The 72,089-nt window shown below is 42.3% G+C and overlaps 1 protein-coding gene across 2 annotated transcripts; it reads right to left on the minus strand.

Annotated features, from left to right (window-relative positions):
- Positions 1–359: 359 nt before the first annotated feature.
- Positions 360–16,324, minus strand: ATG101 (autophagy related 101). 2 transcript variants are annotated; one of them, XM_075850216.1, is made up of 3 exons: positions 16,070–16,324; positions 13,368–13,653; positions 360–926 (listed from the first exon to the last, which is right to left on the minus strand). In XM_075850216.1, the coding sequence occupies exons 2-3, from the start codon at positions 13,617–13,619 to the stop codon at positions 522–524; spliced, it is 657 nt and encodes a 218-aa protein (XP_075706331.1). In that variant the 5' UTR covers positions 13,620–13,653; positions 16,070–16,324; the 3' UTR covers positions 360–521. The 2 variants fall into 2 exon arrangements, with proteins under 2 accessions (XP_075706331.1, XP_075706330.1); XM_075850215.1 differs by lacking the exon at positions 16,070–16,324 and adding an exon at positions 15,829–15,935.
- Positions 16,325–72,089: the final 55,765 nt, after the last annotated feature.

Raw genomic sequence — 72,089 nt, forward strand, 5'->3', positions numbered from 1 at the left:
TAATAAATCTCCCCATATCTACAGTATGTTTTTGGGGTGTTTTTAACAAATGATCCCACGTGATTAGACAGGAAGAGTCTGTGGAGCCATCTTCGCACTAACCTAAAGAACCATATAAAAAAAATATTAAAAAATATCTTGCTTCCTTCACAAATGCATTTCAAAACGGCAGAACACACGGCAATACATTTTACAAATCCTTTTTATCTCCAGAGGAAGTCAAAGGTCCTTCGATATTCTTCTAGACAAAAGCAGAAGCGGATACCTTAGGAGAAACGTACAACATTTGCTTCTCTCTGACAAAATCCATTATGTAAGGCAATATCTTTCAAGTGTCTAATCCCCAATGAAGGACAATATTCTGTACAGGATTGTGTTTATTATTTTAAGAATTACAGAATTTTACAGTGAAATGGCTATTTACACAGGACACTGCTTTATAACAATTTTCATGACATTTTGCAATTGATGAATAATGAATCGAGTCCATTCTATAAATATAGCAGCAGGTGCTTGTGCGGCTACAGAGCCAAAGTGTCTTTGATAAGTCTCCGCATTGTAGTGGTGACGGATGTTCCCAGAGAGTCAGTGATCTGATAAGAGATTTTGTACAGATACGGCTGCACGTCCTTCAGACTCGTATCAAATACATTGTCCACCTCGGATTGCGTTGGCATTTTTGGCAGATATTCATGTCTGTTCATCACCTCCACAATGTTAATAATCTTCTCCCCAAGTTTCTCTCCTACTTTCTCCCTGCAGATTTGCCGTTCCTGCTCAGAAGCTAGTGACACAATATTTACTTTGATGGTCCAAACCTCCCATGGGATGCATTCATCGGAGAACGGCCAGCGGGACTTTTTTTTCTGATAGAATTCCAAAGACACTTGACCGATACCATCACTTCCAGAATTCCGCAGTGCATCCTGGAAAAATAAATGAATCTAGGTCAAGATTGTAAAGGTTTTATGTACATCTTGTCAAAAAACATTAGGCAGCAATCACGAAACTAGAATATGAATCTGAACAGGAGCTAATGGGATTGTATCTTAGGAGGAAAAACTTTAACAAAAGGTTTGTCCTGACCGCATCTGATCCATTTCTAGGCATGGCTCCTGCGAAACACCATATTATGGCTGTCTGAACGTAAACCTTTGGGGTGCATTTTATTACATTAAATAAATGTACACATTTATTGAGATTTAGAAAAAACATATTTGGAATTAACTTTTATTAAAACTGTGGTTTACTTTTCAAGATGCAGCTTCTATGCATTCACTATACATAGAAGCTGCATCTGAGCGCTTTGAGCCGCATGCGTCAGTAAACTGCACTGACGGCTCAGCGCTTACGGTATCCCTCGGATGCCTTCTATAACCCAATTACTGATCATATCTAATAATAGGGTTATCGTAAGCATCAGAGGGACACCGTAAGCGCTGACAGCCGAGCCGTCAGTGCAGTTCACTGACGGATGCAGCTGAAAGTGCTGGGATGCAGCTTCTATGTATAATGAATGCACAGAAGCTGCATTTCGAAAAGTAAACAACATTCTAATAAAAGTTAATTCCAAATATATATTTTTTATTATCAATAAATATGTACATTTATCAAAATGCCTGATTTTGGCATCAGTCAGCTGTAATCTGTAACGGAACCCACCAGCATGTGTTCAATTCTCCTGCAGTGCCACTAAAGGGAATATTAGCATTACACACTTCCCATTAAAATCTACGGTCTATATATTAGACGATAGCCCTGAGCAGAGGATTTCCCCTCAGTTGACTCTGATTTCCATAATAGGGTACTTGAAAAACCCCTTGAAAGCCAGGATCATACACAGTTGTGATGCAGTTTTTGACTCACTTTTTTGAGCCATGGTCAGGAGTGGACACAAAAGAAAGGAGATGCGTCAGTCTTTTCTTTATACCTTTCCTTCTTTAGGATCCACTTCTGGCTTTGTCTAAAAAAACGGAGTCAAAAACTGAATCAAAAGTGTGTGATCCTGGCCTTGATCGTGCATAGGGAGAGAATACCCCTAAATAAAAATGTCTTGCATTGCTGCAAGAGCGGAAACGGCTGTTTAATGGCTGCCAGATGTCCACTCCTCATGTACGGCCAGCTTTAGGGCCTGTTCACATCAACCTTGCCCTTCCGTTGAGGGGTTCCATCAGAGGTTTCCATCGGGTTAACCCCTCAACGGAAAGGCAAACGGAAACCTAAGCTTCCGTTTCCCTCACCAATGAGATCAATGGTGACGGAAACCTAGCTAATGGTTTCCGTCGGTCACCGTTGTGACAGGGTTCCGTTGTTCTTGACAGAATCAATTGCACAGTCCACGATGTGAACACAGCCTTAGTCTTATTATTTAAAATACTGGTTTCTCATGCCTGAACATATCACGTTCATTGTCCTGAAAGGCCTGCGTTCATACAAGGTAATAATGTGTCCGAATATTCACTGCAATACATTGCCACAACCGCCAGATGTGCAGCACTAGTAAGGAGGAATTTATGAACCTCCATTCACACACTGCATTAAATGTGTTGAATTTGATCCATTTTTCTTTGTTTTTCACTTCAATGAGGAAACTATTGTATAAGAACCCTAAAAATTACATAACCAAAAATTGTTAATAAAGTCCTCTCTGTGACAGAAACTGCATGACCTGTAATGTTCAAACCTCTGTCGTATCTACTACATTGTCCTTTGCCTGCACGTGGGCACTCCTGGCAGTGTATCACGTGAAATGTCTAGTGTCATTAACTGCGCACAACCTTGTGACTAAATCAGACGAGCGTAGCTCCAGCCAGACACAGCGTTAACATTGGCAGCAATCTTAGGACTGCCTGTGGCCACATACGCTGACCTGAATTGCAATTCTCCAGATTTCATACAGAATCTTCAGCTTTCCATTTTTAAAATCAGGGCTAGCAGGCTCATCTCTTGAATTATCTGCTTTTCGGGATGCAGATATTTGCACCACGTTCCACCATTAAAGGGCTTGTCTGGACACGGGACCATTTTCCACAAGATAGGCCATCAGTATATGATCGGTGGGGGTCCGACACCCAGACCCCGCACCAATCAGCTGCTCCGGCTGTTATGCGGTGTTCGATGCTGGAAGCAGATGGCTTTATACACTGCATAGTGGCCGTGCTGCAGAACTGCAACTTTGCTCCGATTCACTTGAATAAGAGCAGAGCTGCAGTACTGCAGGTTGGCCACTATACTGTGCCTGGAGCAATGTGCTTCCGGCACAGACATCCAGTGCCTGGAGGCAGCAGGAGCTGCTGATCGGTGCAGGGTCCGGGTGTGGATGTCATCAGTATGAAAAACGGTCCCATGCCTCAACAACCCCTTTAATAACCTTATTAAACTGAAATAATGGCAGATGCATGAAATCCTTATAGAACGCTTTACAAGAAGGTGAAGAATATACAGGATAATTGCTTTCCAAGATTTTAATCAAAAGCAAGTGGAGAATCTCTTTCACAACACGTTACTTGCCATAGATTTCAATATAAAGCAGGTTAGACGATCTGCAAATCCTTTATTCCCACGTGAATGCTCCTGTGCACATATTTTTTCTAGGTTCAATGCTAGAGAAAGTTCACATAAAACTGAATATGCATATAGTGCAAGATTATACCAGACGCGGGGCCATGTATCAATAGCGTCCTCTGTAGGGCACATTTGTTTTGGCTGCAATGACAGTGAAAAGATCAGAAAAGTGCAACCAAACTAAAGGTCCTTTTACACAGGCCACCGAGTGGGCAAATGAGCCATGTAAACAGGGGAGCGATCAGTTGACAAAAGAGCAAACGTGGCAGGGCATAAGGCTGGGTTCACATGCTGCAGCAACGTGTCGCGATTTAGCAAAAAGTGTCAACGCACGCTGTATTATGTCAGCAAACAAACACTTAACCCGTTAGTGACCGCCAATACGCCTTTTCACGGCGGCCACTAATGGGCTTTAGTCCGATGCAATAGCCTTTTTACAGCGCTGCATCGGAATAAACAGAGCAGGGAGCCGTTAAATCTCCCTGCTCTCAGCTGCCAGATGTAGCTGAGGGCTGGGGGCGTCCCTGCTCGAACGTGTGAGATCGATATAAATATCGATCTCAAGCGTTTAACCCTTCAGATGCGGTGCTCAATAGCGAGCGCCGCATCTGAGTGATTTTGGAGAGGGAGGGAGCTCCCTCTCATCCCACTGACACCTGGCGATAAGATCGCCGATTTTCTGTGTCTCCGATGGTAGCCGGGGGCCTAATAAAGGCCCCCAGGTCTGCCTGTAGTGAATGCCTGCTAGATCATGCCGTTTAAAAACGGACAGGCAATAATACACTGCAATACAAAAGTATTAAAGTCCCCTAGTGGGACTAGTAAAAAAAAAGTTTAACAAAGTTTAAAAATATGAAAAAATAAATTAAAAAAATAAATAAAAACCCAGCTTTTCCCCTTACAAACTGCTTTACTATTAAAAAAACCAAAATAAAAGTAAAAAAGTTACACATATTTGGTATCGCCGCGTCCGTAACGACCCCGACTATAAATCTATTACATTATTTAACCCGCACGGTGAACGCCGTAAAAAATGTAATAAAAACTATGGAAAAATTGCTGTTTTCTGTGAATCCTGACTTTAAAAAAATGTGATAAAAAGAGATCAAAAAGTCGCATCTACTCAAAAATGGTACCAATAAAAACTACAAGTCGTCCCGCAAAAAAAAGCCCTCATACAACTGCATCGGCGAAAAAATAAAAACGTTACGGCTCTTCAAATATGGAGACACAAAAACAAATAATTTTGAAAAAAAAAGCGTTTTTACTGTGTAAAAGTAGTAAAACATACAAAAACGATACAAATTTGGTATCGTTGCAATCGTAACAACCCGCTGAATAAAGTGATTGTGTTATTTATATCACACGGTAAACGCCGTTGATTTAAGACGCGAAAAAGAGTGGCGAAATTTCAGGTTTTTTTCTATTCCCCCCCAAAAAAAAGTTAATAAAAGTTAATCAATAAATAATATGTCCCCAAAATGGTGCTATTAAAAAATACAACTTGTGAACGCCGTAAAAAATAAAATAAAAAAACAATGGAAAAATTGCTGTTTTCTTTGACTCCAGCCTTAAATAAAATGTGATAAAAAGTGATCAAAAAGTCGAATTTACTCCAGAATGGTACCGATAAAAACTACAAGTCGTCCCGCAAAAAAAAGCCCTCCTACAATTGCATCGACGAAAAAATAAAAAAAAAGTTATGGCTCTTCAAATATGGAGACACGAAAGCAAATATTTTTTTTTAAAAAAAGGGTTTTTACTGAGTAAAAGTAGTAAAATATACAAAATCTATACAAATTTGGTATCGTTGCAATCGTAACAACCCACTGAATAAAGTTATTTGATTCATACCACATGGTAAACGGTGTAAATTTAGGACACAAAAAAAAGAGTGCCGAAATTTACGTTTTTTTTCTATTCCCCCCAAAAAAGTTAATAAAAATCAATAAATAATATGTACCCCAAAATGGTGCTATTAAAAAATACTCGTCCCGCAAAAAACAAGACCTTATACAGCTATGTCGACACAAAAAAAAAGTTATAGCTCTTGGAATGCAACGATGGAAAAACGTAAAAAATACCTTGGTCATTAAGGTTTAAAATAGGCTGGTCATTAAGGGGTTAATCTAGTCCCCTAGTGAACCATAGAAAATAAATGTAAGAATGTTAAATAAACAGGTTTAAAAACTAAAAAAAATTCCCCTTTAAAAGTGCCTTATTATGTACTGTATAATTTTTTAGTTATTTTTAAATAAATATGTATCGCCCCGTCCGTAACGGACCAAACTATACCAATACCACAAACCAAACTATACCAATACCACAAACCAAACTATACCAATACCACAAACCAAACTATACCAATACCAGAACGGTGTACGTAAATAAAACACCCAAAAAAACGATTCTGTAATTGTTTTTCATATTTTTACGTTTATCCCAACTCAAAAGTGAATAAAAAGCGGTCAAAACGTCAGATGTACCCCAAAATGGTGCTAACCAAAAAAAAATCAACTCACTCTGCAAAAACAAGCCCTGACAGAGAAATCAAAAAATGATGCCTCTCAGAGTGTGGTGACACAAAAATAAATTTTTTATTTTTTTATTGTGTAAAACATAAAAATAAAATAAAAATTATAAATTTGGCATCGCTGTAACCATAGTGACCAGCAGAATGGTGAACGCCAGAAAAATAAAACCCAAAAATCTATGGCGCATTATAGGTTTTACTTTCCTCTACCCCCCCCTCAAAAAAAAAAAAAAGTTATACAATCCATTATACATACCCCAAAACGGTGACATTAAAAAAAGAATACTTGTCCCATAAAAAACAAGACCTGTCAAAAAGCCAATGGCTCTTTGAATGCGACGATCAAAAGACTAACAACGCGTCCTGAAGGCCAAAATGAACCGCATCTTTAAGGGGTTAAACATAGAGATATATAGAACGACCATAGAACAGAATAACGGCACCAGGACTTCAGAGTAGATGAAACAGGGTGGATTTATTCACCTCAAGTGAGCAACGTTTCGGTTCGTCACAGAACCTTTCTCAAGCTTTGTCCCTTTCTAGTTTGAGAAAGGTTCTGTGACTAACCGAAGAGGGGTTAGCTGTAACAAACAGCTGACACCTGCTGTGTGTGAATGGGCTCAGCTCCTGATCCATGCTTCTCCCCTTCCACTAATATGTACATAAACCCTTTTGTGAGAAGAGATTTATGAGCAAAGATCTGATAATAAAAAATATAGTACCACACAGATCAGTGGAAAATGTTTCTGTCTATGGCTAGTGGATGTAATAATGCTACTAGATTGAAGTAGATGATTATATAATATCTGGTTTTTAAGGCTGAAGAATGTAGAAGTCCAGCAACGTAAAGAGGTATGCCAGCCTTTAACATTTTTCACCTATCCACTGAATATGTAAGAAAATCCAAGATCAGTGGGGGCACAACTGCTGGGACCCCTCACCAATCGCCGCTAGGAGTTTGAATGCAGCAGAAGCAGCGCTCGGCTGTTTCCGTCAGCCTCATAGACTTTGAATGGAGCGGCACGCGCGGCCTCCGCTCCATTCACACTCCTCCTAGCCCCCGTTCTGGTGATTGGTGAAAAATGTTACAGGCTGGAATACTCCTTTAAAATAATAACTAATTTCCCACTTCTATAATTTACTACCCTTACAATGTGATGAGATTGCTATACTGATGAGGCTAATGCGGTTATACAATGCCTAAAAAAAAGGTAAAGAAGAAAACATCGTTTTACCTCTGTGTAAGTAACATTTTTAGGTGTTAGGCCTTATTCACATGACAGCGAAAAACAGCCGTTCTTTTAACGGCCGTTTTCAGAACAATGATGTTCTATGGGTGTATTCACACGGCCGTTATTTTAATAGCCCGTGAATAATGGCCGTCAAAAATAGGACATGTACTATTTTTGGCCCTTTTCACTGCCCCCATAGAAGTCAATGGATCAGTTTTTAACGGCTGTCAATACATGTAACAACCGTTAACGGATATGTGACATGGGGATTGGCAAGGGAACAAATAGTTCCCTTGCTGGCCATCATTGGCTCGATGACACTCACCGATGCAGCGCCGACATCTTCAGGTGTGGTCTCGTCTTCACGGGTTCTGCGAAGGTGACGCAATGACATCATCGCGCCGGCTTCACAGATCCCGTGAAGTTGCAAGACCACACGTGAAGACGAGCTGCATCAGTGAGTGTCATCGCGTTGCTGTAGATCCCGTGAAGATGAGAGACCTTACCCGAAGAAAACCGCGCTGCGTCGCTGAGTATGTAGGCATTCATGTCGGGCTGCGTGGCATCATATACAACGAGGAGTGTGTCACATCATATACAGGGAGGTGTGTGTGTGTGTGTGTCACATCATATACAGGGAGGTGTGTGTGTGTGTGTGTGTGTGTGTGTGTGTGTGTGTGTGACATCATATACAGGGAGGTGTGTGTGTGTCACATCATATACAGGGAGGTGTGTGTGTGTGTGTCACATCATATACAGGGAGGTGTGTGTGTGTGTGTGTCACATCATATACAGGGAGGTGTGTGTGTGTGTGTCACATCATATACAGGGAGGTGTGTGTGTGTGTGTCACATCATATACAGGGAGGTGTGTGTGTGTGTGTGTCACATCATATACAGGGAGGTGTGTGTGTGTGTGTGTGTGTGTGTGACATCATATACAGGGAGGTGTGTGTGTGGCACATCATATACAGGGAGGTGTGTGTGTGGCACATCATATACAGGGAGGTGTGTGTGTGGCACATCATATACAGGGAGGTGTGTGTGTGGCACATCATATACAGGGAGGTGTGTGTGTGGCACATCATATACAGGGAGGTGTGTGTGTGGCACATCATATACAGGGAGGTGTGTGTGTGGCACATCATATACAGGGAGGTGTGTGTGTGGCACATCATATACAGGGAGGTGTGTGTGTGGCACATCATATACAGGGAGGTGTGTGTGTGGCACATCATATACAGGGAGGTGTGTGTGTGGCACATCATATACAGGGAGGTGTGTGTGTGGCACATCATATACAGGGAGGTGTGTGTGTGGCACATCATATACAGGGAGGTGTGTGTGTGGCACATCATATACAGGGAGGTGTGTGTGTGGCACATCATATACAGGGAGGTGTGTGTGTGGCACATCATATACAGGGAGGTGTGTGTGTGGCACATCATATACAGGGAGGTGTGTGTGTGTGGCACATCATATACAGGGAGGTGTGTGTGTGGCACATCATATACAGGGAGGTGTGTGTGTGGCACATCATATACAGGGAGGTGTGTGTGTGGCACATCATATACAGGGAGGTGTGTGTGTGGCACATCATATACAGGGAGGTGTGTGTGGCACATCATATACAGGGAGGTGTGTGTGGCACATCATATACAGGGAGGTGTGTGTGGCACATCATATACAGGGAGGTGTGTGTGGCACATCATATACAGGAGGTGTGTGTGGCACATCATATACAGGAGGTGTGTGTGGCACATCATATACAGGAGGTGTGTGTGGCACATCATATACAGGAGGTGTGTGTGGCACATCATATACAGGAGGTGTGTGTGGCACATCATATACAGGGAGGTGTGTGTGTGGCACATCATATACAGGAGGTGTGTGTGGCACATCATATACAGGGAGGTGTGTGTGGCACATCATATACAGGGAGGTGTGTGTGGCACATCATATACAGGAGGTGTGTGTGGCACATCATATACAGGAGGTGTGTGTGGCACATCATATACAGGAGGTGTGTGTGGCACATCATATATAGGAGGTGTGTGTGGCATCATATACAGGAGGTGTGTGGCATCATATACAGGAGGTGTGTGGCATCATATACAGGAGGTGTGTGGCATCATATGCAGGGAGGTGTGTGGCATCATATGCAGGGAGGTGTGTGGCATCATATGCAGGGAGGTGTGTGGCATCATATGCAGGGAGGTGTGTGGCATCATATGCAGGGAGGTGTGTGGCATCATATACAGGGAGGCTGTAAATAGTGTCTAAGTGAACATGTGACCTTCCTTTGGGTGTTTTCAGGGGGCTGGGACAAAAAATGCCTGACCAATGAAATTCAGTAGTTTTTTTTAACGGCCATGAAAAACTGATGCAAAACGGACAGACGGACTGGAAATGGATGAAAATTTAGGACACACATTGATGCAAAATGGCCATGAAAAACTGACAGTTGGTCGTGTGAATATAGCCTTAACCCCTTAACGACCAGCCTATTTTAGACCTTAAAGAGGCTCTGTCACCAGATTTTGCAACCCCTATCTCCTATTGCAGCAGATCGGCGCTGCAATGTAGATAAGAGTAACGTTTTTTTTTGTTTTTTTTAAAATGAGCATTTTTGGCCAAGTTATGACCATTTTTATATTTATGTAAATGAGGCTTTCTAAAGTACAACTGGGCGTGTTTAAAGTAAAAGTACAACTGGGCGTGTATTATGTGTGTACATCGGGGCGTTTTTACTTCTTTTACTAGCTGGGCGTTCTGACGAGAAGTATCATCCACTTCTCTTCAGAACGCCCAGCTTCTGGCAGTGCAGACACAGCGTGTTCTCGAGAGATCACGCTGTGTCGTCACTCACAGGTCCTGCATCGTGTCGGACGAGCGAGGACATATCGGCACCAGAGGCTACAGATGATTCTGCAGCAGTATCGGCGTTTGCAGGTAAGTCGATGTAGCTACTTACCTACAAACGCTGATGCTGCTGCAGAATCAACTGTAGCCTCAGGTGCCGATGTGTCCTCGCTCGTCCGACACGATGCAGGACCTGGGGCAGGAAGTGACGTCACAGCGTGATCTCTCGAGAACACGCTGTGTGTCTGCACTGCCAGAAGCTGGGTGTTAACGAAGAGAAGTGGATGATGCTGATTCGTCAGCATCATACACTTCTATTCACAACGCCCAGCTAGTAAAAGAAGTAAAAACGCCCCGATGTACGCACATAATACACGCCCAGTTGTACTTTAGAAAGCCTCATTTGCATAAATATAAAAATGGTCATAACTTGGCCAAAAATGCTCGTTTTTTAAAAATAAAAACGTTACTGTAATTTACATTGCAGCGCCGATCTGCTGCAATAGGAGATAGGGGTTGCAAAATCTGGTGACAGAGCCTCTTTAATGACCAAGCCATTTTTTACGTTTTTCCATCGTCACATTCCAAGAGCTATAACCTTTTTATTTTTGCGTCGACATAGCTGTATAAGGTCTTGTTTTTTGCGGGACAAGTTGTATTTTTTAATAGCACCATTTTGGGGGACATATTATTTATTGATTAACTTTTATTAACTTTTTTTTGGGGGGGAATAGAAAAAAAGCTGAAATTTCGCCACTCTTTTTCGCGTCTTAAATCAATGGCGTTTACCGTGTGATATAAATAACACAATAACTTTATTCAGCGGGTTGTTACAATTGCAACGATACCAAATTTGTATAGTTTTTGTATGTTTTACTACTTTTACACAGTAAAAACACTTTTTTCAAAATTATTTGTTTTTGTGTCTCCATATTTGAAGAGCCGTAACGTTTTTATTTTTTCGCCGATGCAGTTGTATGAGGGCTTTTTTTTGCGGGAAGACTTGTAGTTTTTATTGGTACCATTTTTGAGTAGATGCGACTTTTTGATCTCTTTTTATCACATTTTTTTAAAGTCAGGATTCACAGAAAACAGCAATTTTTCCATCGTTTTTAATTAAATTTTTTACGGCATTCACCGTGCGGGTTAAATAATGTAATACATTTATAGTCGGGGTCGTTACGGACGCGGCGATACCAAATATGTGTAACTTTTTTACTTTATTTTGTTTTTTTAATAGTAAAGCATTGTGTAAGGGGAAAAGCTGGGATTTTCATTTTTTTTTCACATTTTTTTTTTAAATTAAACTTTATTTAACTTTTTTTTCACTTTTTTACTAGTCCCACTAGGGGACTTTAATATGCGATTCTCCGATCGCTATTGTAATACACTGCAATACTTTTGTATTGCAGTGTATTACTGCCTGTCCGTTTAAAACGGCCAGGCATCTGCTAGGTCATGCCTCCGGCATGATCTAGCAGGCATTCGCTCCAGGCAGACCTGGGGGCCTTTATTAGGCCCCCGGCTGCCATTAGAGACACAGACACTCGGCGATCGTATCGCCGGGTGTCGGTGGGAGAGAGAGGGAGCTCCCTCCTTCTCTCCAAAACCACTCAGATGTGGTGCTCGCTATTGCGCACCGCATCTGAGGGGTTAAACATGTGAGATCGATACTAATATCGATCTCACCCGGCAGAGCAGGGACGCTCCCAGCCCTCAGCTGCCTCTAGCAGCTGAGAGCAGGGAGATCTGACGGCTCCCTGCTTTGTTTACTCATCCTGATGCAGCGCCGTGAAAAGGCGTATGCATCAGAATAAAGCCCGTTAGTGGCCGCCGTTAAAAGGCGTATTGGCGGTCACTAACGGGTTAAACCCCTTAGCCTTTATTCACACCCCCTGAAAACACCCAAAGGAAGGTCACATGTTCACCTAGACACTATTTTCTCTGGCTTCTACTGAATAAAGATCTTTGTTGATTCCCTAGTTTTTCTACATTGTTTTCTGGAGTATTTATAGCTATTTGTGGTTTGCAATATGTCCTCAGTACCTGTAGACTGGGCATTTCCTCACTGTATATGATGCCACACAGCTTCCCTTAGATCATGCCACACAGACCCCCTGTAGTTGATGCCACACAGCCTCTCTTAGATCATGCCACACAGACCCCCTGTATATGCGACACAGACCCCCTGTAGTTGATGCCACACACCTCCCTGTATATGATTGCCTACATACTCAACACAACAATGCCATAAATACTCACGGATGCAGAGCCGTCTCTAGTCTTCTTCAGGTGTGGTCACTCGTCTGCACGGGATCGAGGCGCCTTCAAACCCGTGAAGACGAGTGACCACACCTGAAGAGGACAGCGCTGCAACAGTGAGTATGCCAACGATAGCCAGCAAGGTAACTAGTAGTTCCCTTGCCAATCCCCATGTAACAGATCCGTTTTTAACGGTTGTTACATGTATTGATATCCGTTAAAAACTGATCCATTGACTTCTATGGGGGCCGTTAGGCCGTTAAAACGGCCAAAAATAGGACCTTAACTACCTCTGGCAGCTGAGAGATTTGACAGCTCGCTGGTTCTGTTTATTTATTCCGATGCAGCGCCGTAAAAAGGCCATCAGAATAAAGCCCGTTAGGGGCCGCTGTAAGAAAACACCATGGGGCCGTCACTAACGGGTTAAGATGACATCAATCACTCACCTCCATAGATGTAACATAGATAACTTTGCTACACAAACAGAAAGAATAATATATAATTATAGCTTATACCTCATGAAAAATGGGAATATGCTTACAAGTTTATATATAAAATATTTTATATATATATATATATATGTATGTATGTATGTATGTATGTATGTATGTATGTATGTATGTATGTATATTTATTTATTTATCAGCACTCCTAATCCTCTTTGTTCTTTCCTTTAAGGAGTAGGTAATTGAGCAGAAAGCATTTTGAGCAGACTATGGGCATGGCGAGGGCACACATGAGGTAATAATCGTCCCCCCCATGGCTAGCATAGTACCATTGACCTAAAATATCCAGTTATGTATTTACAAGTTGTAACTGACCTGCACCTATAGACTCAGTATTATCTAGTCAAATGACCGTTTTACACAATACACCATGTCCAGCAGAGAAAGTATTTCGGGCTGGAGGTCTCACCTTGAACTCATTAACTGCTTTGCGCAGGGCTCTGTCCAGTTCTTCTGAAGAAACCCTGACGTATGTAAATTCTATGAAGTCACAGTCAACGTCTTGCGTTCCTACGGTGCCAATGGAATACGTCCCTTCCTTCTTGTAGTGGAACTTGCCCGTGCTCCTGTGTAGCAGTATAGTATGCAGGACGGCCAGCATGGCTTCCTCCACCTGACGGCTCTCTACAGAGACTTCCAACACCTCTGAACGACAATTCATTGTAACTTAACGTAGCCCACGTTTCCACTTCTTCCTGTAAATAAACAAAGCAAAAGATTTTAGTACACATTAACCCCCTAAGGACGCGGCCTATTTTGGGCCTTGAGGACGCAGCTATTGTCTTTATATTTTCGTTGTAGAAATAGGGATGGGAACAGCGCCACCGTCACTTTCAATGGGGGATGAAAGAATGAAAGAGACCGTCCTTATAGGCCAGCTCAAGGATTCACAGGAAGAAGCGATGACGTCAGAATTCCAAATAAAGCCATTTAGTGTCCCATCGTACAGACACCAGCATCGTTTCAGGTCTAAGCGAGCCTTTCTCAAGCTCACTTGGAGCTGAAATGTTGCACTGGACAATAAAAAGGCTTATTATTTTTTTTCGGAACGCTAACGTTATCGCTTCTTCTTCCTGTAATTTCATATTTTTTTTCCCATCACCGCATCCCGAGGGTCATATCTTTAATAATTTTCCTGTTGACAAAGCAGTATGAGGGCTTGTTCTTTACAGCGCAAGTGTTGAAGTTTTCAACCGGTGTACATAGAGCTTCTTGATTGTTGTTCTTTTTTTTTCTTAATTTGTATTTTATATATATTTTTTCCATACACTTTAGTGAACTTGCAAACCTTTGATTTTTTTTTCCAGATATAATATCTGGTATTACTTCAGTACTGCAATGTTTTATACCTGTCAGCCAAGGCCTAAAAGGCTCACATACATGGCAGACCTGGGGGCCTTGGTCAGCAACCCATTAGCCCCCTTCAATCATGGGGGGCACAAATGGACGCCCCCTCCATCTGTAAAAGCACTTAGGTGCTGGGGTCGCTATCTGACCACAACAGTTATCTCCGATCCTGGCTCTTGTGTTACAGCGGATAACCGCTGCTGATGGTGCGGGCACCTCTCCTTTGCCCACCATGCTGTAATAGTAGGTACCTCCCGCACCATGCCTTACTAGAACATTGCAGAGTTATAGTAAGGCATGGTGCGGGAGGTACCTACTATTACAGCATGGTATGGGAACGGGTTAACATCAAATCTTTGATAATCCCCTACACGGGCTAATTCTTTGAAAGCTCAGATATGTTCTGCAAACCTCCCATATTAATGAGTTAGTATCGGACTATAAGACATCGAGACAAGTCCAACCACCTGTAAACGGTGAATGGTGGCATTCACCCGATCTTTGTGACAGGACGTACCAGGGTATTACATGACTTCTCCAATAGAGCACTGCGACTTTCAGGAATGTGAGCTGAGCCAACGTAACCTTTATGAAATTGTGGACCTACCTATTTACTACAAGAGGGACAGCGGCTTTTCATCCATTTTCCCCCTATCCTTATATACGTCAGCCATTGGTGGGTGTCTACTAATAGGTCGCTCCTGCAGTCTACCTGTGAATTGCTGTTCGGAAGACTTTAGATGTTTGCGCATAACCCTAACTCTCAAAATACTGGCCACACACCTATAACAATAGCCACAACATCCCCATAAACAGTGCCAGGGTGCCTATTAATAGTAATGCCAGGGAAAGCCCTATCAACCCGTACCTCCTCCTTGTTCCTGTGCATTTACACGTCTCCTGAAAGTGGCCAACAATCTACTGCTCACGTCACTTTATCTCCCAGCACTGAGCTGATCACGTGTGATCAGTGATCGACCAACCGATCCCGCGGAACACTCCACCCTCTTCACGTTCCATTTCCGCTGAACAGCCCATCCTCCTAGGTTGGCAAGCATCAGTAGGCGTAGTAAAGCCGCTAGATGCTCAATCAGCGCATAACACTACATTGAAGACAGGTAATAAGTGCCACAGACAGAGCACACACGAATACTAAGAGTCTCCATAACTTGTGGGTAGAGGTTGACGGTGTCTGAAGAATAGCTAAAAATAAATAAATAAATCTTCACCGAATTTTTTTTTCTTTTTTGGTTTGATTTTGCAGCAGTGTTGTCATCAAAATTCTCTCTACCCTGAAACTTCATCTATACGATCTACCATACCCCTCACTTTATGCCCTAGGCACTGCCATAGCAAACGTGCGGGAGACCTCCACACAATACAATTAATCACAGCCAGAATTGACCACAGTATTGATATTCAGATTAGTTACACACGTAACATTCCTCGGGTCTATAGACAGACAGTGGACAGGTCTGATCCATCCCCGTCACGTGACAAGTATCCAGCGCCTGCATACCCACCGTTTACAATAGTGAGAAGAAAGCAGCCGGTGACCGCATTCATGTACGAGGGGAGAAATGGAGGCGCACACTCTGCTCTCTTCCTGTCACTGACAGAACCAAAACATTACACGTCACTGGACCGTACCATTACCACCAAGAAGAAAACCAGCTAACGCTGTACTATATGGACTGTACCATCCCCACATATAGCTGTAGCTGCATTACGTGTACAATTAAAAGAGATTTCTACTCCACTTACTCGTCACTCAGCAGAAACACTGCTCTCTTTGTAGATGCCAGAGCTGGTCACAGGACCTTAGATGACGTCATGACCATGTGATCAGTCACAGGCATGGGAGGAGTCTGGGGTCGTGAAGTGGTGTTGGTGCAGGTTACATTTCATGATCTTTAGTTTTATGGCGGGAAGGACATAGACTTTAGAACTATGTTTGCAGCATTAGTGTACGCCGTACATGCAGCAGATTTCTGTGTGTATACAACGTATAGAAGAAGTATGTGCAGCAGAGATGTGTTTGTATAATGTACTTTCAGCGGGACGCCCTGCTCCTGTCCTTACAGTGGCAAAACCTAAACAATAGAAGTCATTGGACTGTACCATCAACAGCAAGGGCATACCAACATCTGCATAAATCCACATATTATATATCTGTCCTCATCTGTATTTTGAGGTTCTACCCTATGTAATATTAGTAGTTGTGTATACCTCAGTTCTACAATTCTACCCTAGGAATGGTTTTTGGTATAGTCTAGCAGCATGTTCTGTGACTTCCATCTTCGTGATTTAGGGCTTCAGCGCCCTCTTCAGGCTGGTGATTGCAGGAGCAAGCTGATAAATGTAATAGAATATATATATTTTCTCCTTTATACATTAACTCCTTCCTGCCACAGCCATTTTTGGGATTTTCAGTTTTGTTTTTCCCCCCAGCACAACCTTCCAAAAGCCATAACTTTTTTTTTTTTTTTTCTATTAAAGCCGTTTGAGGGCTTGTTTTTTTGCGGGACAAGTTGTAATTTTTCATGGCACTATTTATTGTACCATTAAACTGGGAAACTAAAAAAAAAACTTAATTTTATTGGAAAATTTTCCATTAAAATCTATTTTTATTCAGTAACAAAGTTCGTACATGCCATTTTGAATACTTTAAGGGGTGCTGTTTCTAAAATGGGGTCATTTATGGGGGTTTTCTATTATATAAGTCCCTCATAATCACTTCAGAACTGAATTGGTACCTAAAAAACAAATTTTTAATTTTTGTTTGAAAATTAGCAAACTTATAAGGTTTCTAACATCCTACAAAAATCAAAGGATGTTAAAAAAATGATGCCAACATAGTATAGACATATGTAAAATACTAACTATCTGGGATGATATGACTATCTGTCTTACAAGCAGAATAATTGAAACGTTGAAAATCGCTAAATTTTCAACACTTCGCATTTTTTTAATAACTGCATAGCGTAACGTCCAAATTTTACCACCAACATAAAGTACAATGTGTCACAAAAAAAAATTATCTCTGAATCACTTGGATAGGTAACTATTGTAAAGTTATTCTCACATAAAGTGACATGTCAGAATTAAAAAAATGGGACCGAGCCTTAAAGGGTTATTCCCAAGTGAAGGCTTATTTGTTTTCATAAATATTAAACATACTGCAAATTATTAGTTTCATGATGTAAATACTTTTTTTAAAATTCATTTTCTAAGTACCTTTGTTATAAGCCTTCCAACGCAGCTAATGCTTGTTATATTTTCTGAATGTGAACGTGAGATGTTTGATGTCAATGAAGCCACTCTGCTTTCTTAGTGCACGTGCCCGATGCTGCGAGCTACTGTAGTCCCAGCAGCATCAGGAGTAAAGGTGGCAGGACGATCGTCTCAACCAGGCAAGATAAGCGTGGTTGAGAAGATTCCCCACGTCTCCCCAGCAATCTTTATTTGTCCCCAGCTTAGTTTTAGTGTACATGCCCTGGAGCCGACTGCTAATCTCTGTATAGCTGAGAGGTGGCCGGGCCGGAAGTTAAGGCGCATGCACGGTCAGGAGCGTTCACCATGATACGGCCGTAATTTCCAAAGGAAAGGAAATCATGGCACAAGTGCGGCCACCGCTAATAGAAATCAGTGGTGGCCAGATCCCTAAGCGACGGGCAATAAACAAAGAGGGGCTGTCAGTGAGATGGAGCCAGGATATCTCGCAAAGTATAGCATTTAAAAAAAACGAAGGTATTTACAAAACTGCCTAATTTTAAGTTGTTAAACTTTATGGCTAAATTCACACGAGGTCATTACGTCCGTAATTGACGGACGTATTTCGGCCGCAAGTCCCGCACCGTACACATTGCAGGGAGCCGGGCTCCTAGCATCATAGTTATGTACGACGCTAGGAGTCCCTGCCTTGCTGCGGGACAACTGTCCCGTACTGTAATCATGTTTTCAGTACGGGACAGTTGTCCGGCAGCGAGGCAGGGACTCCTAGCGTCGTATATAACTATGATGCTAGGAGCCCGGCTCCCTGCACTGTGTTCGGTTCGGGACTTGCGGCCGAAATACGTCCGTCAATTACGGACGTAATGACCTTGTGTGAATCCAGCCTATAGGTATATTGATCAAAATGGGAATACCCCTTTAAGGCCCAACCTGGCTGCGTCATTAAGGGGTTAAAGTTCTCTTCTTGGTTATGAAGAGTAGGGTATATTTAGTGTCACTGTTCCTGAATTCTATTTTTCAGTTCTCGAGGATTTATTGTACAAAATAGAATTACCTTTTTCTTCTTAGAAGTAGATGTAAAGCCTCTTCAACCCTGCTGTCCTAAATCCTGGCTCCTGTTGCGCTTCTAGTCCAGGTTTTTTTTTATTACCCAATCAGATTCCTCGGTGAAGAGACTTCTGAAGTCTTGACAACAGTGTGGCCATGACAGGTGCTGCCATACCCAGAGAGCCCTAATTATAGAACATTACCAGTGTTGGATTTGGGAATTTGGTATTCTTCCAAAAGCCCTATTACAGCCAAGCACATTCTGTGTGCAGACCTGAAGAACGCTCTCCTCCGAGCTAACAGCGGCTCAGAATAATGTCTATATCCACACACATCATCTTGTAGTGCAATATTGCTGGTATGAAGCTTCAGCCATGTTTCTTGGCATTCAGTAAGGAGCTGGAAGCCCGCCTAGGCCAATGAGGCTCCTGCTTGGCTGCATAAAGCCTTTACAAAGCTTTGCTATTTCTGTCTGGCTTTGCCCTGGAGACTGCTTCGGCCCAAAGTCACAAACCACTGACAGCTGCATTTAGAGAAAGGGTACTAGCAATATAAAAATGTCAGAACATCTCGTATTGTGGCGAACACTAGGTGACGCTATAACATCTTATAGGTATACATTGTTTGCAACTCTATAAAAGTTTATGCCATTCTGTGATTTTGTTCAATTAATTCTTCTAGAATGCAAATGAGAATATGAATCCCAGAATTTTGATAAATGTAATCTTTTATTTTAGGCCCCGTTCACACGACCGTCGATTTAGTCCGTAATTACCGATCCATTAATTTCTATTGACCACGGACACCTTCCCGTATGTTTGCAGGAAGGTGTCCGGGCTGCAGAAAGCCTCCGCAAAAGATAGGACATGTCCTATGTTTCGCTTTTTACGGACCGTGCTCCAATACTTTATATGGGAGCACGCACTGAAAACGCGGATGGCTGTCCATTGGCCGTGCCCGTAATTGGCTGTGAACATGAGGCCTTATTGAGAACATAATGTGCATGTGTGTGTATAAATATATATGTGTGTATACAAATACATGACACATTGCAATATTAAAACCAGATGGTATTCGGACCTTCTGTGCTTTGTCAAAATAGGTAGATTACAACTTTTTAGCCATAAGTAGCTGTATAAAAACGGTATTTTTATATAAACGGTTACAGCAGAAGCCCCTAATCTAGTTTAGACCAGGAGGTACATTCAGACATAAAAGTTATTCTAAAGGCAAATAAATGTAAAAATGATTATGTTTTCCACCGGGCATAAGAATAATGAATTAAAGGGCCAAATAGAAACCTTTAGTGTATGTGATGGTGACAGGGCTGGATTATAGGAAGGGCAAAAGGAGCATTGCCCAGGAGCCTCCACCACTCCGTTCCCTCCAGCCCTTTCCAGACTTCCTAGCAGCAAGACATGGCAGTAAAAGGGCATCTCCAACAATATAAAAGAGGTATTATGCATGTTTTACTAAGACCTACAGATCTTTGATGCATGCACTCATTACTAGGAAAGTAATCTAGTAGTTAAACATGTATGTTTACTGCCAGCGCTGATCTCCTGGTTACACAAAGGATCAAGCTTGTTAAGATCCAACATGTCATCCCTTATTTTCAACACTGGAAACAGTGGATCTGTCCTTATACACATCACATTGTCGTCAGATTCTGTTGACATTGGATTTTCTGACAATTATGAAATGTTTATGTCCAGCGTACAGTACATGTTACACAATCCTACTGGTTAGGGAACCCCCAACAAATTTTTGCCAAACCTTGAGTCAGCGTTGGGTAGTTGGGTTTTTTGCTGGTGCAGTCTTGAAAGTGCTAACTGTAGTGACAAGGGCCCTACCTATTATACGACCCTAACCCAGGAGCCAAGTGACAGCGATATGGTTCATAGCCTGGTTTCATCTGCAATACTTACGGGTTGGACATTGATTGATGCCATGTTTTTGTGATTGTGTGGCATCCCAGGTCATTGGAGCACAATATTGTCTGTCTATAGTTGGCAACAGCTGGTGGGTGGGGGGCTGAGAACAACCACATGGGACTTTCAAGTCACAGGTTCAGGAACACGGAGCTAATCGTAATCTGATCCATTTCATAGCGGTCAATAGCACAATCTGCGTTTGCTGGTCAGTGGTACACCTGGTGGTCAATGGACCATTTAGTTCACATGTAGCGTAAATACTGCAGATTTAGTTATGGAAAATCCGCAGCATAATACAGTAGCAGCAAAGTGGATGCGATTTGAACAAATCTCATCCACACGCTGCATAAATGTTGATCAGAAATTGACCTACGGTGCGTTTCTTTAATCTGCGGCATGTCGATTGTAATTGCGGAATCGTTGCTTTTGCTTTGCAGTTTTCCCCCATTGAATTCAATGCGGGGGTGTAAAACCCGCAACAAGTAGGAGATTTTTTTTGCCCTGGAAAAGCTGTCTTTCTGCCACAAAAAAACGCAACTCAGAAAAAAAAAATCTTATACTTAGAATTCTGTGCTTCTTCGTCCAGGCTGGGCTCCTGGGATGACGTTCAATCCCCTGTTACCGCTGCAGCCAATCTACATTGGAAGCTTGGACTTCTGGGTTTTGTGACTTTCGGTCCCCCGTTCTCCTTATTGCTGGAGGTCACAGCGGTCGGACCCCCAGCGATCACACGTGTATCCCCTATAGGGGATACATGTGTTTTATGGCACAACCCCTTTAACGGTCTTTTCAGACCCAGTCGTTAAGGTGTTAAAAACTTTTTTGCGGAGTTCTTATATAATGTTGAGTTTGGTTATGTATAAATATCGTTTTTCTTATCTTTGTAAAACCCACAACAAATAGCAGTTGTTGTGGTTTTTTTTTGTGGCGCGTTCGCATCGATTCCGCCACAAAAAAACGCAATTCAGAAAAAAAACTAATCTTATACTTAAAAAAAAAAAAAAAATCTTATACCTACCCAAGAGTCTGTGTTTCTTCATCCAGGCCGGCCTCCTGGGATGACGTTTCATCCCATGTGACCACTGCAGCCAATCACAGGCTGTAGTGGAGGTCACATGGGATGAAACGTCATCTCAAGAGACCAGGCTGGATGACGTCCGTGTGCCGGCCTCCTGGAATGACGCGTCATCCCATGTGACCACTGCTGCAGCCAATCACAGGCATGAAACGTCATCCCAGGAGGCCAACCTCCTAGCAGGCCGGCTAAGTGCTGCAGTTTACCGCTGCAGACATTCTAGGTGAAAAACTGCACCACAGTTTGGAGCGTTTTTTCACCCGGAATTCCCTGCGGCGCACGGGGCGGATACGCTGCGTTCTTTTACGCAGCGTATCCACCCTATGTGAACTGAGCCTTATTATATTTATACAGAATGACATCACTTGGGGATTACATTTTTGTTTACTGTGTGACATTTTTGTGGTATGTATGTATGTATGTATATATATATATAAAATCTTTAAATCAAATGAATGGGCAGATGCGGTTTCTCCTCAAGGATTGGCTCTGGAGGACAAGGCTTGTCTGAGGATCACGTAGATGGCAAATTGATTTAAATGGGTGCCATCATGCCATGTAATGCCTCATTTCATTTTTAGTCATCTCCTTTTATCACTGACATATAAGTATATTTAATGTTGTAATTTTTATTTAAAAGATAAAATCCAAAGTGTCTAAAAACGATGCTGCTGTTTGATAACTGTAAACCGGAGGCGGCTTTATCACCTGCATCACCTTGATAAATTAGCCTTCACAATTTTCTGCTATATTACATGAACTTTGTGTGGGACCGCAATTCCATTTCAGTCCAGTAGATGTCATACAAGAATGGCTGTATGAATGTGGTTTGCATAATTTAATTTTAACTATAGCGGACTGAATCAATGACAATCTCTGCTGTAATAACTTACTACATATATAAATCATTTCATATTATTTATCTAAACATTTAATTAAAATATTAATCACAATCATATTTTTGATGAACTGTATAATTACTATAATTTACGTTTTCTTTCTTAGCCATATTTAAAGGGGCCTAAATTGATTTGACAATCAGCTGATCGCCACAGGTCCGTCATCGCTAGCGGTAGCTGTAGCCAACAAATAAATGGGCGACTATGTAATGCATGGATGGGCTGGGTAGGCCACAATGTGGGAGGCTCTTTGTGAGCAGCTCTTAGAGGGGGTTGCTAGCAGGGGACCCCTCTCTGACACCCATATTCCCTAATTTGACATATGTAAAGGGTTTGTCTTCACAAGTTGACCCCCTTTAAGTGGTTTGATGCTGCCTAGATCATAGCGTTCAGTAATGTTACTATTGTATAACAGTGATATAAAAGAAATATATAGATATATGCAGTCTCATTACCTATCATGCATAACACAGGTAGTGTAAATCCATACCAATTATCACTATTTTGCAAGTGTCAATATACCAGGGGCTGGTAGTGTGTCTCCTTAATAACCCCTCCGGACCACTAGGTGGGGTGAAACTGGTCTCCATGACAATCACTTCAGCTATTTATAGCTCACACTCTGTGCACATTGGTCATATTAACCCTTGGACAATTTCCGTCAACTGTTTTTTTTAAAACCGCTGATGCTATATTTTGTATGTTTATTGTTTGTTTTTTAATTGGATGTTTTTTAGATTTAAATAATGTTTTAATAATTTAACTCATATACACAATATGTTCTCTACCAATGTAGAGTGGAGGATACTGACGATATTGAATTTCCTTACAGAATTTAAACACCGGATTTACACACTGAGCATAGAGCCGTGCATTTTTTAATACAACTTGCTTTTTCCTCCAAGACTATAGAGCTCCTACTACAGCTTCTTAAAAAAATGCAGCCACAGCAAGATCTGAGGCCGGGGGCCCACAGGTAGTTTTATTTTTTTAACTGAATTTCTGCTGCGGTAAAAAGCGCTCATACTTACCCCCTTCGTCGTCTCTGCCTAGTCCGGCCCCCAACGATGACATTGCAGGCCATGTAAAGCTGCAGCCTATGATTGGCTGCAACGGTCACATGGGCTGAAACGCCATCCCAGGAGGCCGGACTGCAGGAAAAGGAGAGCGTTCTCGGTAAGTATGATTTTTATTTTTTTTCCCCGGAGTTGCGATTTTCACGGCACTTAATCGCTGCGATTACGCCGCAAAAGTCGCAACACTTGGCTTTCTGTTGCGGGTTTTGCATCCCCATTGATTTCTATTTTCCGCACTATGAAACCTGATCGCACACAATTCTTCTGGCACAGGAGTAATTTTAACGAATGGGGTTTCGATTAGCAATATTTTGATAGTAACAGTGACACCCTAAACATAATACATAGCGCATAGTTTATTGGATTTATGACATAGTTAGAGACAAATTGGAAAGTAATGAAATAATCTTAAAGGCACGTTAGCCCCAATTTAAAGTATATCTTTATATTTAGAATGGGCATCACTGAGACTGTATATGAATTTACCTTTATAATTATTTGTTCTTTTGAAGTGCAGGAGTGGCCTTTAGAGGTCTGAATTTAAATCGGCATATAGATTATTACATAGAGGTTTTGATCCACAGTTATAGATGTTATAAGCCTAAATATCAATTGAAGCTTTTGTGTTTGATATGTGTATTACCTACTGTATTACCTACTGTATATACCTATATGCTTATGTACGTCGTATTGAATCCTTTTCTCTTATTCACTTCAATGGGAGAAAAGGCTGCAATACCTGTGAATCGCCGCTAAATGCATGTCGAAGATTCACAGTGAGCAAGAAGACATGAAGGGGGAAGGAGCACTCCACCGCCTTCAAAACAGCTGATCGGCAGGGTCCTGAGAGTCGGACCCCGACCCATCATCTATTGATGGCCTATCCTGACGATAGGCCATCAATTTTTAATGGCTGGAAAACCCCTTTAATACATCACTACTTGGAATCTCATTGATGCCACTTGTGAAAAATCAGCAGATACGTGTGACCAAGAGAGAGAAGGGATTTATTAAAGCGTACCTAACTTTCAGGTGACTTTTCAGAATAAGTTATCATGAGTGTGTACATGAGGAATAACTCTATTTCTGGCTATTACATGACTTGTATGTGGCATTATTTAGGGTATGTGCACACGCTAGCTTGCTTTTACGTCTGAAAAGACAGACTGTTTTCAGGAGAAAACAGCTGCGTCGTTTCAGACGTAAAGGCTCCTCCTCGCATTATGCGAGGCGTCTGTGACGCTCGTAAATCTTGAGCTGCTCTTCATTGACTTCAATGAAGAACGGCTCAAATTACGTAGCAAAGAAGTGTCCTGCACTTCTTTGCCGAGGCAGTCAATTTACGCGTCGTCGTTTGACAGCTGTCAAACGACGACTCGTAAATTACAGGTCGTCTGCACAATACGTTGGCAAACCCATTCAAATGAATGGGCAGATGTTTGCCGACGTATTGTAGCCCCATTTTCAGACGTAAAACGAGGCATAAAACGCCTCGTTTACGTCTGAAAATAGGTTGTGTGAACCCAGCCTTAGCCGTTTTTCCCCTCACCAGGCTCTATCTCTAATTCTTAGTTCTCTCTGAGCTAGTGGGCAGAGCCTAACTGCTATCATGTCTCTAATACACTGCACTCAGAGGAGGAGAATCCTGCTCTCCTATCTCTATGGGTATGTGCACACGGTAGCAGGCTTTTATGTCTGAAAAGACAGACTGTTTTCAGGAGAAAACAGCTGCCTCGTTTCAGAAGTAAATGCTCCTCCTCGCATTTTGCGAGGCTTCTCTGACAGCCGTAAATTTTGAGCTGTGCTTCATTGAGTTCAATGAAGAACGGCTCAAATTACGTCTGAAAGAAGTGTCCTGCACTTCTTTTGACGAGGCTGTATTTTTACGCGTCGTCGTTTGACAGCTGTCAAACGACGACGCGTAAATGACAGGTTGTCTTCACAGTACGTCGGCAAACCCATTCAAATGAATGGGCAGATGTTTGCCGACGTATTGTAGCCCTATTTTCAGGCATAATACGCCTCGTTTAAGCCTGAAAATAGGTCGTGTGAACCCAGCCTATCTGTCACATATGTAGAAGCTGCAGTAGCAGCAGCAGCATGGAGGACATTATACGGAAGTAATGGCAGTGTAACTGTGAATCCAGCACTGGGGTGAGATGTAACACCTACTAGGAAGCTGGGTCTCTCTGCGTCTCTCTAAGGGTATGTTCACACGCTTCACAAAAAATGTCTGAAAATACAGAGAAAACAGCCTCTGATTTTCAGGTGTTTTTGAAGCGGAAAATGAAATTTGGAGCTTCTTTTGAGGCTTTTTTTTAGGCGTTTTTCATAGTGTTCAATGGAAAATCAGCTCCAAAAAACGCCCCAAGAAGTGACATGCTACTGCTCTTTACGGAGCGTCTTTTTACGCTCCGTTTTTTGAAACCGAGGAGTAAAAAGACACCCCGTATGAACTAAATGCTGTTTTTCCCATTGATTTCAATGGGAAGATGTTTGTAGGCGTAAACGCCCTGAAATACGCCTGAACACACTGCGTGTGAACATACCCTTACTCTGCTCCCTACTCCCCCTTCCCTCTCCATAGACTTATATGTGCAGCTGTAACCAGATCCCTCAGTGTGGTAATAGTTTGTGTTTATTATATATGTATTCCGTCGCCAACATTATCTAAAAGGTCAGTCTCCTGTTAGTATAGACCAGCATGTCTATAGTTCTTCATTAAGAATGAGACAGAGAAGTTTAGTGAAACCTCTACAAAAGACTAACCTTATTATCTATGCATATTGGCTCTCTTTTTGAGCACCGCCCCTCTAGAAGTAAATTTTTTCACTATCTTAAAAAAAGCTTCACTATAATTAGAAAGGACTCTATTACTGTGTGTCATATGTTTTTACTTGAACAGATACTAAGGGGTCCTATAGTAATAAAGTTACTTGTTCAACACTAGTTTTTGTGACAGTGCAGTCACTTATTGAGTATTTGTCACTTTGAGGGCCTGTATGTATGACCCACCTGTTGTACATATACAACATTTTTGCAGCACTTAACTAGTATAATGGGGTGGGGTGATAGTAATTGATAGAAAAAGGTGTTATTAAATCTGGTGCAGGATTTATGTGCTATAATTTCTGATGTAATTGTGCAGTTCCTCGAATGTAAGTTGTTTTGTATATGAGCCTTTATATATCATATTGCAATCACTTTCGCCCCACCTATAAATACCTGACCACTTTTGGCATTAAGCGTGATATACTTCTATGTGAATATCTGCCTGCATATGTTCCTAGCCCCTCATATCAACAATCCTCTGGCCACAAACATAATTTACTGTCACATGTAATGGCTATTTCACATTTGCCTGGCTTGTAATGAAAGGTTTTCCCCCTTTCCTCTGATGTGGGCCACTCCAATTTTTATCAAGAAATATATAACAAGGACAAAAAAATATGGCCATGTCAAGAAGTATATACACTGTGGGGGGGAACTTACTAAAAACTCCAGTTTTCTGGCATAGAAATGTCATAATTTGTGCAAAAACTTGCTTTTGGTGCAAAAATGTTGCTATTTGATTTCTATGGTGCCTCATTTAATAAAGTGGGTTACACTTCGCAGGAGGGGGCAACCCATGGCACAACGAATTAACTATAATTTACACCAAAAGCATAGATTTGACTTTCTGGCCCAAGGACAGCCGGAGAAGAGCCTATTTATATATAATCAAGTGCATCTCACTCCAGCATGTTTCAGATTAAGGGCAGATTTACACGAGCGTGTGCGTTTTGCGCACGCAAAAAACGCTGCGTTTTGCGTGCGCAAAAGGCACTTAACAGCTCCGTGTGTCATGTTCATATGGATGCGCGGCTGCGTGCTTTTCGCGCAGCCGCCATCATTATGAAACTCCGTTTGGATGTTTGTAAACAGAAAAGCACGTGGTGCTTTTCTGTTTGCATTCATTCTTTTACTGCTGTTGCGCGAATAACGCGCGTCCCATGGAAGTGCTTCCGTGTGGCGCGCGTGATTTTCACGCACCCGTTGACTTCAATGGGTGCGTGATGCACGAAAAACACCGAAATATAGGACATGTCGTGCGTTTTACGCAGCAGACTCACGCTGCGCAAAAATCACGGACAGTCTGCACTGCCCCTTAGACTTGCATAGGTCCGTGCCACACGCGTGAAAAACACACGGGTGGCACGGACGTATTACACGTTCGTGTAAATCCGCCCTAAGACTGATGTATGAAATGCCAGTCTTAAGAAATTCCCCCTGGTATGGCCAAAAGGAAGTGGACACCTGACCATCATACCTATATGAGATTGTTGGACATCCCATTCCAAAACCATAGTCGTTAATATGGTACTGGGTCTCCTTTTACGGCTATAAGAGCCTCCACTTTTCTGGGAAGGCATTCCACAAGATTTTTAGGTGTCTGTGGGAATTTGTGCTGATTTATCCAAAAGAGCATTTGTGGGGTCAGGCAATCATGTTGGAAGATAGGGTCTGGCTCGCAATCTGCGTTCCAATTCATCCCCAAGATGTTTGATGGGGTTGAGGTACTGACCACTTGAGTTCCTCCACAGCAACCTCTTCAAAACATGTCTTTATTGACCTCACTTAATGCAATCTTGATAGAATAGGAAAGGGACTTCCCCCAAACTGTTGCCACATGGATGGATGCATATAATTGTCCAAAATGTCTTTGTATGCTGTAGCATTAACATTACCCTTCATTGGATATAAGGGGCCCCTGAAAAACAGCCTCAGACCATTATGCCTCCTCCACCATATTTTACAGTAGGCACTATGCATTCTGGTAGGTAGCGTTCTCCTAGCATCCATCAAACCCAGATTCGTTCACCAGACTTCCAGATAGTGAAACATGATTCATCACTCCAGAAAACATATTTTCACTTCCCCAGAGTTCACACCACTTCAGCGGACGATTGGCATTGCCCGAGGTGATCTTTAGGTTTGTGTGCAGCTTCTTGATAATGAAAACGAATTTCATGCATCTTTTAAGTAAAATGGAATGTATATGAATCTTTCCTTTCTAATTACATAAGTACTACTAAGGGTATGTTCACACGGCAGCGTCCGTAACGGCCGAAATTACGGGGCTGTTTTCAGGAGAAAACAGCCCCGTCATTTCAGCCGTAACGGCATGTGCAGGCGCTTGAACGCCGCGTCCATTACGGACGTAACTGGAGCTGGTTTTCCATGGAGTCCATGGAAAATGGCTCCATTTACGTCTGAAGAAGTGACATGACACTTCTTTGGCGCGGGCGTCTATTTACGCGCCGTCTTTTGATAGCGACGCGTAAATATACGCCTCATGTGAACAGACAAATGCCAGCCCATTGCTTTCAATGGGCAGAAGTTTGTCAACGCTTTCAAGCCGTAATTTTGCACGTAATTCCAGGCGTAAAACACCCGAATTACGTCCGTAATTTGGCCATGTGAACATACCCTAACACATATATGAAACCGTTTCTATTTCTTGGCAGAATTGAACACTTATTTGGGCTTTCAGAGGCTTCAAGTCTTGTAAAAAGGGGCCCAGAGTTTTTCTCTTAATGGTTGGTCGGGATGACCTTTTGAGGTTAGCTCTGGTGTCATCCAAAGTTGTCTGTTGACCCCCTTTTTGTATGCGTTTGTAGTTGATTCCTTTTTAGATAGAGGTGAAAATTATTAAAAGTCAAAATCCCCTTTCTAATATAAACACTATTCAGAAACACTATTCGTTAATCGACACATACAGAGATGGAAAAAAAAAATGGCAGCCCACATAGAGAAGTAAAAGTTTGAACACCGTAAAAGTTAGAACGTGACAACACTAATAAATAACATTTTGTTTATATTTTATTAAAAGCAATATAATAAAAAAAAATAAAAAATCATGACACCTTCCCTTTAAGGCTATGTTCACACGGAGTATTTTGGGGGAGGAATATCTGCCTCAAAATTCAGTTTGGAACTTTGAGGCAGATATTCCTCTCCCTGCACGCCGATTTTCGCGGCAATTATCGCGCCGTTTTTCGCCCGCGGCCATTGAGAGCCGCGGGCATAAAACAGCGAGAAATACGCTTTCTCCTGCCTCCCATTGAAGTCAATGGGAGGTCAGAGGCGGAAGCGCCCGAAGATAGGGCATGTCGCTTCTTTTTCCCGCGAGGCAGTTTTACTGCTCGCGGGAAAAAGACGCCGACGCCTCCCATTGAAATCAATGGGAGGCGTTCTCGGGCCGTTTTTGCCGAGTTTTGCGACGCGGTTTCCGCGTCAAAAAACTCGGCAAAATACCCCGTGTGAACATAGCCTATGGGTTTGAATATGGGAGATGTGTGGAAAAGATATCCGTCTATGCTGACAATGTGTTTCTCTATCTCTCATATACCCCTTGTACAGTCCCCAAGGTATTACATTTAATTGATAGATATGGAGATTTCTCTAGATTGAGGATCGATTGAGCAAAATCTTTTTTTAATGCCATACTGTCATGGCTATGGGGTATGTGAACCCACTAGGCCTCTCCGCCGTAGCTTAGTAGCAGCTGGCTAAACAATAGTCAATTACAGTCTCTAGAACAGGAGTGCCTGGATAGATGATTTTGCAAACACTCGGTGTGGCAGACAGTAGGCGTAGCAACACGTGGCACAGATGACACTTGGCACAGATGACGCTCTCGACTCAGACACTGGAACAAACACAATTATTGGATACGGGATACAGGAAACGCAAACACTGGATACAGGATACAACTAAGAGACCGTTTGCAAAGACGACAACGTTTGCAGACACGACAACGCTCAGGGAAGAAGAGGAAGGGCAGAGCCCTTTTTAATGTCCAGGATGTATTAGGGATTGGCCAGGGAACTTTGCACTGGTTCGTGCGCTGGCCCTTTAAGGCTGGGAACGAGCGTGTGCATGCACCCTACGGGATTCAGTGGGGAAGCTGCAGCCGCATGTGCCGGCATCTCTGGGGAGAGAGACGCTGGTATGAAGAGCGTGTCCTTCGGTCGCGGCTGCTGGTAAGTAGGATGTGCCGGTGATCAGTAATCATGGGCACAACGCATTAGATGATGGAAATTCACCTTTGGGTGACTGGATCAAAATTGTGAGCACAACGCATTAGATGATGGAAATTCTCCTTTGGGTGACTGGATCAAAATTGTGAGCGGTCTAAAATATCTGGCCATTTATATAACTAGAAACCTTGGAGATTTTTTCTCTAAGAATTGCATTCCTTTGCTGAAAATTTTGAAAGATAAGGTTTCATTATGGAAAAAGTTTCCTTTAACCATAGCCGATAGGCTGGCTCTTATTAAAATGGTATTGTTACCCAAAATTCTTTATCACTAATGCCCCAGTAGGAATACACAATACTTTTTTTAAATAATATAAATAGTATTTTCATTGGTGTTACAAAATGCGTTCTTGCTCACCTCTTTCCTGCTGGCAACGTCGGTTTTGACCCTGGTGGGATTGAGTATTCACGTCATAGTCAGTTCTGCTACATTACTTGTTGTTCCCCAGCTATACTCCGATGCATTACACAACCACACCCTTGGGCAGCTAAACAGTCATTAATTCTCCTGTGCTGGACTCTTGTACTTTGCTACTTCTTGCTGTTCTATTGGATGCTGCCGTTGAACTTTGCTACTTAAACCCTCTCTGTCCCATCAGCCTTTGTTTGAGGATTGTTCCTGATTGTGGCCCTGTCCAGTCTGGTGTATTCTGCATCTTGCCTCTAGTTCCTGATCCTGTTCCTGGTACCATTGCGCCTGGTATTGACTCCTGGCTACTGTGTTTGATCTCCTGATCTGCTGCTGTGATTGTGTACCAGTCCTGCTTCATGTTTCCTGTACCTGCCTGTGGCGAGACATCTATCCTGTGTTGTGATATCTGAGGTTAGCTTCATCTTTGCCGCTCCAGTGCTTGCCACGTATGAGCCTTTTGGCCCTTTTGTCTGTTTATGGACTCTCCGGTTACTCCAGTACCTGTTTCTACCTCCGTGCCCTTGTGTTCTTGTTACTGCTGCTTCTAGTTGTCAACTGGTTGCAGTCCAAGGATCCACTACCCAAGTTAATAAAACGTTGCTTTATCCTGAAATCTGCTTATCTGATCCTGTATCCGGTCTGTCAGTAAATGCCCCCCATTGTAGATGGCCACGCACAGCCCCCCATTGTAGATGGCCACGCACAGCCCCCCATTGTAGATGGCCACGCACAGCCCCCCCTTGCAGATGGCCACGCACAGCCCCCCCTTGCAGATGGCCACGCACAGCCCCCCCTTGCAGATGGCCACGCACAGCCCCCCCTTGCAGATGGCCACGCACAGCCCCCCCTTGCAGATGGCCACGCACAGCCCCCCCTTGCAGATGGCCACGCACAGCCCCCCCTTGCAGATAGCCACGCACAGCCCCCTTGCAGATAGCCACGCACAGCCCCCCTTGCAGATAGCTACGCACAGCCCCCCTTGTAGATAGCGCTCCTCCCTTCCCTTGTTAGGCCTTATTTACACAAGCGTGTTAAACGTCCGTGGGACGGTCGTTGAAACAGCGGCCGTCCCACGGACCTATGTAATTCAATGTGGCCGTTCACATAGCCGTTGTTTCAACGGATCGTGTGAAGGGTCCATGCGAAAATAGGACATGTCCGTTCTTTTCGCGCATCACGCATCCCTTCATAGACTCTCAACTATGGGGGATGCGTGACATTGCATCCCGCAGCGCTGAGCACGGATGCACCTCGGACGTGAAAAACTGCAGTTTTTCACGTCCGAGATGCGCAGCGTTCGTGTAAATAAGGCCTAAGTAGCGCCGCACAGCCTTCTCCCCCCTTCCCTTGTTCTTAGTGTGGAGAGCGGTAGCCTATCGCTACCACTCTCCACCATTCCTGACACGACTCACCGTCAGGAGGAGAAGGTGGTCATAAAGCGAAGCGGCACCGCGGAGGATCACTTTTGACTGGGGTGTCTGACGGCACAGGACTGGACCAGTCCAGTCACCCGACCTCATGTCAGGTGACTGGATTGGTGCACTCCCGGCACCGACCTCACTTGGCAGCGACCGGCCTGCATATTTTCAGATTCCACAGAATCTGAAAATATGTCCGGCCGCAGCCTACTATTCCTTTGCACTGCGCCTGTACATTTTGGCGCATGCGAAGTGCAAAGTTCCGGGAGACTGCAGAAAAATCCCGGACAGTGCTTTTTTCTACCGGACGCTACAGACGGCAGAAAAAAACACCCATTTTTGCTGACTGTCCGTAAATTTTCCGCCAGTTGACAACAAGGGACGTTTATGATATATCCAAAGGTTATGTCATAAATGTCAGATAGATGCGGGTCCAACATCTGGGCTCGCACTTATCTAGAACGGGACCCCTAAACTCCATTCTACCTCTTTGTGTGTCGGCTGATTTCTGACCATGAAAGGTGAAACCAGCGTAGCTCGCTGAGCTTTGCTGTTTTCATAACACCCATAGAACTGAATGTTGTTACGGAAACAACGTAGCTCGCATGCTTCGCTTGCAGTGTTTTCGTAACTCCCAACCATAAAGTCAGGAAGTGTCCAGGAGTCAGTGATAACAGACAAAGTTAGAACAGGGTTTAGGGGCCCCGTTCTAGATATAGGTTCGGGTCCCAGAGTTGGGACCCGCATCTATCTGACATTTATGACATATCCTGTGGATATGTCATAAATGTCCCTCGTGGGAAAACCCCTTTAAGCTATATTATTTAGCGGCAAAGCTGAAACATATTATAGGGTTGGGAGCGTTACCAGCAAATAAGCATGAGCTGGATGCTTTTACTTAATTTTGGTTATTGGTTAATATACCATCTTCTAGATCAGGAAGGTTATGACGCCCCCCTTATAAATTTTGGTACATATTGAACTCCTTACATAGAGCATGGCAAGATATAAAAAAAACATTGCATGTATCATGATATTTAGACTGTAGTCCATTATGGTCTAGTAAATGCCTGAAGAGCCTTGAGAGAATTGACTACAATCTTTGGGTAGCTAAAGGAATCTCTGACTCTCACATATATTACAGGAGGGAAAACTCAAAGAATTCAACAGGCTCAAGAAGGAGTTTAGCCTGAGCGAGTAAGCGAATTCTTTAGTTACTTGCAGTTAAGGTTGGCCTTTGACCCCTTAACCCTTTCAGGACCGAGCTTATTTTGGCCTTCAGGACCAGCCCCATTTTTTCAAATCTGACGTGTCAATTTATGTGGTAATAACTCTGGAAGGATTTTGCCTATCCAATTCTGAGATTGTTTTCTCGTGACATATTGTACTTTATGTTAGTGGAAAAATGTGGTCAGTAAATTCATTGCTTATTTGTGAAAAACACCAAAATTTAGAGAAAATGTGCAAAAATTATGATTTTTCTAATTTTAAATGTGTGCTTGTAAAACAGATAGTAATACCACACAAAATAGTTACTATTTCACATATTCCATATGTCTACTGTATAGTTTTTTGAACATTATTTTATTTTTCTAGGACGTTACAAGGCTTAGAACTTTAGCAGCAATTTCTCACATTTTCAAGAAAATTTCAAAAGGCTATTTTTCAAGGACCAGTTCAGTTCTGAAATGGCTTTGAGGGCCTTATGTACTAGATAGACCCCATAAATCACCCCATATTAAAAACTGCACCCCGCAAAGTATTCAAAACAGCATTCAGAAAGTTTCTTAACCCTTTAGGCGTTTCACAGGAATTAAATCAAAGTAGAGAGAAAATTTACAAATTAAATTTTTTTGCTGAAATTAATTTGTAATACATTTTCTTCTATAACACAGAAGGTTTTACCAGAGAAATGCAACTCAATATTTATTGCCCGGATTCTGCAGTTTTTAGAAATATCTCACATGTGGCTCTAGTGTGGTAATGGACTGAAACACAGGCCTCAGAAGCAATGGAGCACCTAGTGGATTTTGGGGCCTCCTTTTTAAAAAAATATATATTTTAGGCACCATGTCAGGTTTGAAGATGTCTTGTGGGGCTAAAACAGTGGAAATCCCCCAAAAGTGACGCTGTTTTGGAAACTACACACCTCAAGGAATTTATCTAGGGGTATAGTTAGCATCTTGACCCCACAGGTCTTTTGCTATATTTATTGGAGTTTGTCTGTGAAAGTGAAAATCTACTTTTTTTTTCTGAAAAAATATAAAAAATAATAATATTTGCAAGGAATAAAGAATAAAAAGCACCCCAAAACTTGTAAAGATTCTTCTCCTGATTATGGCAATACCCTATATGTGGTACTAAACTGCTGTTTGGACCCACAGCAGAGCTCAGAAGGGAAGGAGCACCATTTGGATTTTGGAGCGCAGATTTTGCTAGATTGGTTTTCAGTGCCATGTCGCTTTTGCAACACCCTGGAGGGACCAAAACAGTGGAAACCCCCCAAAAGTGACCCCATTTTGGAGACTACACCCCTGAAGGAATTTTTCTAGCGGTATAGTTAGCATTTTGATCCCACAGTTTTTTTGCTGAATTTTCTGGAATTAGACAGTGAAAATGAAAATTTTTACAATGAATAAAAGAGAAAAATCACCCCAAAATTTGTAAAGCAATTTGTCCTGATTACAGCAATACCCCATATGTAGTAATAAACTGCTGTTTGGACCCACGTCAGGACTCAGAAGGGAAGGAACAATATTTGGCTTTTGGAGCTCAAATTTAGCTGGAATGGTTTTCGGGTGTCATGTTGCATTTGCAAAGCCCCTGAGCTACCAAAACAGTGTAAACACCCCAAAACTGACCCCATTTGGGAAACTACACCCCTTAAGGAATCTAGGAGTATAGTGAGCATTTAGACCCCACAGGTCTTTTGCAGAATTTATTAGAATTAGGCTGTGAAAATGAATATCAACATTTTTTTTCACAAAAATTTGGCATTTTTTCATTTTTACAAAGGATAAAGGAGAAAAAGCAACCCAATATTTGTAAAGCAATTTCTCCCAAGTATGGCAATACCCCCGTGGTCATAAATGCTTTTTCAGTAGAAATGAATTAACCCTTTCAGGAGTGATCCATTTTTTTGCTTTTACATTTTCGTTTTTCCCTCGCCGCTTTCCAAGAGCCATAACTTTTTTTTATTTTTCTGTCAATAGAGTGGTGTGAGGGCTTATTTTTTGTGGGTGGAATTGTAGTTTCTAGTGACACCATTTCAAGTACCATTTAATGTACTGGGAAACTGAAAATAAAATTCTTTGCAGGCTGAAATTGGAAAAATCTGTGATTCCGCCATTGTTTTTTGGGTTTCGTTTTTACGGCTTTCACCGTGCGGTAAAAATAACAAAATTTTTTTTTCTGAGACTTAATACGATTACGGTGATACCAAATTTATGCATTTTTTTTTAAATATTTTACAAAGTAAAAACTGTTTGTTTAAAAAAACAAAACGTTTGATAAAGACCCGACTCTCTGTGGCAGTTATAGGCCTATCTCGTTGTTAAATGTAGACATAAAGATTTATGCTAAGATCCTAGCTAATAGACTGAAGCTGATGTTACCAGATTTGATTAACCCGGAACAAGTGAGTTTTGTGGCGAGGAGGGAGGGCAGAGACAACACTTTGGGGGTACTTCATCTGATTCAATTGGCGCATAAACGCAAACTTCCTTTGGCATTGTTATCAATAGATGCAGAGAAAGCATTCGATCGTGTAGATTGGACTTTTATGGTTAGAACGCTCCAGAAGTTTGGCGTACCGGAATTCATTATCGCACACATTATGGCTTTGTACACTTGCCCCTCCGCGAAGGTACGAATGAATGGCACTTTATCCCCCCATTTCAGATCTCAAATGGCACGAGACAGGGATGTCCGTTGTCACCTCTTCTATTTGTTTTAACGATCGAAACCCTGATTCAGCATATTCGTCAATGCAAACAGATTCGAGGGGTGGAGGTTGGTGGACAAGTACATCTGGCGGCGTCTTTTGCTGACGACCTCTTGATATTAACCTCAAATCCACAAGTATCGCTCCCAATACTGGCTGATGTGTTTGCCAAATTCGAGGAAATCTCCAACTTTAAAATCAATCACGATAAATCTGTAGCACTCAACATAACATGCTCAGAAGAGGTGGTGGCGGAAGCCCAACTCTCGTCTCCATTTAAGTGGTCATCACGTTCTCTTAAATATTTAGGCCTACAAATTGCTCCTTCCCCGGAGTCCTGGTTTCTACTTAATTATAAGCCTTTGGTCTCTCAAATTGACAGTATGCTGACAAACTGGAAAATCCCATATATCTCTTGGCTGAGCAGATGTAACCTTGTAAAAACGTTGATAATTCCCAAAATAACCTACTTGTTACAGACCATGCCTATTTTTCTTCCGCAACATTATTTCCATAGTATCAACTCTAAACTACTGAGTTTTGTTTGGGACAAGAAAGGGCATAGGATGGCACATAGAACTCTGACTAGGCCAGAGATGTTAGGAGGTCTCAATTTCACGGACATACAAGTTTTTTATCAGGCTATTCAGTTGAATAGAATCCTGGATTGGTATGGGGTATCACGCTCCAAACTCTAAGTATCTGTAGAAGAAGATATGTGTGATGGATCCTTAACTCAAACGCTGCTACGCTCGGTATTGCCCTGCCCAAAAGTTGCTCCTACTAATTTGCTTACAAAAGCGACGTTGACTGTTTGGAAAAAAAATTCTTTGAATGAGGACATTTGCCCCACTCCGTCGCTCTTGACAACATTAGGTGATCTATTAGGTCTTAAAAATTTGAGCGGTAGGGCTCATCCCTTATTAAGTTCAGACTTAAAGGATATGGCCTTGGGAGATATTGTGCACAACGGAGACTTTCCTTCTCTGGAGTTTGAGAGCAAAGTTTCCACACATACGACTACATTACTTAGATTATATGCAAATGCTCTCGAACTACAATTTTCTTCTTAAGCAGGGTTATATTACTAGGCCATTAACATGGTTTGAGTCATTGTTGTCCTCGTCAACACCAATACCAAAATCCATCTCCTTGCTATATAAAAAAATTGTTTCTATGGATGAGGAGAATGCCCTACCACATATTGCTTCTTGGGAGAAAGAGTTAAATGTTAAGTTTACACAATCTGAAATTCAACAAATTTATAGGTCTAGTTGTGGCCCTTCTAGATGCATTAACCTGCAAGAGACCTCCTATAAATTGGTGAGCAGGTGGTACAAAACTCCGGAACTACTTCACCGTATAGAGCCTGAGATATCGCCCCTATGTTGGAGGTGGAACCAACAACTGGGTACGTACACACACACACACATTTGGTGGTCGTGCGCACTCATACAACCCTATTGGAGAGAAGTGCAACGCATCCTGACACTTATTTGCCTGTCAGCCCAGACACTATCGCTCACCTATCTGCTTCTGAATTTACAATCTGACTCCACCTCACGTAGTCCTAGAGGGGACTTGTGGCCACAATTAGTACTAGCAGCAAAGGCTATGATCCCGTTGTACTGGAGGAAGGCAGCCCCCCATCTATCACACACTGGTTAAATAAAGTGGCACAGTTGTCCAGATTGGAAGAACTGAGCTACTTATCACATAGAAACATAGGCAAATATTACAGAATATGGCAGCCTTGGCTGGACTTTCTTAAAGATCCTGGGGGATATATGGCCTGTCTAGATGATTGACGTAACCTGCAAATATACTGTCTTCTACAACTTTTTGATCACTTTTTATGATTTTTTTTTAAGAGCTAAGGTGACCAAAAAAAACTGCGATTTTGGCGTTTTAAATTCTTTAGTTTTTACTGTGTTCCCAGTGCGAGTTAAATAATGGTATATTGTAATAGTTTGGACTTTTACGGATGTATTGATAGCAATTTTGTTTATTTTTTTACATTACCTTAGAGGAAACTTGGGAAAGGGGGATTTTTTGGACTTTAAATATATTATATTTTTTTCACTAATAATAACTTTTTTTTTTTTTTACACATTTTATTAGTCCCTTTAGGGGACTTGAACGAGTGATCATTAGGTCGCTGGTACAATACACTGCAATACTAATGTATTGAAGTATAATGTCATTTTTACAGGCTCCTGTAACAGCGCGATCGCTGTTCCTGTCCGTTAGTCCCGGGTGTCAGCTGTAATACACAGCTGACTCCTGCAGAATATGGAGCGGGCACAGCGCATGATGCCTGCTCCATATATAACCCCCCAAACCACGAAATGCGCAGCGGATGGTGCAAAGTGAAAATGAAAATTTTCCGCTGATATGCCATTTTAATGCAAAATTTAGTGCCCAGTTTGTGCCACTGAAGACAAAATACCTCATACAATGTTGAGCGGGTTCTCCCAGATATAAAATATCATATATGTGGACGTAAGCTGGTGTGAGGGGTACGTTGTGGGGCTCAGAAGGGAGGGAGCGCCATTTGGCTTTTGGAGCACAGATTTTGCTTGGTAATAGTTCTATTTGGGGTTTTGCTGGTATTTCAGTTTATAATGTGGAGGTATATGTAAGCTGTGCGGGGTACATCAGGGTATAATAAGAGGGTATAATCATGTGGTAAATAAATAATAATTCGTAGATCTGTGGCCGGTGTCGCACTGATAAATGGCTCCCGATCTTATCCGCTTTTGGACTCTGCACAATTTCTGTCGCTATATTCTGAGAGCCAGAACTTTTTTTATTTTTTCTTCACCGGAGCTGTGTGAGGGCTTATTTGTTGCGGAACAATCTGTAGTTTTCATTGGTACCATTTTAGGGTACATGTGTTTTTTTTTAACTATTTTTTTGGGCAAGCAAAGTGACAAAAAAATATAAATTCTGAAAATGTTTTTTGTGTTTTTTTTTTTACAGTTTTCACCGTTACTTTATTCTGCGGTCGATACGATTACGGCGATACCATATGTATATCGTTTTTTTATTTTTTGTGTCACCATACTCTGAGAGCAATAACTTTTTTATTTTTAACCCAAAAAGCTGTGTAAGGGCTTGTTTTTTGCGGGACGGGTTGTAGTTTTTATTGGTACTTTTTGGGGTGCATGCGACTTTTTGATCACTTTTTATTCTATATTTTGTGATTCTGACATTTGTTTTTTTATTACTTTTTTACGGTGTTCACCGTGCGGGAAAAATAATATTATAGTTTTATAGTTTGGGTCGTTATGAACGCGGTGATACCAAATATGTGTACTTTAACATTTTCATTTTTTTCCTATAATAAAAGACTTATAGGAAAAAAAGAATTTTTTTGTTTTTGTAACTTATAACTTATTTTTACACTTTTAGAAAACATTTTTATTACTTTTTTTTTTAGTTGTTTTACTTGAAGACCTGCAGCACTGATCGCTGCTATAATACATTACACTACCTAGGTAGTGTTAGGTATTCTAAACTGTCAGTGTGACGCTGAGAGTCACACTGACAGGAAGCGTATGAGGATCGGCCTCCCGCTGGTTCTCATAGGCTGCTGTGCATGGCAGACCCGGAATGTTGTATGGCCTCTGGTTTTGCCATGCAACCGACTGCAGCACCAGCAATCGGTCCCCGGGAAAGTTTGTTGTAGCAACAAACTTTCCAGTTTGTTAGTGCAGATTCAGACGAACGTTGCGTTTTTGCGCGCGCAAAAAACATTTGACAGCTGCGTGTGTCATCCGTGTATGATGCGCGGCTGCGTGATTTTCGCGCAGCCGCCATCATAGAGATGAGGCTAGTCGACGCCCGTCACTGTCCAAGGTGCTGAAAGAGCTAACTGATCGGCAGTAACTCTTTCAGCACCCTCGACAGTGAATGCCGATCACAATATACAGCAACCTGTTAAAAAAAAAGAAAAAGTTCGTACTTACCGAGAACTTCTCTCCCGGCCGTTGCCTTGGTGACGCGTCCTTGGTGACGCGCCTCTCGACATCTGGCCACACCTCCCTGGATGACGCGGCAGTCCATGTGACCGCGGCAGCCTGTGCTTGGCCTGTGATTGGCTGGAGCGGTCACTTGGACTGAATTGTCATCCCGGGAGGTCAGACTGGAGGAAGAAGCCAGGAGTTATCGGTAAGTCAGAACTTCGTTTTTTTTTTTTACAGGTTCATGTTTATTGGGATCGGTAGTCACTGTCCATGGTGCTGAAACAGTTTAACTCTTTCAGCACCCTGGACAGTGACTATCTCCTGACGTCGCGTACCGGAATTTTTTTTGCCGGGTTCGGCCAAATCGAGTTCGGCCGAACCCGGTGAAGTTCGGTTCGGTTGTCCGGGTTCGCTCATCTAAAAAGACACTCCGTTTGGATGTTTGGAAACAGAAAAGCACGTGGTGCTTTTCTGTTTACATTCATCCTTTTGACAGCTGGTGCGCTGTTTCAGTCGGTTCGCACGGAAGTGCTTCCGTGCGACCTGCGTGGTTTTCACGCACCCATTGACTTCAATGGGTGCGTGATGCGCGAAATACGCGGAGATATTGAACATGTCGCGTTTTTTGCGCAGCTGGCAAACGCTGCGCAAAAAGCACGGACTGTCTGTACTGCCCCATAGACTTGTATTGGTCTGTGCGTGGCGCGTGAAAACCACGCGGCCCGCACGGACCGATCACACGTTCGTGTGAATCCCCCCTTATAGTAACAAACTTTCCAGTTCGTTGCTACAACAAACTTTTCCTGCGATCACATGATCGGGATCTGAACCACATGGCTACGGTCGTGTGCATGAGGCCTAAGTCTTCATCTTGATATACTTGACCTTCTATTATAGTACTGATGTATAGGTAAAACATGGATCTGTTTTGTGGGTAGTGTGTGATATTGCTATATAGGTTTTACACGATGATGCTATGTAGATATTGTATGATATTGCTATGTAGGTTTTTGTGTTAATGCTCTTCATCAGTACTGTATTGCACCATTATTACAATAAAAGAGGGGGTGGGGAACCAAAAGAAACAATGTGGACCTTTGGCAGGGGTTTTGATGGAGGTGTCACTGGAACAGGCACGAGGACAATGCCATACATGGATGATGTCATCTATGTCAGGGGAAGGCGATCTCAGCAGTGTCTGTCTCAGAAGTCCATGACCTCAAGCTGGTGAGACCTTGGGTGAGTCAACAAGACAATGACCCAAAGCACACAAGTAAATCATCTGGTTAAAAAAAAAGTTGATTTGTGTTTTGGAATGGCCAAGTCCGGAGTCCTGACCTTCACCCTATCGAGATGCTGTGAGATGACCCGAAGAGGGCTGTACATGTAAGACATCCCAGGAATATTGATGAACTGAAACACATTTGTAGGGAGGAATGGTCCAAAATTCCTCTTCAACCTTGTGCAAATCTTATTTGCAGCTACAGGAAAAGTTTGGTGAAGGTATATACTGCTAAAGGGGAATCGACAGTTTATTGAATTCAAGGGTTCACTCACTCAACGTGCTCCATAAAAGACATGAACAGTACAAATCTTTGTGTGTTATTAGTTTAGTTAATTTGTTTGTCTATAATTGTGACTTCGATAACAATCAGACCACATTTTATTAGTAATTAATGCAAAAATCCAGGTGATTCCAAAGGATTTACTTACTTTTTCTTTTAGATGAAAATGTAAGATTCTTTTAAAAATATTCCATTTAGTATATGTAGTATCGATGTAGCTACTTACCTGCAAACGCTGATGCTGCTGCAGATTTAACTGTAGCCTCTGGTGCCGATGTGGCAGACACGATGCAGGACCTGGGGCAGGAAGTGAGTGACGTCACAGCGTGATCTCTCGAGAACACGCTCTGTGTCTGCACTGCCAGAAGCTGGGCGTTCTGAAGAGAAGTGGATGATACTTCTCGTCAGAACGCCCAGCTAGTAAAAGTAGTAAAAACGCCCCGATGTACGCACATAATACACGCCCAGTTGGACTTTTACTTTAAACACGCCCACTTGGACTTTTGCAAGCCTCATTTGCATAAATACAAAAATGGTCATAACTTGGCCAAAAATGCTTGTTTTTTAAAAATAAAAACGTTACTGTAATCTACATTGCAGCGCCGATCTGCTGCAATAGCAGATAGGGGTTGCAAAATCTGGTGACAGAGTCTCTTTAAGGACATTGTCCCTCGTTGTCCCAATGAGATTCAGGGCATCTCTAAGCTGATTGAACTTCCCCTTAGAAAGTTCAGTGATTTTGTGGCTCCTCGACAATACATCATTTTGAAAGACAAATGGAAATGTTTTATATTGTGGTTGCTATTTCCTAGGGGTTCCCAACCTGCACCTTTTTGTTTTTCTTTCAGGTCTATTGGTTAAAGGAATTCTCCGGTCATTTTACATTGATGGCTTATCCTTACGTTGCAGCCCCTTCAGTCAGTTGATCGGCAGGGGTGTTCGGAGTCGGACCTCCATTGATCTGATATTGATGACCTAAGGATAGGCTGTCAATATAAAATGTCCAGAGGATCCCAATAATATTAGATCCATAGGGGCCCTCTTTCAAGTTGGGTCCTGCACTGATTGAATCTGTGGATTCAATGTTATTTGGTGGCTTATAGCAACCCCCTATGAGATTTTCCCTTCCATAAATTTCTACCCATAGAGACTCCACATTTCATAGCTGTTATCCCCACTAGGTCATACTTTTCCTCTGATATTATTGATTGCAGTTCACCTCCGTTCCACCCCCACTTTAATAAGTCCCATTTTCTTATTTACACTATCATGTCGCCTACATGTGTAATTGACCTTCCCATATCCCTTCAGGTGTTCTTGCACCTGTATACACATTTTGTTTCATTTTCTGGAATGTGCTGTTCAAACATTTGTGTTTCTTATGTAATTCATATATTTGGGGTTAGTGACTGCCCCCATTTTTTGATCTTGCACTTCCATTTTGCCCTGGGTGATTTTAATTAGTTTAATGCTGGTTCCTACCATCCTCAGATATATGTAGGTTTAGTCCCAGTTCTGGGTGTATGAGCAGTGTTAGAGACCCACCTTATAGAGGGCGCCTTGTCGTGGCAGGTGAGCTCACACAATTTGATCACATTGTGCGCTAAGAACCTCACTATTGTAAGTAGATTCAGTAGTAATGCATATTTGTTTATTTATAATGTTTAGGTGGCATTTGTGTTCGCAGTATGCTGTCGCCGTTTTCTTCTGTGCTATATATATATATCAGAATCCAAAATACAAGACCGCACTCCAGATTCAGTGAAAAAATAGGATCACTTTAAAGTGCAAGTGGCAAAAAAAATTGAGGCAGCACTCCAAAGTTGTGAATGAAAATGAGAGGTGTGTTTATTCACCCCACAGGCAGGCACCGTTTCGATCCAGCCTACTGGGTTCTTTCTGAAGCGGTGACTTACACTCAAGTGAGGGTTTAAATTCCCTGGTTATACAGTGTTACAATCAAATTTACATAAGAAGTAAATATTAATATAGTTATGAATATTTTTACATTTGCAAGTTTTTTTTTTCTAAAAATCAAATTTTGTTCCTGTGGTAAAGGCTTTTGTGTGTTACGAATGCCATTCCTATATAAGGCTATGTTCACACGGAGTATTTTGGGGGAGGAATATCTGCCTCAAAATTCCGTTTGGAACTTTGAGGCAGATTTTCCTCTCCCTTCATGCCGTTTTTCGCTGCGATTCTCGTGCCGTTTTTCGCCCGCGGCCATTGAGTGCCGCGGGCATAAAACAGCGCGAAATACGCTTTCTCTGCCTCCCATGGAAGTCAATGGGAGGTCAGAGGGGGAAGCGCCCGAAGATAGGGCATGTCGCTTCTTTTTCCCGCGAGGCAGTTTTACTGCTCGCGGGAAAAAGACGCCGACGCCTCCCATTGAAATCAATGGGAGGCGTTCTCGGGCCGTTTTTGCCGAGTTTTGCGACGCGGTTTCCGCGTCAAAAAACTCGGCAAAATACTCAGTGTGAACATAGCCTAACAAGCACATGTTATAGTATCCATATCACTCTGGTAGGATTGATGTTCTGTTGGAGCATACTAATCTGGTTGAAGAATAAAATACAAAAATAATTATTTACAATGTATTGCTTTGTTATACATTTTTATTTTGCTAATAACATTGCATTAAAGACCCAAAACTTCAAAGTATTTGGAGACTGGATAATTCCTATATGTTGCAAAAAATAAGCAACTGTCCACTACAAAGAACTGAAGAATGTAATCCCAGTGCCATTAAGAGTTGATGTGACCTTTAATAATCCCACTTTGTTACTTAGCAAAGGAACATTTTTGTCCTCCAGGAATCCCTGTTCCAGATTACATTATTCTAAAGAATAGGAAAGCTTCTGTGATGCCCAGGCTGCACAATAGACCTCAGTAATGATCAGTGCTAATATTCCATCAATGATGTTATATGAGCTGCCCTCAAAAGAAGGCAGGTCAGCCAGTGAGAGAACTGGAAACTTCATGACTACTTGTGTTTGCGTTAACCGGGGTCAGGAGGATGCCAAATGTTCAGTAACAATGTGACTGCTATTCACACACTTGTGACGTGGAGTTAGTAGGCAATATGCCAATTACAGTATCGGGTAGACATTTTTGCATCATTTTATTAACACAGCAATCGCAGCGTCTTAAAGGGTTGATCCGGTTTTGGCCAATCTGTTCACTTGTTTCTGTTTACCTGTCAGGCCACATTCTTGGGAATATTCCTCTTTGGGTGCTTTGTGCATTGTAAATGGCAGGATGCAGTACAGTCACATCCTCCATAACTTCTAGTGTGACTGGTCGCATGATTATCAGGATTCTGTTATGAGGACAGAGCTAGTGGGGTGGAATTTATTATGCACTCTATGGCAGTTTTATGGCGTAGATAAGGCACAATTTGCGCAAGAATTTTGAGACTTTTGCATTTTTAAGCTGCCTCTACCACTTAAAAATGGTGGAGTGGCTTAGCAGAGGAGGGGGCATGGTCACCAGCATCCCGACAAATTCACTATCATTTACGTCAGAAATTGGTAAAAATGATAGTAGGAATCTACTCCAGCTTCAAGCTGGCATAGATTTCCCCTTCTGTCGCACGGACGGCCACGAATGCACCTAATTTATTAAGAGGCATGCACCTCTTTATAAATTAGGTGCATTTTACTGCAGAGCTCTTTAAGACTGGCGTATGAAGTGCCAGTCTTAATAAATCCCGACAGTGAGTTTTCCAAGACCCAGATCAGTGCTCATTTTCATATTAGTCCTCTGATATAAATTCCTTTGCCTTTTTCTTTGAAGTTTGTATATGTTTCTGAGCTAAGCAGTGGATCTTCAGGATATTCTGTTTCAGATGCTGCATATTTACAACATTAACTATTAAAAACAGAATAATAAAAAAAGCCAAACATTCTTTAAATACAGTACAGTATGTCATACAAATACAAGTTATATAGGTTAAACCAGTGCATTCCAAAAATCCGTAAAGAATAATAATGTGATTGGAGATGAATCACAAAAGAATAGGGTTGAAGTAAGTATCCAGCAACGATCATTAAGGCCTAATTAACATTAACGCAAGAAAAAAATCTGTATTGCGTCTAGAAATTAAGTCATATTTTCATCTGCATGTCCGTATTATGGCCGTTAAAACGTATTAGATCTGTGTTGGATCTGTATTCTACATATTTTTAGAAATGCTTAAAATGCAATCCTCTATTGTCCTAACCACATAATACAGATCTAAATCAGATGATTTTTCAGATCCGTATAATAGATGCATGGTTGTTTTTTTATTTTTACGACATCGAACTCCGTAAGTATCCGTGCAAAAAATAGTGCATGTGAATTGAACCACTTACTATTATTGGTCATGTAAATTAGACTTAAAGTGTAACTAAATGTTCAACAAACTTCTGACATGTCATAGTGACATGTCAAAAGTTTTAATTGGTGGGTGTCCGAGCACTGAGACCCCCACCAATCGCTAAAACGAAGCGGCAGAAGCACTCGTATGAGCGCTCAGTGGCTTTGTTTCTGTTCTACCTTTTCAGGAAATCAATGTATCGGAGGGCGAGCTCAATAGAAAGTTATTTGGAAAAAGCTGAACATAAGTGAAGTGGCTGAAGTTTGCCGCGGATCCGGAGTCCAGGTAGGCAGAGACCTGGTGCATCTTCTCACCGGACACTATGGTCACGGGACCATTTGGGAGAGAGTTTATTATTTTGTCCTTTTCCACCTAGGGTTGTCTCTCCAACCAATCCTAGGCTCTGTAGCTTTTCAGGCTTTTGGGCACACAGACGCACAAAATGGCCTCCGAAGCCGCAATACAGACAGAGTCCCAAAGTGCGTCTGCGCGGTTTCTCCTGGACAGACAACTTGAGATGGTCTATTTGCGTAGACTCCTCTGGTGGAACAGCTGATGAGGGCAGCAGGGGTTGCAGGAATGTAGGAGGCAGCCAGGGCAATCTCCTGACCCGGAGAATCTCTTGAGACCGTTCCTGGATCCTCATGTCAATTCGGGTGGCTAGAAGAATGAGGTCATCTAGGGTAGAGGGCAGATCTCAAGCGGCAAGCTCGTCTTTGATATCGGAGGAAAGACCTTGCCAGAATGTAGCCACTAAGGCTTCGTTGTTCCAGATCAGCTCTGCCGCCAGGGTACCGAACTGAATACCGTACTCGCCCACGGAGGGCTCTCTTTGGTGAAGGGTCAACAGGGATGCAGCCGCTGTAGAGACTCACCCAGGTTCCGCAAATGCAGTGCGGAAAGCCCGTAGGAAACATCGTAGGTCACGGGTCCCCAGATGGGGTTCGCCCATGCCAGGGCCTTGTCAGTAAGGAGAGAGACTATGAACGTGATCCTTGCGCCATCGGAAGGAAATGCACCAGCAGTTCAGAAATTCCCTGCAGGTCCTCGCGTCTCCGTCGTAACAGGGAGGCAGTGGCAGAGAGAATAGAGAATCTGTACTGCCAGGAGGTGTAGTTGGAGGAACAGCAGGAGCAATAGGAGCAGGTGTCGGGAGGGCTGCAGCTTGCGTATCCTGCCGATGCGCATTAATGTTCACCGCCTGGAGGAGTTGGTCCGGTTGTCCGTTGGACCGGAGGTCTAGCATATCCGCCCGCATGGCTTATGATGTCGTCGTGGTCTTGGTTTGACAAGCTGGGTCCATGGCCTGAGCGTGCAGTCACGATCTGTGGGTATGTAGACCCACTAGGCCGCACCGCCCTAGTGGGGTAGCAGCTGGCCAAACAACAGCGTACCAAGTCAATATAAAGTCCGAGCACATGGGTACCTGTAATAGTCCAGACCGTAGCAACGGCTTAAGCACAGATGGGACCTTGGCGGCAGGTGATGCAAAACGAGGCGGATGACACCAGACATGGTGTAAGACAGCAGGAGTAGTAGACGGCACAACACGACTCCAACACTAGAGATGGCACAGGAACAAATACAGCACGGGTTACAGGTAACGGTATGGGAACACAGGGAACAGGATACGACTAAGGGACCATTTGCAAGACTAACGGAGGAATACAAACAACGCTCAGGCAAGGAGTAAAAGGCCAGTTCCCTGTTATTTTTCGCTTATTTTCCTAAATAGTCGATGCAAATGACAGTCAGTATAATCTTCAAGCCATCAACTGTAGGAGTATAATGCAAATTTTATTGAACAAATCTCCTAATGATAGCAGATTTTTTTTTAGAAGTAAAAAACTCAAAATGCACTGTTTCAAATTATTATGCACAACAGAGATCAAAACATTTTAAAGGTTGTAAAGAGAACTAAAACAGTTTCTGCTTGAATATCTTTGCAGGATGTCAGAATAGCCTCCCAGAACTTCTGTTTTGATGTGAACTGCCTCCCACCCTTATAGATATTTTGCTTGAGGATGCTCCAAAGGTTCTCAATAGGGTTGAGGTCAGGGGAACATAGGGCCACACCATGAGTTTCTCTCCTTTTATGCCCATAGCAGCCAATGTCACAGAGGTATTCTTTGCAGCATGAGATGGTGCATTGTCATGCATGAAGATAATTTTGCTACGGAAGGCACGGTTCTTCTTTTTGTACCACGGAAGAAAGTGGTCAGTCATAAACTCTACGCACTTTGCAGAGGTCATTTTCACACCGTCAGGGACCCTAAAGGGGCCTACCAGCGCTCTCCCCATGATTCCAGCCCAAAACATGACTCTGCCACCTCCTTGCTGACGTCGCAGCCTTGTTGGGACATGATGGCCATTCACCAACCATCCACTACTCCATCCATCTGGACCATCCAGGGTTGCACGGCACTCATCAGTAAACAACACGGTTTGAAAATTAGTCTTCATGTATTTATGAGACTACTGCAACCGTTTCTGCTTGTGAGCATTGTTCAGGGGTGGCCGAATAATAGCTTTATGCACACTTGCAAACCTCTGGAGGATCCTACACCTTGAGGTTCGCGGGACTCCAGAGGCACCAGCGGCTTCAAATACCTGTTTGCTGCTTTGCAATGGCATTTTAGCAGCTGCTCTCCTAATCCTATTAATTTGTCTGGCAGAAACCTTCCTCATTATACCTTTATCTGAACGAACCTGTCTGTGCTCTGAATCAGCCACAAATCTTTTCACAGTACGATGTTCACGCCTAAGTTTTCTTGAAATATCCAATGTTTTCATACCTTGTCCAAGGTATTGCATTATATCACGCTTTTCGGCAGCAGAGAGATCCTTTTTCTTTCCCATATTGCTTGAAACCTGTGGCCTGCTTAATAATGTGGAACGTCCTTCTTAAAGGCATTGTGTTGCCAGAAAAACATGTTGTTTTTTTTTTAATTAAACATTTAGTGTGTGGGTGATTAAACATTGTTCAAATTATTATTTTTTTTTTCACGAGTCAGGAAATATTATAAATTAATTCTAATTTATAATACTACCCATTTTTGGTCACTAGATGGAGCTATTCCCAAAATTGCAGCATTGCAACATTGGGTTAAAAGCCCTCGCTCTAGTGAGCTCTCAGCATCCCCCCCTCCTTTATCCTGGCTAGTGCCGGGATAAACGAGGGGTTTGAACGGTGTAACCTCCTACACTGTGTGTCGCCATTTTTTGAGCTAACACACAGTGTAGTAGGTTTACATACAGTAGTAAACACACACAAACACGAACATACATTGAAATCTCTTACCTGCTCCTGCCGCCGCGGCTCCCTCCGGCCCGTCCGGTCCGTTTGCTGCCGCTGGTCCAAGTGCACAAATCCGGAAGCCGCGACTGGAAGTAGTAATATTACTGTCCGGCCGCGACTTCCGGTCCACAGGAAAATGGCGCCGGACGGCGCCAATTTTGAATTGGACTGTGTGGGAGCGGCGCATGCGCAGTTCCCACACAGACGCCGTACACGGAAGTCAATGGGACGGGAGCCGTTCGCAGTCCCTATGGGACTGTGGCTGCCGTATTCCATGTCTGTATGTGTCGTTAATCGACACAGACAGAAATGGAACAAAAAATGGCAGCCCCCATAGCGAAGAAAAAGTGTAAAAATAAGAAAAAGTAAAACACAAACACACAAATGAATATAAACGTTTTTAATAAAGCACTAACATCTTTAACATATAAAAAAATAATTTGTGATGACACTGTTCCTTTAAGTAGTTTTCCTTTGATTGGGCACACCTGGCAAACTAATTATCACAGGTGTCTGAGATTGATTACAATGATCCAAAGAGCCCTAAGACACAATACCATCCATGAGTTTAATTGAAAAACTAATAATTAAATGTTTATGACACTTAAATCCAATGTGCATAATAATTTGGAACACGGTGTAGTCCAGGATGATCATGGGCTGATTTGTGATGTTTTACACGTGCGCGCACTGGCCCTTTAAGGCCGTGCGCGAGCGTGCGCGCGCACCCTACGGGACACTAGAGCGGAGCGGAAGTGAGCGCTGGCATCTCCTGGGGAGGAGATATGGACCAGCGCTCACAAGTCCATGGCTGCGGCCGTCGAGGGGTGAGTAGTTCCGACGGTCCGCGGCTGTGGATGTTACAGTAACACACTGCCATAGAATATTATCGCTGGGGTCTGATTTATTTATTTTATTTTGTGGTCAAAATTACTTAAATCTGGGGTTTGATTCTGAGCAATGAGGAGGTACATATAATATGTGTGTATGATATGTGTATGATACACACAAATTATATGTACCTCCTCCTTGCTCAGAATCAAACCCCAGATTTTGTTGACCACAAAATAAAATAAATAAATAAATGAGACCTTGGAGATAATATTCTATGACAGTGTGCTGCCTGTGTATAAGGCCTCATGCACACGACCGTAGCCGTGTGCACGGCCGTGATTTTCGGGTCGGCCGGCAGCGGACTGTCAGCCGCAGGCCGCCCGCAAATCGCGGGACATGCACATGGCCGCGGCCATTGTTTTCAATGAGCCCGGACCGCAGAACCGGGCCGTAATAAGACATGCCCGTTCTTTCTGCGGTCCGGGCTCCCGGGCCATGCACGGACCGCAAAAACTACGGTCATGTGCACGGCCCCATAGAAAAGAATGGGGCCGCAATTCTCCCGTGGATTTTCGGGGGAATTGCGGCCGCAAAAACACGGTCGTGTGCATGAGGCCTAAATATACCGCTCCTGCCTGCTATACTCCCTCTGTTCATCAGTTTACTGTGTCCTGACACTGCCCAGCATAGATGATATCATGATGCTGACCGCGTCGGAAAGACACAGGATGCATACCAGGACTTGGAGGAGACAGTCAGAGCCTATACCATAAAATCAGCACGGAGGAGCGCCGCCAGATTGCCGATATTATCAGCGGCGCTCCTCCATGCTGATTCCTTGGTAAAGACTCTCTACCTAACTGTTACTGCATTTCAGCTACCAGCCTGCTTGCTTTCACGGACGGGCAGCTGAACAGCAATGCTAAAGGAGGGTGCCCCTTTAGGTATGGGGGCCCTGGGCAAATGCCCAGTAAGCCCCCCCCCCCCCGCCTAGCGCCGGTCCTGAGTGTACCTCTTTAGGTGCCTTTCTGCAAAATAAAAAAAAAAACAGAGAAACCAAAGCTCTGCATTAAGGAATGTTTCAGTGTGTACCATACACCCCTAAATTAATAATTAGATTTTTTTTAAAAACCAAAATGATACACGTTTTGTTTTATTTTGTTGAATTTGCAGTTCAAACTTTTGTGTTGTTTATGTCACTATGACATGTCAGAAGTTTGTCAAGCGTTTAGTTACCCTTTAAAGGTAGGCATTGGGAGATAATCTGTAAAGGGATGTTTATTGAAATACCATATTTTTCAGTAGATTTCACCTACTGTATTGTGAGAGGTAAAATCCGCAGTTAAAGCCACATGTCTGCATGTTAATACATACAGATTTATTGTGGATATTTACAGGGTTCCTGTATAGACCAATGTAAACATAACTTAAGTACAAGTTCAGACGCAGTCGATTTTTTTCCCATACTCTGAACTTGGCCTAATAGTGTTTTTTAACCCCTTCCCTCTTTGGCCACTTTTGACCTTCCTGACAGCCTTATTTTTCAAATTTGACATGTTTCACTTTATGTGGTAATAACTTCGGAATGCTGTTACCTATCCAAGCAATTCTGAGATTGTTTTCTCGTGACACATTGGACTTTATGTTACTAGCAAAATTTGCTCGATACGTTCTGTATTTAATTGTGAAAAACACCAAAATCTTGCGAAAAATTTCACAAATTAGCATTTTTCTAAATTTAAATGTATCTGCTTGTAAGACAGGCAGTTATAACACACACAATTGTTGCTAATTAACATCCCCCATATGTCTGCTTTAGATTGGCCTCGTTTTTTGAATATTCTTTTATTTTTCTAGGACGTTACAAGGCTTTGAACTTTAGCAGCAATTTCTCACATTTACAAGGAAATTTCAAAAGGCTATTTTTACAGGGGCCAGTTCAGGTCTGAAGTGGCTTTGAGGGCCTTATATATTAGAAACCACCAAAAAGTCACCCCATTTAAAAAAGCATCACTCCTCATAGTATTCAAAACAGCATTTAGAAAGTTTCTTAACCCTTTAGACGTTTCAAAGGAATTAAACCAAAGTAGAGGTGAAATTTACAAATTTCATATTTTTTTGCAGAAATAAATTTTTAATCCATTTTTTTTGTAACACAGAAAGTTTTACCAGAGAAATGCAATAAAATATTGCCCAGGTTCTGAAGTTTTAGGAAATATCCCACATGTGGCCCTAGCATACTTATAGACTGAAGCACCGGCCTCAGAAGCAAAGGAGCACCTAGTTGATTTTCGGGCCTTATTTTTTTTTAGAATATATTTTAGGCACCATGTCAGGTTTAAAGGGCTCTTGCAGGCTAAAAAACAGATTTTTTCCATAGATATGCCAATATGTGGTGCCCCATTGTGCCACCATAACTAGACAACTCTCTAATTATTATGCTGTGTTTCCCGGTTTTAGAAACACCCTACATATGACCCTAATCTTTTGCCTGGATATTTGATAGGGCTCAGGAGTGAAAGAGTACCATTTAAAATTGAGGCCTACTTTGGCGATTTACAAAGTATTGGTTCACAATTGCAGGGCTCCGATGTGAAATAATAAAAAGAAACCCCTGAGAAGTGACCCCATTTTGGAAACTACACCCCTCAAGTTATTAAGGGGTGTAGGGAGCATTTTCACGCCACAGGTCTTTTCCATAAATGAATGCGCTGCGGATGGTGCAAATGAAAAATTAATATATGCCATTTCAGTGGCAAATATGTCGTGCCCAGCTTGTGCCACTAGAGACACACACCCCAAAAATTGTTAAAAGGGTTCTCCCGGGTATGGCGATGCCATATATGTGGAAGTAAACTGCTGTTTGGGCACGCTGTAGGGTTTAGAGGGGAGGGAGCGCCATTTGGCTTTTGGAGGGTGGATTTTGCTTGGTAGTAGTTTTGTTTGAGTATTGCTGGTGTTTCCGTTTATAATGTGGGGGTACATATGCGTTGGGCAGAGTACATCAGGGGCATAGTCAGGTGGTATAATAATGGGGTAAAAAAACAATAAAAACCATAAGTGTGTTTTACGCTGTGAGACAATCCTTTCTGCACAGGCCAGTGTCGCACTGATAAATGTCCTTCCTTATCCGTCTTTTGGTCCACACTCCGCACCCTTGCCGTTTGGAGAATTTTGCTGGGAAGTGTTGTCCTGGTATAATACGGGCACCCTCGCTTCTAGCAGATATGTTTGGGCCCTACCCTTCCTGGTTCCCTAATTTTAGGGCCTTGATAAATCGCCTCTTGAAACTGAAGAAATTTTCCCCTCGTGCCGGCACAACTGCATATTTTTTATTTCCTGACTTATTGGAGCCTTAACTAATTCATTTTTTAGATGTAGTGATATGAGGGTTGTTTTTTTTTGCGGGACAAGCTGTAGTTATTATCAGTACCATTTTGGGGTACATGCGACTTTTTGATCACTTTTTATCCTATTTTTTTGAGAGGCCAGGTAACCAAAAAAACACAATTCTGGCATTGTTTTTTAATAAAAAAAAAGATACAGCGTTCACCATGCGTTATAAATTACATGTTAACTTTATTCTGCGGGTCAGTCCGATTCCGGCGATACCTAATTTCTAGCACTTTTTCAAGTTTTACTACGTTTTGCACAATATTTTTTCTGTCGCCATGTTGTGAGAACCATAACTTTTTAACTTTTTCGTCGATGGAGCTGTATGAGGGCTTGTTTTTGCGAGACAAGCTATAGTATTTATAGGTACCATTTTTGGAAATGTGCGACTTTTTGATCACTTTTTATTCCAATATTTGTAGGACAAAGTGACCAAAAAACTGAAATTCTGGTATAGTTTTTGAAATTATTTTTTTTACACTGTTCACCGCGTGCAATAAATAATATAATATTTTTATAGTTCAGGCCGTTACAGTCGCGGCAATACCAAATACGTATGGTTTATTTTTTCAATAATAAAGGACTTTTTAAGGGAACAGGGCGATTGTGTTTTATTTTATTACTTGAAACTTTTATTATGTTTTCAAACTTTTTTATTTTTTTCACTTTTTTTAAACCTTTTTTGTACTTTTTTTTTACAGTTTCTTTCAAGTCCCACTAGGGGACTTGAAGGTCCAACTGTCTGATTGTTTGTTTTGTTTTTCTAATACATTGCACTACCTACGTAGTGCAATGTATTAGATCTGTCAGTTATTCACTACCGGCGGGGCCTATTCGGCTTCCGTAGTGGCAGAGCAGGAGGCCATTGTGTCTCCTGTTGCCATAGCAGCAGTCGGCAGCTCTGATTGCATGTCAGGGCTGGCGATCTACTAGCAACCGCTAAGATGCAGCGATTGCTTTTGATCGCTGCATCGAAGGGGTTAATGGCAGGGATCGGAGCTAGCTCAGGTTCCTGATGTTACAGGTGGATGTCAGCTTTAACATACAGCTGACATCCACCGCTGATTACGACGGCTCAGGAGCTGACGCCGGCGGCTACGGAAGCCGCTCAGGCTCTGTGGCCCGGCGGGTCCTGAACGGCTTCCATGCTAGGCAGACCGGGAGGCCAGTGTTAGGCCTCCGGATGCCATTGCAGCCACCGGAACCCCGGCAATTTCATTGCTGGGCTTCCAGCTTCCGGCAAGCTGCAAACACCTTAAGGGGTTAATGGCGGGGATCTAAGCTAATTTCGGTCCCCGCCATTACAGCCGGATGTCAGCTGTATGATACCGCAGCCATCCGAAAGGGTGCCAAGAATGGCGTATGGATACAGCAAAATGCGAGAAGCACTAGCTATCCGTGACGTATCCATACGGCAAATGTCGGGAAGGGGTTAATGACCGAGCCCATTTGTCACTTAATGACCAAGCCAGATTTAGAAAATCTGGTATGCATGACTTTATTAGAGAATAACTCCGTAAAGATTTTGCATATCCAAGTAATTCTGACATTGTTTTTTTGTCACATATTGTACTATATATTAATGGTAAAAATAGGCCGATGCGATTTACATGTTTTTATTAATAACACAAAATATAAAGAAACTATTGAAAAAAAAATGTCCATTTCATATTTAAAGTAAAATATTTCACAAATGCATGTATATACAAAGGATTTGAGCTGGCAGAAAGATGTAACACCCCCAAAGGTGACCCCATTTTGAAAACTACACCCCTAAGGTATTTGTTTAGGGGTGTAGTGAGAACTTTTTTTTGTTGTTGGCGGGGGATCTTTCCCTAATGGTATTCATCTAGGGGTATAGTGAGAATATTTTTTTTTTTTTATATTTTGGAGTTTTACTTGTATTCCAATTTATATGTGGGCTATAGTGTAATAAAAAGTGAAGTAAAAAAAATAAATCTATGAATTGGATAAAATGGTAAAGAAAATGTCAAAGTGTCAAAGTGTCAAAGTGTCTAAGGCTAAAAATTTTATTTTTTAAAAAAAACTCTAGTTATTATTTTATGGGTTTATGGTACACACTGAAACATCCCCTAATGCAGCGCTTTGGTTTCTCTGGTTTTTTTGTTGTTGTTTTTTTTGCAGAAAGGCACCTAAAGAGGGGTACACTCAGGACTGGCGCTAATCGGGGGGGGGGGGGGGGGCAAACTGGGCAGATGCCCAGGGCCCCATCCCTAAAGAGGCCCCGTCCTTTAGCATTGCTGTTCAGCTGCCTGTCTGTGAAAGCAAGCAGGCTGGTAGCTGAAAAGCAGTAACGGTAAGGGTGTGTTCACACACTAGACTAAAAACGTCTGAAAATACAGTGATTTTCAGACGTTTTTAAAGCTTTTTTCAATAGAGTAAAAAATCGCTCCAAAAACGTCCCAAGAAGTGTCCTGCACTTCTTTTTCTTCTTTTTTTCTTCTTCAAAACGGCCGCATAAAGCAACGGCCCATTGGAACAGAATGCTGTTTTTCCCATTGATTTCAAAGGTTAGATGTTTGGAGGTGTTCTGCTTCCCATTTTTCCAGAAACACTCTGTGTGAACATACCCTTAGGTAAAGAGTCTCTACCAAGGAATCAGCATGGAGGAGCACCGCTGATAATATCGGCAATGTGGCGCCGCTCCCCCGTGCTGGTTTTATGGTATAGGCTCTCTACCTGACTGTCTCCTCCGAGTCCTGACATGTGTCCTGCGGTCAGCATCATGACGTCGTGTACGCTGGGCAGTGTCAGGACACAGTAAACTGGCGAACAGAGGGAGTATAGCAGGCGGGAGCGTAGGAGGTATATTTATACATAGGCAGCACACTGTCATAGAATATTACCTGCAAGGTCTGATTTATTTATTTATTTATTTTATTTTGTGGTCAAAAGTGAGCAAGGAGGAGGTACATATAATATGTGTGTATCATGCACATATCATACACACATATTATATGTACCTCCTCATTGCTCAGAATCAGACCCCAGATTTATGTCATTTTGACCGCAAAATAAAATAAATAAATCAGAGATAATATTCTATGGCAGTGTGTTGCTGTAACATCCACGGCCGCGGACCGTCGGGAGTACTCACCCATCCACGGCCGCAGCCATGGACTTGTGAGCGCTGGTCCGTATCTTCTCCCCAGGAGAATGCAGCGCTCACTTCCGCTCCGCTCTGCTGTCATGTAGCCCATGATCACCCTGGACTATAAGAAGGGCTCTGCACTTTTACTCCTTGCCTGAGCATTGTTTGTATTCCTCTGTTTGTCTTGAAAATCGTCCCTTAATCATATCCTGTTCCCTGTGTTCCCGTACCCTGTTACCTGTATCCCGTGCTGTATTTGTTCCTGTGCCATCTCTAGTGTTGGAGTTGTGTTGTGCCATCTACTACGCCTGCTGACTTACACCACGTCTGGTGTCATCTGCCTCGTTTTGCATCAACTGCCGCCAAGGTCCCATCTGTGCCTAAGCCGTTGCTACTGTCTGGACTATTACAGGTAACCATGTGCTCGGACTTTATATAGACTTGGTACGCTGTTGTTTGGCCAGCTGCTACCCCACTACGGTGGTGCGGTCTAGTGGGTCCACATACCCACAGATCATGACAGCTGCGTTCATACACTGTCTGAATACATGTTTTTGAAGAAATTGGTGCAAAAAATTATCCCTCACCGTGGGGATTGATATATAGCAATATGTACTCCACAAAGTCAGGAAAAAAAATCACTGGAAGAGGACTGGAGTTTAAAATAAAATATAACTTTTACTGAACTATAATATAAAACGGATATAAGAAATAACTGCATGCAAGGAAAAGAAAGAATAAAAGTTTTGGTTTCTGAACACATGTTTTTGTAATAATACTATGAAGCCTGGCCATAAAGTGGTAAAGACTATAAATGAGAGCTGCATATATACTCTTAGGTCTCGTTCACATCTGCGTCTGGATTCCATTCATGGGTCCTGTTAGACCGTTTCGTCAGGAGAACCCATAAACGGAAAGCCAAACGGAAACCATAGCTTTTGTTTGCATTACCATTGATTTCAATGGTAATGCTTTCGTTGTAATTGGTCTCCATCTGTTTACCTTCCGTAAAGTTTCCATTTCTTTAGCGGAAACAGTTTCGCAGTCAACTGATGACCTATCCACGGGATCGGTCATCAGTATATGATCGGTGGGTGTCTGACACCCGGACACTGCACCGATCAGCTGCTCTGACTGCCTCTGAGCACAGTAGTTGGCTAGGGACACAGAATAGAAACTGAGCTGCAGTACTGCGGCTCTGCTCCTATTCAAGTTTATAGGAGCAGATTTGCAGTTCTGCAGCACGGCTGCTATGCAGTTTACGGAGCCATCTGCGGGCTGTCTGCAGGGGGCATATTGCTAAATACAGGGGGGATGTTGCTATTTACAGGGGTCTGGCGCTATTTACAGGCGGTGTGGTGCTATGTACAGGTGGGTGCTATATACAGGGGGTGTGGCACTTTCGACATGGGTACTTTGGCATTATATTGGCACTATCTACAGGGGACACTGTACCGCTATCTACATGGGCACTATGTGTGCATTATCTACAGGGAGATCTGTGGCACTATTTACAGTGGGCACTATCTATGTGGGCACTGGAACGATCTATGTGGGCAATGTGGCATTATCTACAGTGGTATTGCGTAACTATCTACATGGGCACTGTGATGTTTTCAGGGGGTTGGGACAAAAAACCCTAACGAATAAAATTGATCAATTTTTTTAATGTCCAAGAAAAACAGATGTCAAATGGCGGTTAAAACGGTCAGACGGCCGGGAAATGGATTCAAATTTTTCACGGTCGTGTGTATATAGCCCTCTTCACTCCCCTCACAGCGATCTATGGTGACGGGGAGAGAAGAGGACTAATTTTTGCAGAGCTCTACAGTGTATGTATATACAGTGAAGGAAATAAGTATTTGATCCCTTGCTGATTTTGTAAGTTTGCCCACTGTCAAAGACATGAACAGTCTAGAATTTTTAGGCTAGGTTCATTTTACCGGTGAGAGATAGATTATATAAAAAAAAATAATTTGAAAATCACATTGTCAAAATTATATATATTTATTTGCATTGTGCACAGAGAAATAAGTATTTGATCCCTTTCGCAAACAAGACTTAATACTTGGTGGCAAAACCCTTGTTGGCAAGCACAGCAGTCAGATGTTTTTAGTAGTTGATGATGAGGTTTGCACACATGTTAGATGGAATTTTGGCCCACTCCTCTTTGCAGATCATCTGTAAATCATTAAGATTTCGAGGCTGTCGCTTGGCAACTCGGATCTTCAGCTCCCTCCATAAGTTTTCGATGGGATTAAGGTCTGGAGACTGGCTAGGCCACTCCATGACCTTAATGTGCTTCTTTTTGAGCCACTCCTTTGTTGCCTTGGCTGTATATTTTGGGTCATTGTCGTGCTGGAAGACCCAGCCAAGAGCCATTTTTAATGTCCTGGTGGAGGGAAGGAGGTTGTCACTTAGGATTTGACGGTACATGGCTCCATCCATTCTCCCATTGATGCGGTGAAGTAGTCCTGTGCCCTTAGCAGAGAAACACCCCCAAAACATAATTTTTCCACCTCCATGCTTGACAGTGGGGACGGTGTTCTTTGGGTCATAGGCAGCATTTCTCTTCCTCCAAACACGGCGAGTTGAGTTAATGCCAAAGAGTCAATTTTAGTCTCATCTGACCACAGCACCTTCTCCCAATCACTCTCAGAATCATCCAGATGTTCATTTGCAAACTTCAGATGGGCCTGTACATGTGCCTTCTTGAGCAGGGGGACCTTGCGGGCACTGCAGGATTTTAATCCATTACGGCGTAATGTGTTACCAATGGTTTTCTTGGTGACTGTGGTCCCAGCTGCCTTGAGATCATTAACAAGTTCCCCCCGTGTTGTTTTCGGCTGAGCTCTCACCTTCCTCAGGATCAAGGATACCCCACGAGGTGAGATTTTGCATGGAGCCCCAGATCGATGTCGATTGAAAGTCATTTTGTATGTCTTCCATTTTCTTACTATTGCACCAACAGTTGTCTCCTTCTCACCCAGCGTCTTACTTATGGTTTTGTAGCCCATTCCAGCCTTGTGCAGGTCTATGATCTTGTCCCTGACATCCTTAGAAAGCTCTTTGGTCTTGCCCATGTTGTAGAGGTTAGAGTCAGACTGATTCATTGAGTCTGTGGACAGGAGTCTTTTATACAGGTGACCATGTAAGAGCTGTCTATAATGCAGGCACAAAGTTGATTTGGAGCGTGTAACTGGTCTGGAGGAGGCTGAACTCTTAATGGTTGGTCGGGGATCAAATACTTATTTCTCTGTGCACAATGCAAATAAATATATATAATTTTGACAATGTGATTTTCTTTTTTTTTTTATATTTATATATAATCTATCTCTCACTGGTAAAATTAACCTAGCCTAAAAATTCTAGACTGTTCAGGACTTTGACAGTGGGCAAACTTACAAAATCAGCAAGGGATCAAATACTTATTTCCTTCACTGTAGATAGATAGATCTAAAAAATTACCCAAAAATTTATTTGTAATTAATTAAAAGTAATTTGTCTGCTCATAATAAAAATTAAAAACACTGAATTAATTAACCCCTTAACGCACCAGGACGCACCGGTACGTCCTGCATTGAAGTGCTTTAAGGCACCGGGACGTACCGGTGCGTCCTGGCTAAAAACTGTCATCCTGTCAAATGACAAGGTGACAGAACTGTGCCGTCAACTGTTTATGACAGTTGACCGGCACAGTAAGATGGCAGGGGACCATTCACAGCGGTCCCCTGCCGTCGATCGCTGTGATTGGTCAGTCAAAGCAGACTGACCAATCACAGCTCCATGACGTAGTGTATGTGATGGAGCTGGCTCAGAAGCTAAGCCAGCGCTTTCACCGCCGGGTATCGGCTGTGCAACACCCCGCTGTAATGGCCAGGACCGGAGCTAGGCTCCGATCTGGCTGATTAACCCCTTCGATGCATCGATCAACGCGATTGATGCATCGAAGTGACATGTAGCCTGTCGGCAACCACGATGGTTGCCACGGGCGCGGGTGTCAGCTGTTTGTCACAGCTGACATCGTGCCCTAACGGCCAGGACCGGAGCTAGGCTCCGATCCGGCCGATTAACCCCTTAGAAACTGCTTTGGCTGCATCTAAGTGATTAGATCGTACCCTATGGTTGCTAATGACAAACATCGGCACCCGCGGGTGTTCCGATGGTTGCTATGGCAACCGTAGCCGAACAATCGCTTCCTAGTACGGAAGCCTATTAGGCCCCGCCGGGAGGCGAAGCCTAATAGGCTTGCTGTCAGTGAATAGCTGACAGCTCTAATACACTGCACTATGTAGGTAGTGCAGTGTATTAGAATAGCGATCAGGGCTTCATGCCTTCAAGTTCCCTAGTGGGACAAAAAAAAAGTTAAAACAAGTTAATAAAAATGTTGTAAAAATGTTAAAAAAATTAATTTCATGTTAAAAAACACTATAACAGCCTTTTTTCCTATAATAAGTCTTTTATTATAGGAAAAACAAAAAAACATAAAAAAAGTACACATATGTGGTATCCCCGCGTCCGTAACGACCCAAACTATAAAAATATCACGCTATTTTATGCGTACGGTGAACACTGTAAAAAAATTAAATAAAAAACTATTCCAGAATCGCTGTTTGTTAGTCGCTACCCCTCGCAAAACAGAATAAAAAAAAAGGATCTAAAAGTTGCATGTACCCCAAAATTATACCATTAATAATTGCAGCCCGTCCCGCAAAAAACAAGCCCTCCCATCGCTTTTTTGACGGAAAAATAAAAACGTTATCGCTCAGAATATGGTGACACCAAAAATTAATTATTTGAAACAAAAGTGATTTTATCGTGCAGACGCTGCAAAACATAAGAAAAACTATATACATCTGGTATCGCCGTAATCGTACCGACCCGCAGAATAAAAGTAAAATTGTCATTAATAGCGCATGGCGAACGCCGTAAAAAAATTAATAATGAAAAATATCAGAATTGCAGGTTTTTGGTCACTTTGCTTGCCAAAAAAATGAAATACAAAGTGATAAAAAAAATTTAAAATGCCAAAATGGTACCAATGAAATCTACATATTGTCCCGCAACAAATAAGCCCTCACACTGCTCCGGTGGAGAAAAAATAAAGAAGTTCTGGCTCTCAGAATATGGCGATGCAAAATGTGCAGAGTGTCCAAAAGCGGATAAGACCTGGCGCCATTTATCAGTTCGACACTGGCCACACATCTGTGGATAATTATTTATTTACCCAATTATTATACCCTCTTATACCCGGATGTTCTCCGCACAGATTACATATACCACCACATAATAAACTGAAATACCAGTAATACCCCAAACAGAACAACTAGTGAGCAAAATCCACGCTCCAAAAGCCAAATGGCGCCTTCTGAGCCCTGCAGCGTGCCCAAGCAGCAGTGTATGTCCACATATATGGCATCGCCATACCCGGGAGAACCCGCTTAACAGTTTGATGTATTTGTCTTCAGTGGCATGAACTGGGCACAAAATATTGTGCACTAAAATGGCACATACCAGTGGAAAGTTGCAATTTTCACTTTGCACCATCCACTGAGCATTCATTTCTAATAGAAAAAAAAAACCTGTGTGGTCAAAATGCCTTGAGTGGTGCAGTTTCCAAAATGGGGGTCACTACTTGGGGGTTTGTTTTACTATTTGACCCCAGAGCCCTGCCATTGTGGGCTAATGCTGTGAAAATCACGAAAATAGGCCTCACATGCGCCTTTCACTCCTAAGCCCTGTCATATGTCCAGGCAAATGATAAATGCCTTGAGGGGTGTAGTTTACAAAATGGGGTCACTTCTCAGGGTTTTACACTCTACTCTGGTACCTAAGGGAGCTCTGCGAATGTGACATGGCGCCCATACACCAGTCCAGCAAAATCTGTGCTCTAAAAGCCACATGGCACTCCTTCCATTTTGAGCTCTGCCATGTGCCCGAACAGCAGTTTTGGGCCACACATGGGGTATTGCCATACTCGGGAGAAATTGGGTGACAAATTATGTGTTGTTTTTTCTCCTATTACCCCTTGTGGGGAAAAAAAAATGGGTGCAAAACTACCTATTTTTGGGAAAAAAAATAACTTTTCATTTTCGCTGCCTCATTCTAATGCAATGTATGAAACACCTGTGGGATCAAAATGCTCAGTACACCCCTAGATGATTACCCTGAGGGGTAAAGTTTCCAAAATGGAGTCACTTCTCAGGGGTTTCTACTGTACGGGTACTTCAGGGGCTCTGCAAATGCGACACGGCGCCCAAAAAACAATCAACCAAAATCTACATGCCAAGTAGCACTCCTGCCATTCTGAGCCCTGCGGTGTATCCAAGCAGCAGTTTATAACCACATATGGGGTATTGCCAGACTCGGGAGAAATTGCTTTACAATTGTTGGGGCGCTTTTTCTCCTTTTTTCCTTGTGAAAATGAAAACAATTCAAAATTTTAGTGGAAAGAATGTAGATTTTCATTTTCACTGCATAATCCCAATAATTCAGCAAAAAAACTGTGGGGTCAAAATGCTCACTATACCGCTAGATAAATTCCACGAGGGGTATAGTTTCCCAAATGGGGTCACTTTTGCCGGGTTTGCACTATTTTGGCCCCTCAGTGGCTTTGCAAATGTGACATGGGGCCGCAAACCATTCCAGCAAAACTTGAGCTCCAAAAGTCAAATGGTGCTCCGTCCTTTCTAACTTCCGCCATGTGTCCAAACAGCAGTTTATTACCACATATGGGGTATTGCTGTGCTCAGAAGAGTTTGCTTTACAAATATTGGGGTGTTTTTTCTCCTTTATCTGTTGGAAAAATGAAAAAATCTGAGCTAAAACTACATTTTATTAGAAAAAAATTTAGATTTTCAATTTCACGGCATAATTCCCATAAATTCAGCAAAAACCGTGTAGGATCAAAATGCTAACTATACCCATAGATTTCCTTGAGGGGTGTAGTTTCCAAAATGGGGTTACTTTTGGGGGGTTTCCACTGTTTTGGTCCCTCCAGGGCTTTGCAAACACGACATGGCACCGAAAACCATTCCAGCAAAATCCGCACTCCAAAATCCAAATGGCCCTCGTTCCCTTCTGAGCCCTGCCGTGGGTCCAAACAGCAGTTTATTACCACATATGGGGTATTGCCGTAATCGGGAGACATTGCTTTACAAATGTTGGGGTGCTTTTTCTCCTTTATTCCTTGTAAAAACTAAAACTTTGTCTGTTTTTTCAGAAATAAGATTTTAATTTTCACAGACCAGTTCCAATAAATTTAGCAAAAAACCTGTGGGCTAAAAATGCTAACTATACCTCTTGAAAAATTCCTTGAGGGGTGTAGTTTCCAAAATGGGGTCACTTTTGGGGGGTTTCCACTGTTTTGGCACCACAAGACCTCCTCAAACCTGACATGGTGCCTAAAATATATTCCTAAAAAAGGAGGCCCCAAAATCCACCAGGTGCTCCTTTGCTTCTGAGGCCGGTGCTTCAGTCCGTTATCGCACTAGGGCCACATGTGGGATATTTCTAAAAGCTGCAAAATCTGGGCAATAAATATTGAGTTGCGTTTCTCTGCTAAAACCTTCTGTGTTACAGAAAAAAATGTATTACAATTGAATTTCGTAAAACAAAAATTGAAATTTGTAAATTTCACCTCTACTTTGCTTTATTTCCTGTGCAATGCCTAAAGGGTTAAAATAATTTCTGAATGCTGTTTTGAATACTTTGAGGTGTGCAGTTTTTAAAATGGGGTGTTTTATAGGGGGTTTCTAATATATAAGGCCCTCAAAGCCACTTCAGAACTGAGCTGGTCCCTGATAAAATGGCCTTTTGAAATTTTCTTGAAAATGCAAGAAATTGCAGCTAAAGTTCTAAGCCTTGTAACGTCCTAGAAAAATAAAAGCACGTTCAAAAAACGATGCAACCATAAAGTAGACATATAGGAAATGTTAACTAGTAAATATTTTGTGTGGTATTACGATCTGTTTTACAAGCAGATACATTACAATTTAGAAAAATGCAGATTTTTGCAAATTTTCTCAATTTTGGTGTTTTTGACAAATAAATATTGAATTTAACGTCAAAATTTTTTCATAAAGTACAATATGTCACGAGAAAACAATCTCAGAATCGCTTGGATAGGCAAAAGCATTCTGGAGTTATTACCAGTTATTAAAGTGACACAAGTCAGATTTGCAAAAATCGGCTGTGTCCACAAGGCCAAAACAGGCTGTGTCCTTAAGGGGTTAAACTAATCTGGAAAATGAAAGCCTCATAAGTCTTGTAGAAAACAAAGTAAAAATAGTTGTGATATTAGTAAAAGGGGGTGGGGTAATAGGGGGGTTCACCGGCTAGTGTCACCCACTATTACTACCTCCTTTATAATCAGGGTCACTAGGGTTATGCCTGGTTCCCCTACCTTTCCTTTATACTAACGTCTCTGCTTGCTTTGCTGCTACTTAAAGGGAACCGGTCACCAGGATTTCACCTATTAAACCAGGATCTATGTTGGCGCTGCTGCGTGGTGTAGAAAGGATGAAGATCCAAAAGCCAGATAAAAGTAAAATGATTTATTGCTATGCAACGCGTTTCAACGCCGAACTGGCGTTTTCATCAGGCATGGGGAACATAAAAGAAAGGGCATGTATTTATACAGAAGAACAAGTCATCTGATTTGGGGCAGTTCAGACTGGGTAATTAGGTAAAAAAACGCCAAAAAGACATCAGGAAGGGGGGGGGGGGCGGAGGAGGGGGTTCAAAGTTCAAAGTTACATTTTATTATAATGACATTTGTTGGTGTTAACTCATTAAAACATATATACACAGTAAAATAAATTAAATAAACAAAGAGACGAGCTGTCATAATAAGGAGTTCTCTTTATGATGTGTCGGTGTGGAAAGGACGGCTGAAAGAATTTTGTTTGCGGGGGACGGCAAAATTTTATTATTATCAAAAGGTATAGGGAAGGAGTGGGAGGTGAGTAAGTAATGACTAGATAAATATTTGTTTGCTTGTTTGTTTGTTTTTCTTAATGTAAGGTGTTGTGACATTGAAATATACGTGTTTTGCGTGTATGAATGAAAGTTGTTGTCTGTTGCCAAGGAGACCGCCTGTATTACGGTGGCCGACGCGGTCCAAAACGAGATGGAACGCACGGTGAACCGCAAAACGCCAAAGAACGCCGGACTGTGCTGCAGGGGAAATTAATGAAGAACGGAGAGAAGGCGAAAAAGAAGGGGGAGGTTGAGGTAAGTATAGATGAAGTACAAGTAATGAAGTAAGGATTTTATTATAGAAACGGCAATGTTATGTGTAGTGGTTATTTTAGTTTTTGTTATCGTTTTGTGATTAGTTCATTTGAGAGATCATTTGAACAATCGGAATAGTTCTGGAGGGTAAGAGTGGTAGGGATTGGTTTTGCTGAGGCAATAATCGAATTTATTTGGAGTGAAAGTGGAAGGTTGGTTTTAATTGAATTTTGGGTTTGTTTTAGAGGAAAAATCCGGGATTAGTGGCGTATTATGGTTTTTTGAAAAACAACACAACCACAAATGCAGAACGGATGGTTGTCTAGTTGTCGAATTTTAGAGGGAAATGAGGGAGTGAGAAATTGTCTCATATTTCCGTATAGGGGCTATTTAATTAAGATGCGTGGATTTATGGATATTGAGTTCAGGTATATGTTTACTGGTGGAATCCAGAGGTAATTTTAATGATTGGGATTGGTTCAATATTTAGTCTAGGGATGACTCTGTAATGTCGTTTAAACCCAGTGGGTATAATGTGTTCATTTTAAAAATCCAATAATTTTCCTTTTGTTTGAGTTTGTTGAATCTGTTCGGGACATCGGGATGGATGTATTCAATAGGTGTGATTGTGATTTTGTTGAAATCCCGCTCATGTGTCAGAGAGAAGTGACGGGATACACTGTGTTTGAGATATCCAGTGTTGATATTGAACCGATGATTGTTAATTCGGGTTCTTAGGCATTGGGTGGTTCTGCCAATGTACTGTAGTTTACATGGGCACTCTAGGAGGTATATGACATATGTGGTGCCGCAGTTAAGAAGAGTTTGGATGGTGAAAGTTTCATTGGTAACGGTGGAGGTGTATGTGTATTTTTTGTTGCTTATGGTGTTGCAGCAGAGGCAGCGTGAGTGTCCACATTTGTAGGAACCTTTGAGGTTTGAAAGAAAATTTGTGTGTGTTGCTATATGTTTCTTTGTTCTACTGGGAGCCAGGATATTTTTGAGGGTTAGGGAACGTCTAAATGTGATGTTTGGTTGGTCTGGTAGCGTGTCCTTTAGGTGCGGATCGTTTTTTAGAATGTGCCAATGTTTGGAGAGAATATCCCTAATTGTTTTGTTGCCTCTATTGTAAGTGGTGATGAAATTGTGCTTGCTCTGGACGGATTTGGGTATCTTGAGGGAGGGGGTTAGACAGGATTTTTGTGTGAGTTCTGAAGCTTGTGATTTTGCGCCATTAATAAGGTTTATGGGAAAATGTTTGTCTTTAAATCTTTTTTCTAAAATTAGGCACTCCTTGTTGAAGTCTTTATTGGTGCTGCAATTTTTCCTTATCCTCCTGAATTGACCAAAAGGAATATTTGTGAGCCATGGGCGGTAGTGGGCGCTTCTAAAATCGATGTAACTGTTCACGTCTACTAGTTTAAAATGTGTTTTTGTTGTAAATTGGTTGCTATGGTTATCATAGTTGATGGTAAGGTCTAGGAAATCTATAGAGGTAGGGGAGAAGGTATGTGTGAATGATAGGCCGTAGTTATTGTTATTCAACGTTTCAATGAAGCCAGTAGCTTCCTCCTCAGTGCCTTTCCATACTATAAACAGGTCATCGATGTATCTTTTATATAGCATTATGTTATTTTTATAGTGGTGTTCGCCATGAATGTGTGTTTTTTCGAAGGAGCCCATGTATAAATTGGCATAGGAGGGTGCGAAGCGGGTGCCCATAGCACAGCCTTTGATTTGGTGGTAGAAGCTACTGTTGAAGCTGAAAATGTTGTGTTTGAGAATGAATTCGATGCAATTGGAGAGGAAATCTGCTTGGGGTTCGGGAATTGAGTCGATGGATGAGAGGAAGGAATGGATTACTTCTAAGCCTTTGTTATGGGGGATGTTGCTATAAAGTGCCGTGACGTCTGCTGTTAGAAAACTGATTGGGGATGTTGAGGGGTCAAACTTTAGGTCATTTAGGTCTCTGATTAGCTGTGTGGAATCCTTGAGGTGGGAAGGTAAGGTGAGAACAATGGGTTGGAGGTGGAGGTCAATGAAATGTGAAAGGTTACTTGTGAGGGAGTCGATTCCCGAAATGATGGGGCGTCCGGGCGGATTGATTAATGATTTATGAATTTTTGGTAGGTGGTAGATGAAGGGCATATTTGGAAAGGTGACAGTTAAAAAGCGCTTCTCCTTTTTATTTATTAGTCCTAATTTAGCAGCTGGCTCAATAAGGTCTTTGTATTCTTGTGTGTAAGTGGATAGTGGGTTGGAGGTGAGTTTTCTGTAGAAAGAGGTGTCGCTGAGGATCCTCAAGGTTTCATCGAAATATTGGTTCCTATCAAGGATGACTATACCCCCCCCTTTGTCGGCTGGGCGAATAATAATTTCCTGATTTTTTTGAAGATTTTTCATAGCTCTTCTTTCATGGGTAGTTAGGTTGTCAATATAGTGGGATGGTAGGTCTAGTGACCTGAACTCGTTACTAACCAGGGATGAGAAGGTTTCTACCATTGGGCCCTGGTGGTGGGTCGGGTAAAAGTTAGATTTGGGATGGACTTCCACTGGGATGGCATTGAGTGTGGGAGAATTTGCAGGTGGTTCAGTGGTTGGGCCTGGTGTAGCGGTGGATTTGATCATGGCGAAGTGTCTGGTGAGAGTGAGTTTTCTTATGAACCTGTTAAGGTCCATAAAAAGTTCAAAAGTGTCAATTGATGCTGTGGGGCAGAAAGAGAGGCCTCTATTCAGAAGGCTGAGCTCAGAACTATTTAGGATGTGTGATGACAGATTGAATAATTTTACTGTTGGACCAGGTTCCTCTTTTTGTTGTGTGATGGATGTTGGTTTGGTGCGTTTGATGCCTCCTCTCCGTCCTCTAGGTCTATGTCTAGTTTTCTTTTGGTCGAAATTTTTTGGATTTTTGGGAAGAAATGGGTTATGGTCTGGGCTTTGGGGCTCATGATGTATGGGATCAAAAGCTCTTTGCTCACCACAGTGGGGGTTAACGGGGGTCGGACTAACTGGGAGGGTAGTCCTAAAAAAGACGTCGTTGCGTAGGTAAAATCTAGAGCGGACGTGGCCAGATCTAAATTAGGGTTTGTGGACCCCTTGGTGGTGTTGTAGTCAAGAGGCGGGCTGTGGAAAAGGTCTTCGGGTGAAATTGGGTTGGTGAAGTAGGGGGTGTTGTGTACTGATAATTGGAGTAGGGATGAAAGATTGTTGTCGTCCTCCTCATCGACAAAGTCAGTGGAGTCGTTGGTCAGGGATATGGGGGAATGAGTGATGGAGGGTGGGGGGACTTCCATGGATTGAGAGGTAGAAGGTAACCGAGATAAATGAAGGGCTAGGTCAGAGGATTTGAAGGCATTCATTGGTACTCTGGGGCTGAATGGTCTATGCGAGGGGAGGTAGTGGGGTTGTGGAAGGGGGTTCCGAGTGGGAGAAGGAACTGTGTCATGACAGATGGATTTGGGGATCGGTAATGGAGTGTTAGTTCTCGATGGGTGGTTAAGGGTTTCTGAAAGAATTCTCGGTATTCTTTGGGGAGTTCTAATGGTGGGTCTGGACTTGGAGCTGTTCCTGAAGGATCTGCTGTAGGTCATGACCCGTGGGGTTGCGAGATTGGGTTTGCTCAAAATGTTCCTATTTTGAGTGTTGACATGGTCAGGTGGGATGGTGTCATGGTGGGGGACAGGTAGGATGTTGGATTTCCAGTCACCTGCAGGGTTGGTAGCATAGTCTGCCTGATCTCTTTTTAGTTTTTTAACTTTTCTTAGAATGAGATCTTTTTCATAAGCGATCAATCTTCTGCTGGTGGATTCTTCTAGTTTGGAGAAATCACAGTGATCGCTAAAGTGTAATAATTGCTCCTTGATCATGAGAATGTCCGAGAGAAGGGCATTGCTAAGCGTTGTGCGTTTGGTGTGCAGTCTTTCTAGGAAACCTAGATGGCATATATCTATAAAAGACTTCCAGTCAGTGCTGAAAGTAGGGTCTGTGGGATAAGGGTTGGTGATTAGCAACCTTAGACCTCTAGGAGTGATGTTGCTAGACATATACAGTGACAAAAATTGACAGTCAATGTTCTGCAGAGCTTCCTTTTTCAGGAGGTCTTCCAAGGATAGGTATAAGTTAGTCATCTTTTGGGTTTCAGCAGCTGATGAGCTGTTACTTGCCACATGAGGGAGTCTTGGCAGTGTGTCGGTCCCGATGGATTCAAGGATGAGTTGTTCGCGTAGTAGGTTCCTTTCAATGGTGAAATCCAACATGCTTGTAAGATGTAGCAGGAAGTTGTGGTAGATCCAAAGCAGCGGCTGCCAGTGGGGGAGTCAGCTTTCCAGCCAAAGGATTGGTGGTAGGGTGCTCCTTGTATCGGAGTATCAGCCTTGTGGAGCGGATAGGTCCGATCTGAAGTAGAGAGAGGGCAAAAACCACGGCGCCACTTGGTGTGGATCAAAGAAGGTGTAGGTGAGAAATAAAAATAATAAATGCTCACCGTGAGGTTAGAGGAGTTGAAGGTAGAAATCCACGTATTAGCTGCTGCCAGATCCGATGCCGGTTGCCGAGGTAACCGCTTGATTGTGATGAGTGCAGAGGAAATAAAATTAGGATCTATGTTGGCGCTGCTGCGTGGTGTAGAAAGGATGAAGATCCAAAAGCCAGATAAAAGTAAAATGATTTATTGCTATGCAACGCGTTTCAACGCCGAACTGGCGTTTTCATCAGGCATGGGGAACATAAAAGAAAGGGCATGTATTTATACAGAAGAACAAGTCATCTGATTTGGGGCAGTTCAGACTGGGTAATTAGGTAAAAAATCGCCAAAAAGACATCAGGAAGGGGGGGGGGCGGAGGAGGGGGTTCAAAGTTCAAAGTTACATTTTATTATAATGACATTTGTTGGTGTTAACTCATTAAAACATATATACACAGTAAAATAAATTAAATAAACAAAGAGACGAGCTGTCATAATAAGGAGTTCTCTTTATGATGTGTCGGTGTGGAAAGGACGGCTGAAAGAATTTTGTTTGCGGGGGACGGCAAAATTTTATTATTATCAAAAGGTATAGGGAAGGAGTGGGAGGTGAGTAAGTAATGACTAGATAAATATTTGTTTGCTTGTTTGTTTGTTTTTATTAATGTAAGGTGTTGTGACATTGAAATATACGTGTTTTGCGTGTATGAATGAAAGTTGTTGTCTGTTGCCAAGGAGACCGCCTGTATTACGGTGGCCGACGCGGTCCAAAACGAGATGGAACGCACGGTGAACCGCAAAACGCCAAAGAACGCCGGACTGTGCTGCAGGGGAAATTAATGAAGAACGGAGAGAAGGCGAAAAAGAAGGGGGAGGTTGAGGTAAGTATAGATGAAGTACAAGTAATGAAGTAAGGATTTTATTATAGAAACGGCAATGTTATGTGTAGTGGTTATTTTAGTTTTTGTTATCGTTTTGTGATTAGTTCATTTGAGAGATCATTTGAACAATCGGAATAGTTCTGGAGGGTAAGAGTGGTAGGGATTGGTTTTGCTGAGGCAATAATCGAATTTATTTGGAGTGAAAGTGGAAGGTTGGTTTTAATTGAATTTTGGGTTTGTTTTAGAGGAAAAATCCGGGATTAGTGGCGTATTATGGTTTTTTGAAAAACAACACAACCACAAATGCAGAACGGATGGTTGTCTAGTTGTCGAATTTTAGAGGGAAATGAGGGAGTGAGAAATTGTCTCATATTTCCGTATAGGGGCTATTTAATTAAGATGCGTGGATTTATGGATATTGAGTTCAGGTATATGTTTACTGGTGGAATCCAGAGGTAATTTTAATGATTGGGATTGGTTCAATATTTAGTCTAGGGATGACTCTGTAATGTCGTTTAGACCCAGTGGGTATAATGTGTTCATTTTAAAAATCCAATA

The sequence above is a fragment of the Rhinoderma darwinii genome, chromosome 2 (genome assembly GCF_050947455.1).
Source record: "Rhinoderma darwinii isolate aRhiDar2 chromosome 2, aRhiDar2.hap1, whole genome shotgun sequence".
Lineage (NCBI taxonomy): Eukaryota > Metazoa > Chordata > Amphibia > Anura > Rhinodermatidae > Rhinoderma > Rhinoderma darwinii.

Bases quoted from the DNA above. Each gene is read 5' to 3' on its own strand.
- ATG101 (XM_075850216.1), bottom strand. From the start codon at position 13,619: ATGAATTGTCGTTCAGAGGTGTTGGAAGTCTCTGTAGAGAGCCGTCAG. The intron at 927-13,367 runs GTGAGACCTCCA...TTATTTTTCCAG, and splicing joins AAGCAGTTAATGAGTTCAAG to GATGCACTGCGGAATTCTGG.